Raw genomic sequence first — 72,089 nt, forward strand, 5'->3', positions numbered from 1 at the left:
GGAAACTGTTACATTTATTTTACACTTTCATATCCATTTATTTAAATAGTTTCCACAAGTGCACAATTAATTCCCTCCTAACAACTCTCATTTGGACATACTACCATGGAGCCGTTCATGTAAAAGTGATTGGAAGAAGCTTGCAAGTTGGGAATCACATTTTACAATCTAAAACTAACTACATTTCAATGCATACCATTCAAACAAGTTCTAATGGTCAGAAACTAGAGAGTCAATATTTGAGAACTCAATTACCATCCATTTAAATTATCATCCTTCTTATTTATTGCTTTTCCACATATCAAATAATATGGAGAATTTAATAATGAAATTGAATCCTTACACATCATATTGACAAGAGAATCATGTACAAAAACTAAAAACAAAATCTGAATTAGCAAGAGGAAATTGTACAAGTGTTTTATGAATAAAAACTAGAGAATATTACAACTTCTAGAGAATATTACAGCTCCTACAAAAGCCTTTGTTGGTATCAATCCCGAATTGACCCAATGTTCCCCATCAATGTCAAAATCTCGAACACCAACTGGCACCACAATTGGTATAATGCCAAACTTTAATGACAGCATTAAAAGCATACGGGGCACCTCCACTAAAACGGAGACCAATTTGATACCTGGATGAAATCAAACGAAATATTTGCAGTTAGTTACAATATTTAGCATACAAGTTTCAAAGAAAATAATTATTGTAAATAATTAAGGAAAATTACAAAAGCATTTTGTTTTAAATCTCAACCTAAAAAAATGACTAACTTTTTTTAATACTTGACAAAAAAGCATCTCTAATTTAATAAAATAAGGGATTCTCTCAAAAAAAATTTAAAATAAATATAATGAGAACTGAAGACCTTAGCTGTCCTCATATGCGATAAATGCTATATGCAAACTGTGAAGAGTAGAATTATTGGTCTAGACATCAACAAAGGAAGAAAAATATCACAAAACGAGTCATTATCAAACTGTCTTGTAAGTAGTAAGTATGCAAGTGGATATGTTGTCCCGAAGATTGAATTGGATAATCAAAATAATTAAGTCTTCCATCTAAAGATCCTATTTCCATTCACTGACTTCATATCAGAAATTCTAAGGAAATTTCAGAAATCATGAAAGCAACAAAATATCTAAAATGTCTATAAAACAGATGAATCAGAAATGGAAAGGCTTGAAATTGTCACAGCAATTAAACATCAACCATGGTAGTCAAGGATCACCTGCTGACAACACGATTAACTGTTGGTTGAACAAATATATGAACCCTGCAAAAAGCAAGTAGTTGTCAATAAGCAAAAAATACTATCTAGTTTACATGAAAAGGAAACTCCATATGAATGATAAACTTTCTAAGTACCATTTTCCAGGGAATCATGAAAAGGAAACTCCATATGAATGATAAACTTCCTATGTACTTTCATGATTTTCTTCATTTGGAAAATTCTCCTTCCCTGTATCAGACTTCTTATCTGCAGAAACCTATATGAACAACATAAAATAAAAGTGAAAAATATAATGAGCACTGGGAAATAAAAACCACCATAGCTAAATAGATTACCCTCGGTAGAAATGGAGGTTTCTGTTAACGTATAGAATGTGCAACCATGGAGTTTAAACAGTAAATTTCCCTTATGATTCTCATGTTGATAATGAAGTAAATGCAATATCTGACAGTTTGCATTAAACATTACGGAAAACAAGAATTATACATAACAACAATAACTGATAACAACTAAAACAGTTATATTTAATCATCAACAGCAATTATAGTAATAAAATAACTATAACTACAATTATATTAAAACACAAATAAGCGTGCAGACAATTAAATTTAATAAATAAGCAGCATTCAATAATGGAAAACACACAAGACCCAAAAAAATAATAATAATATAAAACACACAATTACCATTTTTAGAATAACCTCCACAGCACCTTTGCCATCACCAAGAGCTCCATCTATTTCATCAATCACCTAGAGAAAAAGTAGTAACTTGTTTCTTCTGCATACATTCTAGAATAAGAAGGGTAACCATAAAAAATAATACCAACTAAGCACTTTGGCCTCGAGTCAACAGTGACAGAGTTCATCTGCACTACATCAAGAAACTAAAATGTTGTATAAAGTAACCTATAACACAAAGCAATACATTGTAATAGCTAGGGGAAAAAAAAAAAGAAAAAAAAAACGCAAAGTAACTTTATACAAAATTTCCAATCTTGAAAGAATCTAATAGTCAGCAGATAAGAATTAATGCAGATCCATGTGAAAAAAAAACAAAAACGAAAAAAAAAAAAAAAAAAGAAGAAGCATATATATACAAATATATACATCAGGGACCAAACCCATGGATTTCATTTGGTCAGAAAAGTAGAAAGCGTCCTGCAAGCAAGAGCTTTTCATGGTTCCAACAATGAAAGAATGGAATGTATCCCTAGTTGCCTGTACTCCATCTAGCATCATATCATCATACACATCTCTCAGCAAGAAATGCCTACCACCACCGTTATTAAAAAAAAAAAAAAAAAAAAAAAAAGAACACAACTTTCACAATTTCTCCCAAAAAAAAAAAATCCCAAAACCACAAAAAGAAAATCAAAATTAGAATCTACCTTCTCTGCGCGGTGAGAGAACCAATAACAGTGTTATACTCAGAGACATTGCTTGCGTAGTTCCTCCTTGCGTATTCCTCTATTGAAACTGCACTGAAGTATCGCCGTCCCACCTCTCGCAGCAGTGAATTACGTTGCCCTGAATTATAACAATCTAAAATATATTATTTATTTAAAAAAAAAAACTATTTCATTATTAGCGAAACGAGTAAGAAAATGTCTGGGGAAAAACTTAAGAATTTGAAAATGGAGAGGAGAAGATTACCAGTGATTGATCGAATGAGCCTCATGCTTTCCTACTTTGCTGTTGCCTACCTATTGCTTCTGTTTCTGCTCCTAGGGCTCTCTAAAACCCTGCAGTTTTCTCTCCGAGTCGCCTCTTCACCATTCCTTCAAAACGCACAGTTTCCAAGCTTACAATCCGGCCGATGCGAAAGGAAACAGAGGACCCCTAATGGGCTGGATATTGATTATAAGGAGAAGAGAAAAGTCGAATAAAGAAAAGAAAGAAAAAAACATAGAAAAAAAAAATAAATAAAAATATTTAATTTGGATATAAGAGTATTTTGGGATTATCAAAAATTGAAAGGGTAGAAAAAAGAAAAATATTAAATGAGAGGCCAAAAATCATTAACCTCGTCCCTATGAGGGTATTGGACCAAATTCCCCGACAAACCAACAACTGCCAAATTTCGTTTACTTTATAGGCCCTTTTTGTTCAAACCTAGCCCAAGCCCTCTTCATATAAATACCCTTAAGCCCAAGCTGCAGCCCCATAGTCCAAAACAAACAAGCTCCACAATTAAAAAACACCGTGAAATCCTTCGTTCCAGTTTTTCTCCTTTTATCAGTAACCCAGTGTTGTGCCGGCCCGGTGCATGCTCCCCAAGGAACATCTTGGAAAACTTTTCCTCTGCATGACCTTTGAATCATAACCATTACTAGTTCACATCTTTACGAGTTTCATCCATAATAATGATAGGAAAACATTCACAGTTTGAGACTCAGGATCTGAATCTAAATTCAGAAGTATACATAACTATACATAATGCAAATTTTGCAAGTGCTCTTCTATTGGTAGGTAAAAAGCATTTGAAAATACACATTATAATACGTTACGCAACCATGTATTCTTCTTTCAAACCTAAAATCTAGATTTCAACAAGCCTGTACAGTAATCCTATTTACAAAGAAACATATGGTATAAGGCCATGCATGGTTCAAAATGAGTGTAAGGGGGCCATGATCAAGGTACTGTGCATCATGCTTCACAAAGCCAAAAGCTGATCAACAGCACACATAAAACACACCTGATGGAAATTTTGATAGCAAATTAGAGCTCTTGACACTGTAGGGAATATTAAGATATTGAATCGTCAACATTTTAGCATAAATGCCATTAAATATCCCCCATTTCGGCCTATAATCCAAGTGAAACAAATTAGCACAGGGCAATTCATGCCTTTTTCCATCATGCATGCACATATTATTGTCCTATGTTCACAAGCTCCAGATGTTGTAACATTGAAGTTATTAGGAATTTCGTATTTGCACCTGCAAATATGAAAATCATCAGCTACACAATTAGTATATTATAATAAAGTACACTAAATTCTACAATACAAAAATACTAAATTCTACAATACAAAAAACATATTCTCTTTCTTTTTATTGTTATTAGGTACCATCTTTTTAAAATTTTTTAAGTATTAATGGATTATTCCTGAGCTTTTACCAAATCAGACTTCATTGCACTCGAAAAACTAAACAAACAAGGCAGATTTTCAAAATCACTACAGCATCTTTTTAACTACAAATTTCAAAACTTACGTTTTGGCTTTCTGCAGTAGATATTCCTAAAATTTTTGATAGGCAAGCACCTGTTATTCCATTTCTTTCTCCTCTTCACTAGCAACAGTTACAAGTGGATTTTCATTGACTTCCAGCATATCTTCACCAGTATTGTCGTCTTGATCATTTGCATAAGCCTGGGAGCTGACCACCTGCCCTGTTAAGTCTTTATGTTTTAGATTGCCTGTCAAAACAAGAGATGAATAGTTTATACCAACAAATTTTAAGTTTTCAAAATTGATGGTAAGTTAAGATTGTAGATATCATTTATAAGTATGTAAAGAGATAGATATATAGATAAATAAAAACATATTATTATAGTATAGATACCTACCCATCCAGAAAGTGCATCCGCTTGATGTTTCATGGAGAAGAGCCTTGACATGGAATAAAAAGCGTTCCATAGATCTCTTTGTAGCAGGAATTTTGCTAGTTATAACAGTTCGTTTCAAGCCCTTCCAGAAATATAGGAAAAATATCAAGAAGATGATATATCAATCGGAAAAATAAACATAAAAAGAACTATACTGACCTTGGCTTCAGAACATAAGGTCTGTATTGTTCTTGTAGCCTTTTGCAGCTCTTTCACCTGATTCATTACAGAAAAGGCATAAGGCTATCTTCAACTATAAGATTTATTTGATATATCAAAACTTACCATTTGGAGTATACACTTGTTATGCACTTCAAAGTGAGTCTTCAAGAAGTCAAAAACTGGAAAAGCAGATAATAATATCATCACCTCAGACAATTATATCTTAAATCACCTTACAAGTGAAAAGTTCTGCATATACCTTTCAAGAAGGTATCAACAAACTTCCCACCATACTTGACAGCCATGGCATGCACAGTAACCTATTCCATCATGTTGACATGTAATATTAACTGGCTTCAACAACATTTAAGATTGAAAAGAATAAAAAATAAAAAATAGAAAGTATAATTAAATTAAATAAAGAAAAATTAAGAACATTATTATAAACATTGCTTGAAAAACTCAGAAATGCAGTCTAAATACCTTGTCATATGTCCTGCACAGGCTAACTAATGATACCACCACATTCACATACTGCTGTAGGTTCACCAGTATTTCATCTACAGAGTCATGCTGAGCACCAGCCCTGGGCTTCCGAAGGTGGACAACTTCCTTAGCCTAAGAGAGAAATTAGTATCAGTGCTTGTTTTTTTGACCCAATGGCTTTCCACTAGAATAGCTGAGATATTTAGACTACATATGAATCTTGAGCTCACCAATCTATTAAGCACGGCCAGATTCCTTTCATGCTGCACATAATACCACTTCCATAAAGATCTCCAACAAGAAATAGTATCACTAAATTTAATTGCAGGACAATTTAAGATGCCTTACCAGTACCCTATACCATACAATAAATGTTGCAGCACTTAAAGTCGGAAAACCATGATAATCTTCTTCTTCCATTCCTTTGCATGAAGAAGCCTAATACAGAAAGGTTACAAGGCATAGTATTTCAACCTGGTTAAAGCACTATGGAATAGTAGGTTTGCAATTAATAAAGTACATTCCTCCCAAGCCAAAAATCAAGGCATAGTCTTCCCTCTTTATAAGCAAGTTATAAATCGGGTTCTCTCTAACCTCATTGCCAATGATCCAATACCAGGCATGATATTAGTAATATGGGAAAAGGATAGCTAAATTCCATTTTCCAAACAGCTGAGTATTCCAAGCTTAAAGAAGAGAAATAGGCATGCACCTGAGGCAGAATAGAGCAGGCCAGCTCATCCAGCAATGCAGAAGTGGAATCACTATTTTCCAAGTAAATGCACAGTATCTTCTGTACTACTTCTCCCTGCAGTCATTTAAAAGCTAAAGATTATACATGCATGCATGCAAATCACAATTAGTATCTAGATAATTTTTCCTAATTCATAGTGAAGTAAAAGAATTAGAGCTAGAGATAGAGGTAGTCTCACTTTGCTCCTCCAACCGTTCTCGAGATTTTCACCATCCCATTTATGCCTCAAAAGCTTCTGAGCAGATGTTTCAAGCTTCTTTTTCAAGATAGGAACTGCCCCCTCAACAAAACCCGAGTTCATGTGGTTACCATTTCCCTCCAGCATAACAAGGAAAGTTTGGACCGAGGTCACAATTGATTCTAAAGTGAAAAGAGATTCTGAGGCCAGCATGAAGGAGAAAGAACATGCTGCAGGTTCCAGATATGGTTTCAGAGCTAGTTAAGATAAATGGAACTATGAATGCCATAAAACACCACCACGCAGAAGGATAGAAAACATACCAGCGTCCAAGACACCTTCAACAAACAAATAAGCACCAAAATATAAATACTCTATGGTCCCAGGAGATAGATTCAGCTGCATGCCTGAAAAGATATCATCCGGTATATTGATAGGTTGGAAGGCTTCAAGTAGGTATGAGAGAATTGCTTTGTCCATCTGAATATCAGGAAGGTTTATTATCTGCATTCAAGAATTAGAATGAAAAGAATTAGTAGTTTTGAATTATAATTTTGCTGTAATAATAATCTGGATAGGATTTTGGAGTGGACTGGAAAGAGAAATTTCACCTTACAAAAACAATGAAGTATTTCTTTAAAGACCGAAGTAGAAACTGCTGATGTTGAAAGTACTAGATTTGGTATATCTGGGTTCCCAGCTGAAATAGATTGAATTTTCCAATGTTCTTGACAAATTTCATCACCTTCAGAGAAATATTTGCATAATCAGGGAAAATCAAAATTCTATTTGTCTAAGGCAAAACTAAAAATTTAGATCCATGTATCTAACCTCCTTTAAGTAAACAAAAAGCAGTATCAAAATGCTTCCTAAGACTTGGAAATAGTGGCCTGATTTCGCTCAAGAATTCACCCACTGTCATCGGGGTGAACCTGATTGAAGCACTCATGCATCTTCCTGGGAATTGTTTCCCAGGAGGAGTAAAGCAATCCAGCTTGTGGTGAAGATCACGCAGAAGGTACAGAAATAGCGGTAACTGCATCCATCAAAAAAAAAAAAAAAAAAAAGGGGAGAGAGAGAGAGAGAGAGAGAGAGAGAGAAGTATATCCAATTTGCAAATTGGTCATGAGTAAAAATTGAATCATCAACCACAATCAATGTCAAACAACTAGTTACCTCAGCAGCAGAATCAGGACAGCAAGAATCTTGACACTGCATCAGCAAAGGAAAATTTGAGAATAAGTGAATTATGTGAATTCATTGATCCTGCATCTAATAGTATGAACATGCATATGGATATTATTATATCAAATTCTACATGGAAACACCAAGAAACGATGGTTATGTGTTAGCATAAATATACATACCTTTGAAAAAGTCAAAATGGAAAAGCATTGGACCAGGATATGCCTGAATTTGTGTCTATGAGCTTCAAGAGCCTTGGCAACTGCAGAGATTTCTACGACCACTTGCTCATCAGAGCCACAGGGATGCTGCTGTGATGGCTCAACAGAGTTGGCCTTAGAAGTTAAATCAGAAGAATTCCCATTTGGCATCTCTTGGCTTGTTGAAGCTCCTGGTTTCTTCAACACATCCAATATTGTGGGCTGCCGGAGTTTTCCTTTACTATCTGAACTTGTCAATGCATTTGAAATCTTTTTACGTTTTCTCTTACTGTCTGATAAGGCATCATCATGAGTTTTCTTATGGACATTTTTCTTCTCCACATGACCCACTTGAGGTTGTTTTAAGAGAACCGATCCACAGTGATCCACATAAAGATGGAGCTCAGGAAGAGATAGAGCACACCGTTGAAGAAAGTAGTTCAATAGGCTTTCCAGAAATCTACATTTAAAATTTTCAAACTGAGATGGATAACATTTATTATGACAAGTAATCAAATAAGTTTTTCATACAAAAATTAAAAACTAAACTTGAACTATAAGTCTCTCTTTTACAATGGCTGGACTGTGGTAATGCAGGACTGCCGGTCAAGGCCCTTAAACGCAGGCAAAATTATTTTGGTCTGCAATCCATACTCAGAAAGGAAAGTAAGCCTAGAGCTGGAAAAAAAATTTGGGCTCAGAGGTTTCGTATGCAATATTAAATGATGCACAGGCCATAGCTCACTCAATACCATACAAATATCTACCTTATACAATAAATACCTATTAAGAAGTGTTGGAATTGCTTATTTGGTAGCACTTAAGAGCAGTGGTCTTAAAAACACTTGCATGAAGAAGTATTTCTTTTGTTCCTCCAAACTAAAACAATACTCACTGCCAAACCTAGTATGTTCTTTACAACCCCCCTCCCCCTCCCCCTCCCCCTTCCCCCCGGCCTGACAGATTTCACAATCATAACACACCACTGTATGCAAGTAATGACCATTTTCTTCAAGATAAACTTTTGTAAAGGTTGCAGCTCATTAACATCAACAAATCAAATACCCAAGTTATAGGTGACAAAAACCATATTTGACTTTCTAGAGAGGATTACTTCACAATGTTTTAATGTATAAAACGTAAACGATGGTTTAAAAATTTTGCATTTCTTAAGAAATTAGTAGAATAAAAGAACATACACAAGGTTCCTTAATCGCTTCAGTAGCTTCGCAATTATATCATCTTTTGTAGCCTGACTTGTAAGTTCAAATCTTCCAGCAACTTGAGTACAGAAGGCATTGAGCTACACAAGTCATCAAAGAATTAACAACCCACAATTACTAAGAAACAATTTTGAGATATAGACCCACCTCAATCACGAAGGTGTCAATCTGAAATTGTCATCACTTACTAGTTCATGTATCCAGTTAAAAGCATAGTAGAGAGAGAGGCCCATAATCTGTTTCTGCTTCCCCGTTAAGGACTTCCATCCAGCTCCAAAAAAATACTAGTAAAACATAATACAGATATAATTATATATGTCAGCCCAAAGTTCATGCATAATAGCATATACAGGTAACGTGTGTGTATACATTAACTTAATCTGACCTTAGAGGAAGGAAGGTGCAAAGGACAGCCAAGTAGTGCATCAATTCCACCAAGAGATCCTTGATTTGTCATCCTTTCAACCTGAAATTTGATGGAAAATCCAACTTTATCAAATAACTTCAAATTATATTCATAACTTAAGGAACATGGACTTACAGTAGATAGTAAAAGGAAGTTAGCAGGAAGAACTTGTAAAGAACTGGACCTGCACATGGTGAAATTTCAACATTGGCAATAAGAAACGTGGAGACAAGTTTAAACAATGGTATGATAAAAGAACAAATGAGTAAAACAATACTGCAAGGAAGAAGAAGTCAGTGGCAATATGCTAAGACAAATGGGTGATATATCACCATCCAAGTTCATCCAAAGTTCCCCTGTAAAAAGAAGATGAGAACCTTTAATTGTTGGCCTAGCTTAATTTCACATACGACACTTTGAGAAAATAATATCAGAAAGCAGGAAGGCAAGTTTCACCAAATACTAACCTTCTAAACCACAATACAAGTCCTTAACAGGCAATTTCCCACCATCAAGATCAGATAGAAATATGGATTCAAACTCTCCTACATGTTTCCCAACCCTACAATAAAAGAGTCAGGAATTTTAAAGCATAATTAGTTGCACTCACCAAATTGAACAGGACATTTAAAAAAAAGAAAAAAAAAATCAACTTACCATTCCATGATTATTGGATGAAGAGTTTTAGAGTCCATCATTACTGTCATTTCATCATAAAATGTTATCAATGATAAGGGCAACTGTTTACAGGAGTCCAAGGACATTTTCAAGAGTTCCAAAGCCTCCTCAGAGTTTGATTTCTGCAGAAATGGCCTTCAGAAATTATTGAGGGCATCCTAAACTAAAGAATTGTTATTCAAACATGATATACAAGAAAACAGCAAAATATATATACATATATATATATATATAACCTAACAGAATATTTCCAATTATGTTCTAGAAAAAATAAAACAACATGCAAATATAGTTGATTATTATTGACTATTAGTGACACCCTAAGCATAGTAGTACCTAGAAACAGAAAATATTGAATTGCTATTTTTTTCATTTCTTTTCCAAACCAGGCACTATATAAGAAAAATATAAATTCTAGAATGAAAGAAAAAGAGTGAACACTAATTTTTAGCCAACAACACAGTTTGGGGGTTGAGAATAACCATGCACTCTAGAATGGTTCCATGCTTTTTAATATGCAGAAATGCACTCTAGAATGGTTCCAATGCTTATTATTACAGCAGATATATATATATATATATATATTTTTAATCAGATTAGAAAGTTAGTAACAATCAGCTCAGCTTAGAGAAGAACCTCCATGAACACTTGCTGCACAAGGAAAAACTTCCCAAGAATCATGTCAAAATATTGATATACCTTATTGACTTATCACTAAGAGCTATGCCTTTTGCTGAGTCATCACAATATTCAGAAAGTTGCTTCTGTAAAGGAGTTAAAACTTTCTTATAAGTTTCTGAGAAAACAAACTACTGATCTTTTATTAATTAAAAAGGATAAAATTCATAAGGAAGAGTATTTAGAATTTTATCCACCTTAAGTTTCAATACTTATTAGTTATCCCTTGATAGTTGAAACACTGCTGATGGTTCTTAAATACTCCCAAGTAATCAGCGAAAAGACACTGAACATCAGAATATGCAGGTTTAAATATAGTTTTTAGTGCTTTTGGAAAATGGTGCTTTCTTTTTGCTGTATAAATTACAGATGTATTCACTGTATCAAGATCTCCCTGTCCCATATCCATGACAATGTTTCACAGCCTTTCCTTACTACCTTTTGTTCCCGATATGATCAAACTTTTATCTGAGATAATCCATTCTCTTTTACCATATTTAGATAACACATTGTGAGGGTAATTTATGCATGATCCACATTTAAACCCCTAAAGCAACCCAATCAAGAACCTGATTTAATCTTCACCTATATCACACATATAAGATACTATTGGCAATACAAGGATCCAACTTTGCCTCAATCCAATATACAAAAGTTAGCCATAATTTAATATATAAAAGCAAATAACACCGAATCTTGTTAATTAATTATTGAAAAGATACAAGGTATACTACCTGAGACAAGGATGAACAGCTGATACTATTTGCATCCCCAAGACCAGAAACTATCTTTAGAGTTCCTATAAGGCCCATCTTCTTGTACTTGAGTTCTGGATGGCTTACCTACTCAAGGAGAGTGGAAAGAATGTAGTTTCATCATTAGAAATTTAATTTAGCCCAATATAATTTGGTTAATATTAATTATAGAACATTTATAAGAAAAAGAAACTCGATGACTCTTGGTACCTGTTTCCGGACTATCAGAAAAAGTTCATTTGCAAAGGAAGATCCATATGAATCTGCATTAGTTCGAACCAACAATGCCAGATGACTGAAAACCTCATAAACCTGCAGCATGGTAAAGCCATTGAGAGTGGAAAATCGAACGTTTTATGGTGCTTAGAGTAAAACAGAAATAGACCATGCTACCTTATGCAGATTCTCAACATTAAATCCCTCCAAGTAATCTAAGATCCCTGGATTGTAAAATATAAAAAGCATCAATATATATATATATCTGCGAGGAACACACATCTATATACACATGAATTAAGAACAAAAAGCAGTACCACTAATGTGAGAAGAAAGAGGAATCAATTCTTGAGCATACTTTGAGGCTAGCAAAGACATGGTCTCTAAAGCAGAACTCACAATGTAACTAACACCAGATCCAACATTAGTAACAAGTGAACCAAGAACCTACACAAAAACCATAGCTAAGAGCTCCTAAGTACATTTTCTTTGACTTGTCAACAAAACAATAAAAGAAGTAGTTATTTCAAGCCACTAACTTCCTGTCTTGAGTAAGAGTCATCAAATTCGTTGAACAGACAGGTATACATGTGAATGCCAAACTCTCTGGCTTCCTTTTCTTTGCAAGCCAACAGGTATTCAGATAGAGATATAAATGATGGAAAATAATCCTGATGGATTAAGATAAACAGTCAGTTTCAAATTCATATTGGAATTGTAATTTGGTGTATAAGATATTCTCAAGCTACCTGTGCCAAGTCCTTGTGTCCGCAAATACACTGATCAAACATAGCTGGCTGAATACAACTTTCCATAATCTTCTTCTTGAACATTTTCTCAACGTTCTTTTGCGGGGACTCACCATTCATGTGAATGAGCATAAGTAACCATATGTCTATCACTTTGTGATCCCGAGGTTTCTGAAGACAGTTCAATTCTTTCAGAATCTCCTGACATAGTGTCTAAAAACGAAATCAAATAGAAAAATAGTTACAAAAACAAAATTTTAAATACAAACTTCTTAAATTTGAAGATAGTAAATAAGACGAACTTACATTCTTAAACCGAAGACTGGATCTCAATGCCTCGAGAATAGAAGCCTCTGTGCTTTTCGAATGTGACTTGCCTTTGAGTTTACTTTGTTGCATTGCACGAGAATTTGATACACCAACAAATTTCAACTGCTCACGAATATGAGAGATAATTCTTCGAACATTTGCCGGTGTTGCCGAAAGAAGCAGAAACCTAAGCAGATGTGGCATGTGCTCTTCATCAACTGTTCTGATGCATGACAATGCTATAGTGGTTACCTTCAAATAAACAAATTCAAAAAATCATTTTCAAATTACAAATATATTATGAACTATCATAATCTCACTTTATCTTTCATTTGATTAAATTCCAATCAAGTTCAAATCAATTTTCTTTTGTTTCTTATGTTCTCAAAACGTTTTCAAACAACAAAGAAAAGACAAAGTGCAAAACCTGTTCTTGCAACTGATCATCCAGATTAAGGTTGGAAAAGGAATCGAGAACCGTCACAGCTATACTAGAATCCTCTTGAAGCATTTGTTCAAGGGATTCAACCACTGTTTTATTGTTTTGATCGCCGATGATCTCCGGCAACGATCCGATAATCTCTTTCTTCAAGTGGAGAGGACAAATGGAAAGCACTTGCATCAATTTATCAGTGAAGGCATTAGGATCGACAACGAAATCAAGCCACCGGAAATGGTTGATGATAAGCCTGGGAACATCGTCTTCCAGAGTCAAAGATGTTCCAGAATCTTCATGGAAATACTCTGGAAGTTTCTCGAGAAGCATATTCAGAAGGTCTAGTTGGATAGAAGGGACCAGCAATAGGTTTCGGGCTAAGCTCTCGCTCCTCGTGGAACCAAAACCATCGCCTTTTGCAGGAGTGAGTACCCTAAAAAAAATAATAATAATAATAATATAATAAAATAAAATCATGCATTTTCTTGGCAAATTTTCCCGGGAATCAAACAGGAAATGAGAGAGAAATTGACCTGCGGAGGTTTCTGGGGGACTGAAGGTAGGAGGAAAAGCCGGCGAGGAATTCGGAGCGAAGCGCAGTGGCATTATCCGAATAGGAAAAGGAATGTTGGAGATGGCGACGGAGCTTGTGGAGGTCGGCGGGAAGGCATGGTGGACCAGAGGGATTGATGAGTGTGCAACCCGCTTCGGCCAAAACAGCGACCATCTTCTCGGTTTCGGTGGTGGTGGCTCCTATTACGGCGTCGGTTTGTGGAGCACTGCTGCTGGTGGTGGATTTGGATGTTTTGTTGGGAGCTAATGGAGGGACGAACGAAGATGGTCTTTTCCGTGAAGGAATTTGGTGGTGGAGGAGTACCATCTTGGTCCGCAGGAAAAACAAAGCTTCTCCACGACGTCGTATTGGTTTTTGCCGCTATGGTTTAGCCGAGAACTCTGCTACTGAACGAGAGAGAGAGAGAGACATAGAGAGAGAGAGAGAGCGAGAGAGAACAGTAGGAGAAACGGCGCCAAATTTTTATTTGATTTGGCGGTGGAGGATTTTCTAATTTTTAGCATTTACTTTATTTGGAAAAAAATCTATTATATAAAAATAAAATAAAATAAAAACAGAAACAAAACCCTGGATAGTTATAAATTTTTTTTACTGTTCTAAAAGGGGGTAGGATGTTGGAAGCCGATAAAGTTAAGTCTTAAATTTTATGAGCTCAGGTATATTTATGCGAAATTATATATAAAAAGATATTTTATAATTATATTAATATTTTAATTATTATAAAGTTACTAAATAAATAAAATAATTTATATATTAAATGTCAAAATATATATAAATTTATATTATTTTTATATGGGTAATAAATATGAATTAACATATAATTTATCATAATATATTTATAAAAATTTATGTTTTCAATAATAGATTAGTTTTAAAATATATATATTGTAAACCTATAATTACATAAGAATTCTTAGATTAATACATACTTTAACTATTATCATAATCTAACTCTTATCTAATTCTTTATTTGACTCAAATTTAATATTTACATCGTCATCCAACTCATCTTCCATGTCATTCGATACAAAATTATTTTCTTCGGGCTTCCTAGTTTCAACTTGAGTATTTCTAAAACTTTTTTAAATGGTAACATATCATTCTCCATCTCATCATCATTTTTATTATCATCATAATCTTCGACAATCTATGATTGTGCAATACTGATATCACTTATTAGTAGTCTCTAATTCCTTTTTTTATTTAATTTTTTCCTTTTTTTGTTAAATTTTCTCTCTAATTTCTTAATGCTTATACATTATGATTTCTTTTTTCTTTTTTTTGTTTAAGAAAAAAAAAACTTAATCTTTAAAAAGTTTTCATTTGGAAACAATATTTTTTATTTTTATTTTTGAATTTTTTATGAATTGTTTTTTAACAATTTTTAAAATATAATCTTAGAAGAAAAAAAAACTTTAAACAAAAAGGTTAGCACCTTTTAGCGCCTAAGCACGTATTAACCGGTCAACACAATGTTGATTATTTTTTTCTAAAACTTGTTACTGTGTAAGGCGTTATCTAAAAGCATCACGTCTAGACGACGTTTTTTTTCGCCTTTTAGAATACTGATTTTTTTTTAAACTTTTAATAGATGATTTGTTTAAAATAAATAATTAAATATTGAATTAAATAGTCTGAATACATTAACATTACATATGTATCAAATTTATGAATAATCTAAAAAATTAACAACAAATTTTCATTAACGAACTACAAGGTTAAATAATTGATTAAAAATCTATTAAATATCATTAAATAAATAAAATAATATTATATATAAAAAATAATGATAAAAGTTAAGGTTAATTTGTCCGATAAACGGTGGAATAAAATATATATTTTAAAATTTTAATATTATTTTATTTAGTTGAATTTTTAAAATTTGATTAATTTATTCCCATAAAATTGCAATTTTTCAAAATAAAATATTCATACTTTTTATTAAAAAACTCAAACTATTCCTTAAAATAAGAAATAAATAGAAAAACACACTTTAAGTTTTTTTTTTTTTTTTAAAGCTTTGGAATTTTTTATTTTTTATTTTTTTACTCTTCATACTTTATTTTTGCATTTTTCTTGTTATTATTCTATTCAATGTTATATTTGATTATTTTTACCAAATTTATAAAATAGAAATAACTATTGTATTCTTAAAAATTATCAATTTTGCCTTTTAAAGAATAATCATTCTGTGAACTAAACTTATCATAATTATTTCATCTCAAATTTGATAAGGATTATATTATAAAAAACTCAAAAATTTATTTGTAAGCAAATATGTATATATATATATATATATATAATAAGCTCTCAATGTAATAAATTATTTTCTTCCACAATTTTTTAAATAAATAATTGGCAAATATTACATTTCGCAAGTTTCAAATTGTTAGGAAATTATTTATTAAGCTATTTATTTATTTATTATAATTTCTATATTTACATCCGTTTCTTTCTCTCGTGTGGAATATACGTATCGAATAATTAGGCATCCTTTCGAACGCAGGGATTTGAGGTCAAACGGCGTCGCTTTTAACTCTCTATTGTATCCCAAAGAGGAAAGCTGCTCCTTTTGGGAGCTCTAAGCTAAAGAGACAAACCGCAATCCTTAGCGCCCCACTCAAGTGGCTTGGTGGCGATCACTGTTAACCGTGTTTGGGTTCCAAGAAAAGTAGAAGCATTGTGGTTTCCACTCCATCAAACACCCATTTGGCTCAATTTCAGGTCAGTTCATTTTTTTCCCCTTTTTTTTTTTGGCTAAGAAATCAGAATATCCATGAACCATGTTTTTGTTTCTTCGTTCTCTTGGAAACCAAACAATATCGGATGGAAAAGTGGTTCATCTCGGTTGCCCAGTTAAGACTTTTGTTTTGGTTTCTGGGTTTGTCTTTTTTGGTAACATGGATATAGAAATTTTACTCAGTTACTCCGATATATGAAATACAAAAGAATTCAGGTCATATGGGATTTGGTATCTTTAATGAGTCCAAATTTTTCTACTAAATGCCGATATTAATCAATTTCCATCTAAATCATCCGAAAGAAAATAAATATATATATTTATATATAAATTGTATTTATTCAAAACTATGGACTTGGTACTATTTTGTAATCTGGAGTGGTCATGTGTGTTTGGTTGTAGCGTTGCTATTGGAATTTTATACTATAGTTCTTCTTTTCTTCGAATTTTTTGGATTGGTGGAAACCTGCTAGGAGAGTTGAAAGTAGACAGCTACATGTATCCAGTGATTTTGTATGCTGTTTTGAGAAACAAAGAAGTTTAATATTTATCCCATTTTGCTTTCTTTGGTGTGAAAATAATTTTTTAAAAAAAAAAAAAGAGGAGGAAAAATTAGATTAAATCTTATCATGACATCATCTCTTTGCAATATAAGTTCATTTTTGTTTGTTAAATTTGTCATGATTACTTGAATAGATCTATATGGATTTAGCAAACTTGCTCAATTAGAATTTCTGAAGATGGAAACCTGGATAATTTGTCAATGGTCTTTCTACTACCGGGTCTTGAAAGATTTAGTTAGGTGGAAACATTGTGTGTCTGCTAACGAATTGGGCATAAATTATGAAGAGATCTATTCTGCTTTCATAAATCTTTGTTGACTTTTATTTTAAGGAATGTTCTATCTTAATAAATGTAGGTTTTTCCATATTCTTAAGCTTTCCTGTTTTCATTATTGTTTGTAAATGCTTTCCTTTTTGTCTATCTTCATCCTGTTTTGATTAATGACCATGATTTCAAATTTATAGCTTGTTGCATTTGAAGTTATACAGTGTTTGCCAGTGCCATGCATTAGTCTTTACCTTGATTTCAGGGTTGCTGAAATGGAAGATGCGCATGACATAGGGGACAAATCATCTGAAGCAATTTTGGATAATGCGACCGAAGACAAGCAAGAAACTCGTGATGAAATGCTTTCTAGGCATAGGTACCTCTTTTTTACTTTGTTTATGTGTTTGACCAGTGCTAACTTTCCTTTGTCTGGGGAAACATTGGGTTTCTGGCTGGTCAATGAAATTAAGATCAGTTCCTAATTTAACTAGTAATCGAACATACAAGTTGGTAGATAATATGAAGGCACACCTTGATACAGTAGGTTTGAGTTGATTGCTGAATTTGTTTATTCCCATTTTAAAATAACTTTGGACATCAAGTACTGGATTTTGCGGAATTCAACTGTGTTTTAACAAGTACAATAACCTGTTTATGTTAGAGTGTGTACCCCAGATCTATTGCAATGGGTTGGCATACCAATTTTTCATGTATTATAGGATTTGATTATGGCATGAGAAATGACATAGGTGGTTGGTTGATGTTTGTTGCCTCTTAGGTTATTTTGTTCATGTGTTTATCCCCAAGATTTTTGATAAATTTTTATGTCATTCTTCAATGATGTCTATGTATATGCAGGAAAGAAATAACAAAGCTGCAGAACAAGGAAGTTGAACGCAAAAAGGCTGCTGCAAAAGGTAGCAAGGCTGAGCAGAAAGCCAAAAAAAAGCAGGTGGAGGAAGAGATATCTCAACTTTCTGCTAAGCTTAAAGAAAAGCATGCGAAAGAACTTGCTTCATTGGGCTATAACAGTAAAAATGAAAATGAAAAGAGCAATCTTGAGAATTTAGTGAAGGCCATAGCTGGAGTTTCTGTTACCAATCAACCTGACCATGGAAAGCCCAGCAAGAGTACAAGGAGACGAGGAAAAAAGGCTCAGCAAGAAGCAGAAAGGGAGAAGAGAATACAAGAAGAACAGAACAACATTATAAGTGATCGTGCCATTGAAGACGAGAAACTTGAGAAAAAGCTTGAACCCTTAGGTCTGACTGTCAATGAAATAAAACCTGATGGGCACTGCCTCTACCGTGCTGTTGAAGATCAACTAGCCTTCTTCTCAGGAGGCTCATCACCTTACACTTACCAAGAGCTTCGACAAATGGCCGCTGCTTATATGAGGAAACATGCATCTGATTTTCTCCCCTTTTTCCTGTCAGAAAATGCAATAGAAGATGATTCTGATGGTTCTCTGGCAGAGAGATTTGAAAGTTACTGTAAAGAGGTAGACTCAACAGCTGCGTGGGGAGGACAACTAGAGCTCGGGGCACTGACTCACTGTCTTAGAAAACATATTATGATATTCTCAGGGTCATTTCCTGATGTGGAGATGGGCAAGGAGTACAAATCCAGTGGTGAGAATGGTTCTTCGGATTCGAGTATCAGGCTATCATACCATAAACATGCGTTTGGGCTTGGTGAGCACTATAACTCTGTGGTGCCCGATTTGAGCAAATAAACTAGCACCACATCATTTGCAGAATATACTTTGTTTGGAAATCTGTTTTCTAAGTTGTTGACATGGCGGAGCCTTTTGATCGGGAAATTAGTTCTTAAAATCCACGGTGGTTTACAGGTTTATACACTATCTATTTACTCTCTTCTTCTTTTTTCCTTCTTTTTTTTTTTTTTTTTTTCCCTCTTCAAATTTCCTTGGCTGTGCTGCGTCAAGCAAAGCCAATAAAATATATAATCGTTTACAGTGCCTGCATCGTTGAATTATACAGTTAAATGCAAACTTTGATGGAGTTTATATTAATGTTTTATGCGGTGAGTTCCTTGTCTAGTTCTTGCCTTAGTGATGACAAAGCTATCAATTTTGTTTTTCACATTTTGATTACATCATTTCATTATTTTATTTTTCCTAATTCAATTTCACCGTTTATGCATGTGAATTGTGGTACCATCTTTTTGCTATTAGCATTATTAATTGTCTTATTTTTAGGATTTATGTGATTTTCAGGTGCCACACAAGGTTATGGGCCTTATGGCATACCGAATTTTGTTAGTCATTATAGTATATAGTTTTATGATGTACTAAAATATGTATTATATGGTAGTGTTTGGAAAGTTTTTACAGATTTGAGTTATTTATTTAATATTAAAAAAAAGGTGATCCAAAATATTTTCGCCCTTTTTAATATAAAGTAATTAAAAATTTACTGTTTTCTTTTGGCAGTTATTATATCTTGTGAGTTGTGGCATCAAGATCCCTTTTTATAAAAGATGAAAACTACTATTATTTTTTATTTTAGGCAATACTTAGAAATTTATGTAAAGTCCAGAAAAATCGAAACTAAGGAATTCACATTTAAAATAAAACAAAACTAAAGGGGTATATTTAATTTAGAATTTAAAAGATTTTAAAAATGTTTAAAAGTTTTGAGGTATTTAATTTATATTTTAAAAGAGTGTATATAAGTTTAATAATATTTAATTTAAATTTTAATGGATTTTATAAAAATTTATTAAAATTCAGATATATTTAATTAATATTTTATATAATTTTTTTAAAATCTAATGGTATTTAAAAAGTTATTAATTTTGAAAGATTTTAAAAAATGATGGATTTTAATAGATTTGAAAAGATTTTAATAGTGAAATTGAAAAAAAAAAATTGTAAATATGAAATTCAGATTTAATCTTAAAGATTTCGTTAGATTTTTATAAATTTTTTATGGAAATCTATAACAATCCATCAAATTTTATAAAATCTATAAATTATTTTAAATTCATTAAATTCTAAATTAAATATATCTTCTAAAATTGGAGTTGAACAAGATTCGATTCATTATCTGTTTGATTCACTATTATTTTATTAAACCTGTATTCAATCTTCTATTTGAATTTTAAATTTTAGTACTTAATGTGATCAAGAATTAGTAAAAGAAAATTTGATGGTAAAACTATGAGTACGTTTTGGTATATAGAATAGATGTAGAAATAAAATAACTATTCTATATGATTAATTTTTACTATATTTGATAAATTTTAAATTTTAAAAAAATTTATTTTATAGTAATATTTATTCTTTTATTTGAAGGAATAACTATTCCTTTTAAAAAAAATCATAATTGCTATTTCTCAATTGAAATATAAATATTATTATTATATTTAAAATATATTCGAATCAAGATTGATTATTGTAAATTAAAAAGATATAAATAACTATAAAATTGGATTTTTAATTAATTTTTACCAAATTCAATATTTTTTGAATGGAAAAAAAAATTCTTTATAAAAACTAAGAGCATAGCTCTTTCTATTATTAAATTTTTTTTTTTTTTAACTACATCAGAAAAATAAAAAATTATTAAAAAAAAATCTAATTGATCTATCTAATAGACACCGTTGAAGCGACTTTTTACTTTTGAAAGGCCTATCAAAAATTCTAAATTTTCCTAAAATATAAAATTTTTCTTAAAAATTTAATTCTTTCAAAGAAGAAAATAAACTATTAAAATATTTTAATTGATTAATAGCCGTATATAGCTTTTATGCACATTACCATTAGAGAACAATTTTGAAATTAGCCAATATATTTATATTATTTAGATTTAAACAATGTCAATTTCTAATACCATATAAGCAGAAATTTACATTTACGATTGAAAATGCTCTAAACATTCAACTTTATTCAATATAATAATCAAACATATCAATAGGAATATTTATTTTTCCTTTTTTAATTCTTATGATTATGTTTTCCCATTTTGTTAGAAATAACCAATTTATATATCGCATTTGACCTATCAGGTCATCCTAATAAAAATAAGAAATTTGACCTCTTAAACCATTCTAATATATTAAAAATATGTATCTATATTATATTGAAGACCATGTCGATATGATAAGTACTGAGGCTTAGATGGAATACCTCATTTTGAGGTACATCGGCATCGGAATTTTTCACCTTTGATCAAGTTTGACTGAATGGGGTTTATATTGACTTTTGCTTTGGATGGAGTTTTGCATTGACTGAGGTACCTGTGTGCAGTATGAGTCAACACAAGTTCATGGACTAGTAGCACGTAAAAAATAGAGTTACGGTTTGAAAGTTATTAGCAAAATAAGTTGAGGTTTGAATTATCCGAATAGTACCGTGTTTGACTTTTTATTCTTATAAATTTTGGTGTTCACTTGTGTATGGTTGTAAAGTACTTATCGAAATAAGTTTATAAACTAGCGGCATATTTAATTTGGACATTTGGTTAAAAAGTTATACACTTATAAATTATTTCCGAGATTACGTATCGTGTACCAATCTATATGGGTGTGTAAAAACATGTGCACAGTGCCCAATGACATTGTGCCATTTGTCAATCTTTTAACCAATCCTATGGTGCACAATAGCACCCATGTGTGTTTTTGATTCGGTGAGAGGGGAGAAAGAAGGAGGAGAGAGAGGAGAGAGAAGAGAGAACTAACCACTGCTAGTTGGCCGTGCTCCAACCACCATTGGCATGAATTTGAAAAGGCGGAGTGGCTGGGTCTGACTAGCTCCATTAATAAAAATGGAATGTTACAAATAATAGGAGAACCTATACGCTGGGCCAAGGAGGATGGGAGGGCTTGTGCCATTGTACACCAAGTTTACGCCGGCCTTGGTCAAATCTAGTGAATAAATTAATTAATCATAAATAAAATCCTATAACTATGTTTATTCACTCCTATTACGAATGTATTGTATCAATTTATAGACTAATGTATTCGTATTGATTTAGTTTATCAAATGTATTGTATCATCTAAGTACTAATGGACTAGTGCGTTACTCTTATAGGTAAGCATGTGGACTGTATTGATCGCTGAACCTATTCAATTTATCTATTATAATTTATTTATGTAGTTATGTTCGATATTTATGTAGGAATCTCTAGAATCCCAATATTAAGGAATCATAAGGTTAATTCACACAAAAATCATCATAATAAGTTAAATGTTGGATCGACCAAAAAAAAAAAAAAAAAAAAAGATCATTAAAAACCATTAATTAGTGTGTCAGCTTACTGTTTCTTGGTCTTTAAAAACCATTTTTTGGGGAATCATTATAAATATATGTATATAGTTAGCTTTTATATATATGAGATATATGGCAATGGAAATTAAACAGTGAGTTCTGTCCCAAAGTCGCCTTTCCCTAATGTTATCAAAATATATAATTTCTTAATCAATTATAATTAGTTGGTAATTAAAGTTGAAGACCCATATATAAAATTATTGAAGTCTTTGATTATATGCATATATATACAAACATGTATATAATTAGCTTATATATAAGAAATATCGCAATGGAAATTAAACAATGACTTCTTTCCTAAAGTCGCCATTCCCTAATATTATGGAAATATATAGTTAGTTGGTAATATATATATATATATATAGCTTATATATAGAAGATGGCAATGGAAATTAAATAGTGACTTCCGTCCGAAAGTAGCCCTTCCTAATATTATCGAAATATATATTTCTTAATCAATTATTAATTGGTAATTAAACTTGAAGACCCAATATATAAAATTATTGAAGTCTTTGTTTATATATATATATATATATAAATAGAATTTGGCCAATATATACCTATTGTATATACGATAAAATAATGTATTATAGTTTTTTTTTTAATAAATATTATAGTCTATATTTAATATGTATTTATGGATGTATAACAAATCTTTTACTACGTAGACATGATAATAATATACTACCTTTCAAGTTTATATTTTAATCATTAGATATCTTGAGTTTATTTAAGTCTATACTAAATATCTTTTAACCATATGAGCTTTTAACCATATGAGAGGTTCTTGGTTCTAATAATCCTAATGATAAAAAAATAAAACAAAAAAAGGTATGATACTATATTAAAATTTTAAATTATTAGATTTTTTTTGATAATCAATCATTGGATCTCTTAAGTACTTGGTATCTAATCCCATATCGCCTGGATGTGGTGTGAGGGATGTTTCAAATGTAATAATAGTTATTCTTATAACGCCGAAGCCTTTTTATTGATTTCAGGGTTTGAAAGAAATTTAAAATTAAGTATGCTTGGGTGAGAGTACCACTAAAATGGATGATCTCATAGAAAACTCAAAAAGTTTTGAACAAAAAATCTTATACAGAGTTAATTTCAAAATTTTGTGAGCTTGATAACTCTTGAAATCATGCGAGCCGAGCTTGTGAATGCCAATACTCGGCTCAACTCAACTCATTTACGCCTCTATAAGAGATTTACTAATATGTATATAGCAGTTAAGATCGCACATATAAATAAGATTGATATTGACAAGCTATTATAAATATTAGAAAACAAAAACTCTCACAAGGGTTTAAATGTCGGTGTCAACAGAAATGTCGAGGGGTCTAATTTTATGGATATAATGATAGAAATGTCCATGTCAATGGAAATTTCAGAAAAATAACGGGCACTATGTATTTTTCATTTAAAACATATAATTTTGCTTGTAAAAACTTTAAAATTACAAAAATAAAAAAAGAAGAAGTACTGCTACACCACTTGAAATAAAAATATTGCTAAATGTAACATAAATAACAAACTTATAGTTTATAAAAGTGATGTAATTTGCCTTGATATAGATAAAAGAATATAAAAATAATATATTTTTTTTAATATTTAACATGGTTTGCATGTAAATAAGTAATTATCTAATTGCTTTCTCTCCTTCTTTCTTTCTTTTTTTTTTTTTTTTTTTTAAATGTAAGAACATTTCTTTAGATGATATTTATTGTATTTATTTTTATTTGTTAAAATTTTACTAACCACCACTTTTTATATTTTATAATTAAGTCAATCCATTATATTATTTGTATTTAAAAAATTATATAATATCATTTTCTTTTAAAGGATTAAAAAAATCTCACTTTAAAGAGCCCAATCCACATCATTTTAAGAAATGTTTTTATATTTATAACATGGTTTAGATATAAATAAGTAATTATGTAATTGCTTTTTTGTTTCTTTTTTTTTTTTTTAAATGTAAGAACATTTATTTAGATGATATTTGTTGTCTTTATTTTTATTTGTTAAAATTTTACTAACCACCATTTTTTATATTTTATAATTAAATCAATCTATTATATAATTTATAATTTATAATTATATAATATCATTTTCTTAAAAAGGATTAAAAATCCATCACTTTAAAAAGCCCAATCCGCATCATTTTAAGTCTAAAAATTAGAAGGCCATAAGCCATTTTTTTTTTCTTTTTTCTTTTTTTTCTTTAAAAATTCCAAATCCCACAATTTATTTTTACTTTAAACTCCAAATAATGTAAAAGGCCTTGTCATTGATTTTTTTCATACATGGACTCTTCTAATAGACTTGATTATTGTAAATTGCAAGGGTTTTATCCTTTATGCTTATAGTATCGAATTAGGCACATCCTCTTATAGCATTCCAAAACATTTCCATACCATGACTTTTTAACAACTAAAGTGTATATGCTTGAGAAGATTCCTCTTAAGGAGGGTGTACAATTAGAATTCAAAATTTGCTATGGTTAATACAATTCAACAGTTAAGAAGGTCATAGCATGAAGAGTTTGAGCCATTTCCAATTAATATTTAGGTAGTGCTTATGCAAATATGATACAGCAGGAAGTAATTAGTTCAAAAATTAATGTTGGTCCAAAAACTTTTATTATTATTATTATTAGTATGTTGTTGGTTGTTAATTTAATGTTGTTCCATGCACCTCAAAGTGGCTGAACAAAACTTAGAAGCTGTCCCGAGAAAAACTAAGAAGTTTAGGGCAGGCGCAGAGTGGTCTAGCTAATCAGCTGCCTTATCGCTTTCTTTTGCCATTTGAATTAAACATTATTACTTCTATTTAACATCAATTACAAATCACTTATTATACCTGGATTTGGTGTCATCATAAGCGCTCAATATTTCAAAATGACATATATGTACTTGGATTTGGTGTCATCATTAGTACTCATTATTTCAAAATGACTGCTCATTATTTCAAAACGACAGCATCACTGTTGCTTCGCCGGCTTGATTTAGGCTCATTGTTGGTGGGATTGCCATGAAATTTCACGACTGAGGTTAGCTTGAGATGGGCTTTCAAGTGGCTAGGCATATGGCATGAACGGTAGCCGAAAAAGATGAAAGCAGGCAAAACCTGGTTGGCAGCGTTAATGGGTCGGGTCAACTCAATTTGTAGGTTTTGGGTCTCCTATGGGCTTTGAGATTTTTTGGCTATTTTCTTAAATAATTTTTGAAGACATGGTTCCGCATATATATAGATTCTTAGATCACTAACAGATAAAAATTTAAATCTGGTTTGAATATTAATATTGTACTGATGTTTAAAAAATTTTTAGAATCATAACTTTCTAATTGTAACTCAAAATTAGACGTGCAGCCAATCTGTAAATTTGTATCGATAAGCTCTTTATTATAGTGTATCAATCAAATCAAAATTTTTGATCATTCAAAAAATCAAAATTGAGACTCATTAACAATTTAGTTGGCCAAACCTGATCAAAATTTCAAAATTCCAAAATTTTAAATATTTACTGGGATGGAGTGTAACATCATTGGTGTTCATTATTTCAAATGCGATGCATATCACTTATGTTTATAATTTATTTTCCTAAAAAAAAAAAGACAAAAAAGCAAATGATTTAGTATATTCCACATTTCCAAATATGACCCATAAATTAGGGAATTTAAAAAATTTTTAAATTTGTTTTGCATTATTAAACTTGGTTTATGATCAAAATAAGCCTTCATTGTGGAGCAAAGAGGTCAATGTATTAATTTCTCACCTTAATTAGAAGCACATGTTAGGAAAACTCTAGATCTGGCGCTGCCCCAATTGCCCTACGCCAAATATGTCCTTGAGAGATTTTTTTTGGGACGCAATCTGCCCTTGGGTTTGTCAACTTGCTATTTCTCGTCTTTAAAAACAATTTTCTTTAGTGGGTCTTTAAAAATCATTATTCGAGTCATTTATATATAAATGTTATATATATATATATATATATATATTTCAAGTCTTTAGAAGCCTTTTTTTAGTTGGTCTTTAAAAACCATTATTCGAGTCATTTATATATATATATATATAACTTTTATTCGAGTCATTTATATATATATATATAACTTCTGTCCTTGGCCGTCTTTCCCCCTATAATGTTATAAAAATTCTATAATCAATTATTTAGTTGGTAAATTTAAAGATCCTATATTTTCTTGAAGTCTTCGTTTAGATTGTTGTAAAATGATGAAAAATAAAAAACATAACAATAATAACGAAAACAATAATTAATTGAGACAGAGAACAACATCAAAGAAAAAGAAAAGAAAAGACAGACAGAAAGATAGGAAACATGTTATCTTTTTGACTTTATATAAAATTATGAAAGATAAAATATTGCTTTATGAGCAAAGCAACAAGTGCCCATTTTTTTAATTAAGAATTTGGTAATCAATTATTTGATAGTTTTTTAATGGTGTTAAATTGATATTGTCTTACATACATAGATATATAGATAAACCATTTAAAAGTTGTCAAATCATAGATATCAAAATTTTGATAAAAAAAATTTTAATCACTCTACATTTATCCTTGATATATAGTCACTCGATAAATATCAATATTGAACTAATATATATATATATATATATATATCTATATAATATATAAAAGAAGAAGAGTCAGTGTCACATGTTATCGTAATGTTTTTTTAAATTTTTTCGAAAATTATCAATAAAATAAAATATTATCTTTTGTTATTATTATTTATGGTCCTATTTAAATATTAATCAATACAAAAATTGAACAACTATTTAAAGCATGAGATTTTTTTTACTTTTTATAATTGTATTCAAAAATATATAAACTTTATTATTATAATCATTAAATATATATATATATATATATATATATATATATATATATATATGACATAGAGTTTTTCTATATATATAATAGATATAGAAACCAGCTAGCTGATGGAAAAAATTGATTGATTTTACGATTTTTGTTTTTGGTTTTTTTTTTCATTATTATTATTGTTTTTATTTTTTTCATTTTCTTAGGGAATTGTTGAAAGGAATGTTAGTGTGCGTGTCCTCCTCATGTCTCAGTTGAAACCTGAAGGGTAGGAGAGTGATCATGTGTAATGAGGGTAATTTGGAGAAATAATCTAAGTATATTATTATTGTTTTTTAAAATACTTTTTAAATGTTTAATTGGAAACTTATTTCCCCCAAAAAAAAAATTTTAATTAGAGACTTGGAGTTGTTAGAAAAAATTAAATATCTAATTAGAGAAAATAAAAAACACTAAAATAATTTTTTTTAAATTGATAAGATGATTTTTATAATCTTATAAAGTATTAATGGTATATACCACGTATTATTATAATATTTATACAAATGGTGGCATCATCAAGTTGTCAGGGCAATAGGCACAACACTGGACAGTAGTAGGCACTAAGTAGTATAGTAGTAAATAGTAACTTCTATGAACCATACTCGGCACATTTTATATGGAGCTTAAATCATTAATAACTTTGGTATTTTCATCTAATTCTTAAATTACTCTCTCATTTCTATTTTAAACCTTTCATATTTCTGTAAAAACTTATGTTTTTAGTTCTTTCAAATTTATCAATTATACAGTGATAATGGATAATTTTCTCAAATAGATCTTCTTAATTTTATAATCAAAACACGTCTAAAAAGATAGTTATAATAAAAAATATTTTAAAAAATAATAATCTATATATTAATATTTTTATTCTTTTGTTATATTTATTTTATGGGTAGATAATAAGATTTTATGTACAATGATTAATGATAAAATAGATCTTCTAATTTGTATAATTTATATATTAGCATCTTTATTCTTTTGTCATATTTATTTAATTATAAAATAATAAATTATCTTACAAGGCAAACTATATGTAACAATTAATAAATTACCTTATAAAGTAAAAAGTAAATAATAATAATAATAATAATAAAGGTAATTAAATTATATTATAAGGATTTAATATAGAAAAATTAATTATTTACAAAGAATAAAAAAAAAGATAGTCAGAATAAAAAAAATATTAAAAATAGATTTATTTTCTCTTTATTAATATCTTGGTTAGTTTATTACATTTATTTTATTGTAAAATAAAATGATTTTGTATATGGTAATTAATAATTATATTCCATACATTAATACATATACATATATAGATGTGCAATAAAAGAAATTTCAATATTATATATATAGATTTCAATAATGAAATTGATCTCCTTATTTGATCTTAATAAAATATATCTAACAATAAATGAATTATCTTATAAGGTTATATATAAATAATAATGGTAATAATAATTACAATAATAAATATAATTAAATTATATTATGAAGATTTAATATAGGTAAATTAATAAATTGCAATATCATAGTATATAGATTTCAATATCATAATATAATTAACTATTTGAAATTAATAATGATGATTCAATATTATAATATATAGATTTTAATAATGAAATTGATCTCCTTATTTAATCTTTTTAAAAGAGGGATGGTAACCATACAAGGTCAATTTTTAAGTTAATTCAAATAATAATAATAAAAACTTTTAATTTGGAATGATGGCTTAATTTTAGGAATTGATAAAAATTTACATTCATTATTCAGAATAATATTTGTATTTTTATAAAATTTGAAGGTCTTCATTTATAACTAGGTAATAAAGCAAGTGATCTTTAATTCCCAATCAAGTTTATAATAAAAATTATATAGTTAATTAATTGGATTCAATTTGAATATAATTAATTTTTAAAATCATCTATTACAGTTATATATTACGTGCATCGCATGGGATCAATACTAGTATATAATCAAACTCACATTAGATTGATTGATTTGATGGTTTGACCATCAAAATTTTCTTTATCAATAATCAAAATATTTTAAATTTTGTTTATAGTTTTTGTAGAGTTCGTTTTCTTTAAATATGATTTTAGTATATTAAAATATTCATATCAATTCATGTTAAACCATTAATTATTAAATTTTAAATTTCAAAACCTTTAAGTGATTATGGACTGATAAAAGAAAACTTTATGCTAAAACCAATTGACTTGATTTGAGTTTGAGAGCCTGATTTCAACATATCACAATAAAAATATTAAGATTTAAAATTCAATTATAGACAAAATATAGATTTAATCATATATTAAAACTTTACTAAGAAAAAGTGAATTTTGTAGGGATCCAAATAATGATAAATAAATTTTTTTTTTTTTTATAATTTTAGCTTTTAAAACAATTTCAATTGTAAAACCAAGTCGGCTTGATTAGCGTTTGACTGTATGTGCATATATATATATATATAAATATATATATTTTGTTAAGATTACAAGCATATAAATAAAGATTGACCTAGACAACAACAAAATACTAAAAACAAAGACTCACATGCATACAACAAAATATTAAAAAAACAAAGACCCACCTAATAGAGTTGTTATTGTAATTAGTAGAATTCTAGCATTGCCTGTGTGCCTATATATACACATTGCCATTTCCAAAGCTAGCATGTGGTAAATTAAATTTCCTTATAAACACTCGAAATCAAAGTTGAGAGAGAATCTGTTTTCGTACTAACTCAAAGAGAAAGAGATGGCACCCAATGTGTTTGGCGATCCCATCACCGACGAAACATTGAAGGCACTGCCTGAATATGCAAACAAGGAAATAACCACAACAGATAGGGCACAAGTTGCTCTGAGTCGGAAGCTTTCGCCGCCAGATTTTCCTGTAAAGGTGTTTGGATATATTTATAATGCTACCGGCACCCCTTAAAATATGCTTCCTATTATGATTGGGCCGGTCACGTTGAAGAAACCTTTCCATACCCTCAAACTATTGAAAATGGGCAGTGGGGATCCTTTTTGCATATTGGAGATTATCCACCAGGTCAAACTGGTGAGCGGAAATCAACTGCTGCTGTTATTTATGATGCAGATAACGGTCTCGTAGAAGGTCGCTCTAAGCGGGTTTTGGCATGGCACGCTGGAGTTTTTGCTCATAATAACAAGGTATTTTTTATTTAATTAATATGTATTATTTATTTATTTTGTGAATGCATATTTTTTTTCAAAAGTTTCATTATAGACTTTGTTAGGTTTAATTTTTGTCTCGCTTTAGGTCCTTTTGCTTGTCAAACTTCAGTCAATTTATATGTCATGGTGGTAAAACATAATGGCACCATCCACGCTTCTCTGTTGTCTGAGGAACTGGTTTATATATTTTACACAAAACGACAATTTTTAACATTTTGTTTTTTGTCTGCATAGACAAAAAAATCATTTGCCAAGGCCAACCATGATATTTCTTTTTATTGACTAATTCTCTTTTAAAACATCTATGACTCAGAAAAAATGCAAAACTGACGGGGCTAAAGTAAAAATTTTCATTATTATATATTATTATGGTTATTATTTTTAGCCATTCTCATTTATTATCCAAGCCAGCTTACCAATCAAAAAAAGAAAAAGACAAAAAGAAAAAAGAAGTTAATAAATTATTATTATTATTATTATTGTTTTATTCCAAAAGAAGTATCCCGCGGTATAGTTTAATAGTTTTATAAGACCATAAGATTATAAATTTACAAATTATATTTTCAACAAAAATTAAGTTGTGTTAATTGCTTAGGCCTTTACGACTTTCAAAGCCTATGGGACTTTTCCACCGAACTGGGAAGATGTTCGACAGAAACTGTTTGATTCGGATCACCAGAAAACTGACGCTGCCTATGGATTGAAAGCAACTGTGGCAATTACTGATGGAAACAACCCAACATTCCATGCGACAATTACTTTGGACCAGCCGTTGAGCAATGCATGAACCAAATATAGCATTTACTTGAGCATTCCAAGAAATGATTAAGTATAAGAATAAGGGTGTGAGATAGTCATCCATAGTGTGTGAATTTGCATTTTCTCAAGGATTTCAAGGTTCTTCTTATGATATTGTACTTTATTATAGGATCCCTTTGAAGAATAAAATATAGCTATAAATAATATTATGGTGCGTAAAAAAGAATAATAAAGCTTAGAGACAGCCATCTAAAGCATGTTTGCTTATTCTAAAAAATAAAATAAAGTGTGCTTTCCCAAGTTCCATCTTGTGATATTTTTTTACGTTTTTTGGATATACATGGTTAAATATTGTTAATATTATTGTTGTGCAACTAAATATGGAAATCAAATATCGTATTTATCACTAATTTTACCCAAATCAATTTTATTAACTTATGATGTCAGGACCTATCCAGAATCCCTTTTCGGAACCTAGACAAATCCTGATCTAGGAAGATCCTACCGAACCCTTCTATGGAAAATCCGGTAGCATCTGCCCTAAGGGTAAAACATGTCCCAAATTTACCTGCACGAAAATGCATTCTTATATACTACCACCTTATCTCTCACACTTTACTACAACTAAATTCCACAAATGGCAATACTTCGATAATAAATTAGATATTAAATATATATATACAACGGAAATAATTTACTAAGTAAGTAACCAAAATATACCATCATAGGTTCATGACCGCCCACACCACCCACTTAGTGCTGCAAATCTCAAATACATTTCATATCGTTTTAAAAATATACCAATGTGTAATATAGAAAGAAAGATAAATTAACCGCTATATCAACAATAATAATAATACCAACCATTTAATGCTAATAATGATATTAATATAACTCGTCCGAGGCTATCAACAGTCATCCCACATGCCCAAAGGCTATCATATAACCACACTTGTCCAAGGGCTGTCATACTTGCCCGATAGCTGTCACTTGCCCAAGGATTATCATGCTTGCCTGATGGCCATATTTCTCACCCATTGGTTGTGATACTTGTGCAACGCTACACTATGAAAATCACGATAATAATAATAAAATAAAAATAAATAATGACAATAATAATAAAATAATAATAATAATCATAATGATGATGATAATATTAGTAATAATGAGAATAATTGTAAACATAATTCTGATAAATAATAATTGTAATATTAATAACGAGAATAATATTAATAATAGTAATGACAATAAAAGCAATTAAGTATAATGCTAGAAAATCAAATTATGAATAGATAGAATAATACGAGATCAAATAATAATTTAAAATTCAAAAAGTATTATCAAATATACACTTGTATCAGGGGTGCAAACGATACCCTCCAACATGTTGCGCAATCCATGATTCCAGCTGTCACCAGCACCCTGTTACCAATACAATCCGGGATGGTTGCCTAGATTGGCCGTTCAATCCATTGGACTCGTAGGTAACATAGTGATGAGGCAAGCTTGTCATGGACCACATCGGATCGCTATCCCCGTATGGTGTGATATATACAAATATAACATATATATATATATATATATACAAAAGATACTTAATGCACAAACTATATACCAGTAGTGTCTTACGGTGCCCAGTGTCCCAAAGCACAGTTTGACAGGGAGGTTAAAGAGAGAAACCGCCATACGATCGCGTGGCGTCCCACCGCGCCGCTGCTTAAACCGTCATCCCGACCATGGAGGGGGACGACTATGGCCAATATCAAACTTGCCTGCCCTCGGTCTGATGGCAACTCACGGGAGACATTACAACCTGCGCGCTAATCACATCCATATCCATTTGCGCACTAATCATATCCACAACTACAGAACACCGGTACGTGTATGGGGCATCTAAAAACTATAATTTTTTTTATAGTATTATTAAAATAATAAGTTTCGATAAAATAAGATAAAATCAAATTTTTGAATAATTAATTAATTATATTTTTTGGAAATATTTTAAATAAATATTTTTCTTCAAATCCATAAAATAAATTTTCACCAAAACAATATAAAAATTCTTACAGAATTTAAATTACATAATATATTTTTATTATCACGGTAATTTAACACAATTAATTCCTCAATTTTCAGATCAATTTACAACAAATATCATTTAATCCACATATAATTTCACAACTTCACATATAAATAAGTATACAAAAATATATTCTAACAGATACCATACTCTCACAATAAAATTAACAATAATTTAATAAAAATTTAATAGCACCTTCAAAATTAACAGCTTCCCAATTTCAGAAATATTAATTCAACCCATATTTATGCAATTCAACACAATTTAACATCTTCAATATGAATAACAATTATTTAAATATTAAACAGTACATCTTTCAGACTACCATATTAAAATAATAATATTTTATCCAAAAATGGCATCTTTCAAAATACCCAATCATAATTCACAAATAAGGTACCTATAAGAAGCTAAAGAGACGAGAAATACGTACCGACTTCCGTTGGGCTCAAATCATCCGGTGGTTACCAAAGAATGGATGAAAAGATTCGGTCAACGTTCAACTTCTCATATCTCTCAAACAACAAGGAATTGAGCTGAATGGATCTCAAAATTGAGCTCAAAGGGTCCGAAAATAGTAGAAAAGAGTATCAATTTGGCTGGATCGCTGAAAAACCAACTTGCCATCGCCGACTATAGAGGCCCGATCCGGGTGCATCCGGCGACGTTCGGCCTTGTCTTTCCGGTTACCGATCACGTTTTCCACTGGCTTTCTATCAGTCTGGCGCGTGTTGTTGTCCGGTGGCTAGAAGAGATGCAGCAAGGAGAGACCGACGGGAGGAAGAAGAAAGAAGAAGAAAAGATGAAGAAGACAGAAGGAGGGCCTCGTGGTGTTTTCCCTCGTGGGGAAAGAAGAAAAATAAAGGAAAAAAAAGAAAAAAAAAGAATTAAAAATAAATAAATAAATAATATTAAAATAATAAAATTTTATCATAATAATATAATATATAAAATAATAACAAAAATAATATAATATCATATAACATTTACTTGTGGCTAACAGGTGGCATTTTCTTATTGTGACACACGGCACTATTAACTAAGTTACACGTGGCATATACTGTTTACATGTTTAAAAATAATATTAAAATAATATGATATTTGAAAAACTTTGTAGGTTCATAACTTTAAAACCACATGTCCGAATCGGGCGTGCCGCTAGTTTACAAACTCGTATCGACGAGTACTTCATAACCAAAAAGTTAACTCGGCCCCCTCGGACAATTCGGACATCAACTTGTTTTGCTCATAACTTTTAAATCGTAGCTCCGTTTTCGACGTGCTACTAGTCTACGGACTCGTGTCGATGCATAGTTCATAATAGTGCCTCGATCAACCTAGAATTCTTGCCGAGTCAAAAAGTCAAAATTTGATCATTCTCGGTCAATGATGGTCAAACCCAGTCAACCTTGGTCAATATGAGAAAATTCCAGTGTACTTCGGGATGGGGTGTTACATATGAACAATATGAAATATCACAAATAGAATAATAATAAAAATAGTAATAATAATAATAACAATATTTTATTATAAAAATAAATAAAAATAATATAAAATATTTTTATTATTTTAAATATTTTTTAACAAAAAATGTAAGTATTTTTAAAAATATATTATATAGTCATAAAATTTATTCACAATTATCAATATAATTATAATTAAGTGTAAAAAAATATAAAATATATTTTATTAATAATATATATAAACGGGATGGTGAATATAATTCCTGTCTCATCAGGACCCGTCCAAGATCCTTTACTGGAATACTAGACAAACTCTGATCCCAGAAAAATCCTACGGAACCTTCCTATAGAAAATCCAGCAGAATCTCCCTAAAAGTTTGAACTTACCTTAAAATTCCCTGCATAGAAAACACTTCTTTAAGTATCACTTTATTCCTCATACCTTACTACAATTTGATTTTATGATTTCCAACACTTCAAATAACAAATTGGGAATAAGTGCAATATTAATTAACAAATTTAGTGCAGTATACAGAGCATCACATTATCTACAGTTGAGAATAGGATTTCTTAAAACACCAGATAGAAAAGAATTTACAAGATCAAAGGAAAAGAAAGAAAGATTTCTTGGAGTGCAGCAACGAATGAAGACGTCGACCTTACTCTGGACGATCACATGTACTAGCCTAGGTCTAGAGGAATGAATTAAAAACATGAGATGCATTATCATCTCAGTGAACGACTCTAGTTACTATAATAATAATATCAATATAATATTGTAATAAATTTAGTGAATTAATAATATTAGGAAATAACAATTTCCCTCAAAATCATTACGATTTACTCAGTTAGAAATGTTCCCCTTTTAAAACATTTCGTAAAACCTCATAATTTGTATACCCTAATAATCAAGAAATGATTAGTTAAATAAATTGCAAACAAAATACAAATACAAATTTAGAACTCGGATTTTCATTGGAAACACTTTAAAAAAACTAATTATTAAATCTAGAATAAGATATCATAAGATGCAATAATATAAACTCATAAACAAACTTGTATTAAAGAAATTTGGCATAAAAACAAAATTAAACTTATTATATAAATTATAAAATTTACCAATTTAAATGAATGAAATAATCAAAGAAACATTCAAATTAATTTAGAATCTCCATTTTAAATAAATGGTAAAAATATAACAGAATTCATTTTAAAACACTAACTTAATTTAATTAGTAAAATCAAGGTAAAAATGTATTTTAAAACATTAATAAGAATAGATGATAAAACATAATAAAGTTCCATAAAATAAATGTTAAAATCTCAAATTAAAATAAATAATCAGAACATCATTAAATACATTTTAAATACGAATCTGAAGTATTTTGTTTCGAAAGTCATATCGAAAATATCCTGATGCACCATATTATATACCAGTGATGTCCGACAGTGTCCAGCATCCCAAAGCACCAGCTGACGGGAAGGTTAAAGAGTGAAACCTGCATCCAGGCCACCTTGGCATCCCAGCAGCATCGATGCTATAAACCTCAATCCCGACCATGGAAGGGGACGGCTATGGCCAATCTCAAACTTGCCTACCCTCGGTCCGATGACAACCACGGGAAAGTATAAACCTGCACACTCATAACTGTCAAGACCCGTCCAAAATTTCTCACCGGAACCCTAGATAAACCCTAATCCCAGGGAAACCCTACCGGACCCTCCAATGGAAAATCCGGCAGAACCTCCCCTAAGGGTTGGACTTACCACAAATTTTCTGCACTGAAAACACACTTCTATACACATCCCTTTATTCCTCCCACGTAACTACAATATAATTCCACAAATTTGCAGCACTCCAAATGAATAACAGGAAATCAGTGCATAATTAATAACTAAATGTCCAATACAGTTACAGACCATTATACAAATAAATGTGGAATTAATACAATGACAGATAAAGAAGCAATACAAGATGAAGAGGAAAAAGGGAAAAAATGCTTCTTGGACTTTCGGCAATGAACTGAGACGTCGGGCTAGCCTCGGACGATCAACGTCTCCCAACCTAGACCTAGGGGAACGGAATTTAAAAATATGAGATGCTAATCATCTCAGTGAGTAACCATATCTATTGTACAATTATAAAGCAACGCTAATTACCGTACATTTAATTAATTAAGAATAAATAAGTTAATAATAATTATTTGAAAATAATATTTCTCTCAAAACCCTCATTATTCACTCTATTGGAAAGGTTCCCCTTTTAAAACATTTTCGCAAAACACGTTATTCGTATTCTCCGAAAACCAAGGAATCAATTAATTTAATAAATAATAATTAAATGATCCGAATATAAATAAAATGTAATAAAATATAATAAATAATTTTAGAACACTTTAGGGTTTGAAATTTCTATATGAAAATTTATACTTGATGCACCACACCATATACCAGTAATGCCCTCTGATACCCAGTGTCCCGAGCACCGACTGGCGGGAGGTTAAAAAGAGAAACTTGCATACGGTTGCTTCGGCGTCCCGACAACGCTGCTGCTAAAACCGTCATCCCGACCATGGAAGGGAGCGGCTGATGCACATTACATAAAACTTGCCTGCCCTCGGTCCAATGGCAACTCACGGGAGACATTATAACTTGCGCGCTCATCCACATATACAGTATAGAACACCAATACTGTATGAATGCGTCTAAAATAAATAACCAAATTTTATTATAAAAAGATACGTAAACTTTTCCAAAATCCACAGTGGGAATTATACCATTTTTCAAATTCACCATCCCACATTTTTTTCTTTAACATTTCCAATACAAATCCACCGATAACCATATACAAATAATTTTTCTTGTATCACAAAGTCCATCAAATAATGTTCCACGGGCATAATTATGAAATTTGAAGCCACCAATTTAAACCAATGTTTTCCTTGAAATATTTAAAATCAATCATGCCCAAAAATAATATTAAAATCCAAATATAATTAATTAAATGAAGCCACCTTGCTCATGCGTGATAAATACAATTAAATCACAATAATATTAATCGAAAATTTCTTAATAACCCAAACTTTCATTTAGCATCAATGGGTATATATATATATATATATAATAATATTTTTTTTCCACAATCATATTTAAATTCCACCACATGAGCATAATTCTAGATATCAAATTAACACAAGATAAATATAATTAATCACCCCAAAATAGTTTTAAAGGTGGGTCACTCACCTGGAACACGCAATTAACCTAAGATCCTCCATGGGATCAATTCCACGACGCACACGTGCTCCTAGAACAACAATTCACACACAGTCAAATAAAATAATATTTTATTCGGGTAAATAATACCCGGTATCCGGGGGGATTAAACACAAACGTTAACCAAAATTGATGAATAATATACTGAATCGAAGCTTGAGTGACGAGGATTACCAATCCGGTCTTACTTCCCAGAAATCGGACCCGAGGTGGCCGGAATCTCGCCGGAAAGCTTTCGGCCTTTAGAGCCTTGATTCTTCCAAACCATCGCGAATTGGAGGAAAAGGACCTCGGATTTGGATTCAGGGGGTCGAAATTAGTGGGGAGGGACCGGCGGTGCAACTGGGTACTCACTGGAATTGGATTTTCCGGCAAGCCGCTGAATCCCACTGGAAATGGTCACCGCTGGTGGCGCGTCCGGTGGCTGGTGGCCGAGATTTTTGGGGGTTTTGTAGATCGAGGGGAGAGGGTTTCAACAGGACCAGCGGTGAGGCAAACGGAGGCCGGACGGCGAAGAGATCTGGGTTTGAAGGTGGCGGCACCGCTGTCAGAAAAAGCCCCAATTCGGCCTCGTCGCCGGTCTGTTGGCCGTGAAATTTTAGGGGTTGGGCAGAAATGAGGAGGTGGTGAGGGGTGGCTTGCGCGTGTGGCCTGAAAATGACCAGAAATGGGTCAAACGGCAGTGGTCGGGTGGTGGAGGGGAAAAATGGCCGTCGCCAGAAAACGCTCCGATATATATATATATATATATATATATATATATATATATATATATATATATATATATATATAATCAAACTCACATTAGATTGATTGATTTGATGGTTAAAGAAGATAGACAGAAAGATAGAAAACACGCTTTCTTATTTGATTTCATATAAAATTATGAAAGATAAATATTATTGTGATATCTATGTCGAACTAATATATATATATAATCAAACTCACATTAGATTGATTGATTTGATGGTTAAAGAAGATAGACAGAAAGATAGGAAACAAGTTTTCTTTTTTGATTTCATATAAAATTATGAAAGTTGGATAGATATCTATGTTGAACTAATATATATATATATATAATCAAACTCACATTAGATTGATTGATTTGATGGTTTTACCATCAAAATTTTTTTTTTATCAACAATTAAAATATTTTAAATTTCATTTATTATTTATTTTCTCTAAATAGAATTTTAGAATATTAAAATACTCATATCAATTTGCGTTAAACTATTAATCAAATTTTAAATTTCAAAACCTTTAAGTGATTATGGACAAATAAAAGAAAACTTTATGCTAAAACCAATTAATTTGAGTTTGAGAGCCTGATTTCAACATATCATAATAAAAATATTAAGATTTAAAATTCAATTATAGACAAAATATAGATTTAATCATATGTTAAAACTCTACTTTGACAAAATGAATTTTGTAGGGATCCAAATAATGATAAATAATTATAAGAGGTAAGAGTAGAGACAACTGGCCACTGTTGGTTGGCCGTGCTCTGACCACCATCGGAGTGAATTTGAAAAGGTGGAGTTGCTGTGTTTGACTAGGTCCACTAATAAAGATGGAATGTTACAAATAATATGAGAACCTATACGCTGGGTCAAAGAGGGTGGGAGGGCTTGTGCCATTGTACACCAGGTTTAGACTCAGTCAAATCTAGTTAATAAATTAATTAATTATAAATAAAATTCTATAACTACGTTTATTCACTCCTATTATGACTGTATTGTATTAATTTATAGACTATAATGTATTCGTATTGATTTAGTTTATCAAATGCATTGTATCATCTAAGTACTAATGGACTAGTGTGTTAGTTTGATAGGTACACATGTGGACTATATTGATTGCTGAACCTATTCAATTTATCTATCTATATAATATATAAAAGGAGAAGAGTCTACACTACATGTCATCCTCACATTCTTTCGAATTCCCTCCAAAATCACCTTCTTCATTTTTATTTTATTTATTTATTCTTTATTTATGGTGCATATAATGTGAGGTATTTATTTTTTAAATTTGGAAATCAAAGACAAAAATTTGGGAAATTGCCATATGTGAAATTGTCATACACAAAATTTATTCTTATTTTTATTTTATTTATTGACTTATGGTGCATAAAATGTGAGGTATTTATTTTTTAATTTATGTATATGGCAGTTTTTTTTTTTTTTTTTTGGTTACAATTAGTGGAATTGTCATACACGAAATTGTATTGTTATATAGTTTTTACCATACACAGAATTGCCATACATGGAATAGAATTATTATACAGTTTTTACCATATACGAAATTGCATTATTATATGTAACGGAATTACATTATTATAGTAACTTTTTGAAATAAATTTAAAATAAACAAAATATTTTATTTTAGGGATAAATACATTTCAGTTCCCTTTATAATCACAAATGTTTCAATTGAGCTTTCTAAAATCAATTTTGACACATTCATACCCTCTATTTAAAAAATTATTTTAATGTGTTCCAACTGCATTAAATTTAACGGATTCTGTCAAATTGAGGTCACGTACAACTCACGTGACCCTCAAAAATCATTTTTTATTATTTTTAAAATTTCAATTGTTTATTTTGTAGGAGTAAAAGAAAAAAATACTTTAGTACCCTCTAAAATCACTGAATTTCAATTTGGATCTCTAAAATCGATTTTTTCACATTGATAAAGAATATTAGATATTTAACAAAATTTAAGAGCTAAAAAACAATTAGATGCTAAAAAAATTTTAAGAACACGACAGAAATACCAGATAGTAAAAAAAAAATTTGACAGTCTTAAAAAAATACCAGATATTTAAAAAAAATTTAAGAGTAAAAAAATTACCAAATAGCAAAAAAAAAAAAAAATTAAAGTATAATAAAAAATATCACATATTCAAAAAAATTCCAAGAGCTTCATAAAAGTATCATATATCCAAACAATTTTGAAAGCCAAAAAAATTACAAAGAATACTAGATATTCAAAAAAAAAAAAAAAAAGAAAAAAAATATGGAGAACCCAAAATAAAATAAACTAGATGTTAAAACAAAATATAAAAGTATGGAAAAAAATCATATGGTAAAAAAATACGGGATACTTGAACATTTGATACTTTTATTAGACTCTTGAAATTTTTTTTAATACCTAATATTTCTTATCATGCTTTCAAAATTTTTTTGGCCATCTAGTATTTTTTTGGACTCTCAGATTTTTTTTGAGCGTTGGTTATTTTTTTGATGCTGTTAAAATATTTTTTACTATCTTGTCTTTTATCGTGTTTTCAAAATTTTATTAGCATCTAAATTTTTTTTTAACTCTTAGATTTTATTAAATATCTAATATTATTTATCAATGTGAGAAAATTGATTTTAGAGATCCAAAATGAAATTCAGTGATTTCAAAGGGTATTAAAGTGTTTTTGTTTATTTTAATGCCACAAAACAAACAAATGAAATTTAAAAAATAATAAAAAATTATTTTTGAGGGGTCACATGAGGTCACGTGATTCTAGTTTGACGGAATCCGTTAAATTTAACACAATTGGACCACATTGAAATAATTTTTCAAATAAAAGATATTAATGTGTCAAAATTGATTTTAAAAGGTTTAATTGAAATATTTGTGATTATAAAGGTTACTAAAGTGCATTTATCTCTTTATTTTATTATATTTACCAAATAAGTCAAATATATTTGACTATAAATAACTAGGTGCCACATTCCGGTTATTTAAAAGTTCGGTATTTAATATTATGTTAGGTTTTATTCTCTTATATTTCTGTTTTAGATGTTAAAGTTTTTTTGTTTAATTTCAATTTATTTTATTTTTTTGAGAGATCCTAATAAAAATCATCTTAATCATAAGCATGTGCATGAACCATGCTGTGGATTTTTGATTGAAGATGATGATGTTGCTGTAGAAATTGGTGTAAAAGAAGAAAACTTTTCTGATGAAGAATCCTCACTGATTATAGATTCACCCATATCTATCAACTTTTGCAAGAGGATGGAGAACAAAAAGATACAAAGGAGAAGACGTAAGAGATTCTTCAGGCCGAGAGCATGTAAGAAAGAAGAGTGCGATAATTCTAACAATAAGGTGGTACTGAAATTCTCGGATATTGTGACAACTTCATTGAACAAGTAGCAATCTAGGGAGATGAAGCGTTTGTCTTAGACATTATGGTTATTTTTTATGTTTCATTCTTCTTATTGGAATCTATTATGGTTATTGGGATTAAAATTAAAAAAATGGTTTTATTTTAGTTATTATAAATTTTGTTCTCTTCCATGTATCTATCAATCTATTACATAGTCAAGATTCTGTTCTCTTTTATATTTTTTTTTAAGAAAACTTATAAATATAGGTTATTTGGTAATCATTATACCTAATAAATACAAAAACAATAGATTCTAATGCTACTTTTATATACCTTTTTTTTTTTAAATGTTTATATATTGTCTATAATTGGCAATTCAAGTATGTAGACAAATGTTTAGTCAAATTTTATCATTCTATATTTGTCCATAATCGGCAACCATGGTACTTCTATATATTGTCCTTTTTGTTAACAAATTCAAGTATTTAGTCAAATTTTTAATGTTTATACATTGTCCATAATCGGCAATTCTATGGTTTCCATAATTGACAATTCAATATATATATATATATATATATTTTGTCAAGAACAGATAAATATATATAAACAAATAGTAATGGGTTCTTTCTTCGGTAATAAATGTACCTAATAAATTGATACAAAAGCTGTAGAGTTGAATTTGTTAACAAAAAGGATAAATATCAATTTTTTCCTTACTAGGATGACATTGAATAATTAATTCAATTTTTTCCTTATTGATTTTTGGAAAATGATATTGAGCTTCCATATTATGCTGTACATAAAGGGAATAAATTTTCCATAATCGCATAATATTATAGGTTGTAACCTCTAAAACTATTTAAATTTTAATTGTTTCTTTTGAAGATAAATATCAATTTTTTCCTTATTAGGATGACATTGAAGAATAAAAATCAATTAGTGTGTTTCTCAATCCTGCTTCTCATCGGTGCCAAATGCTATAATTTGTGCTAAAAAAACAATTAAAATAGCATAATTTATGTACCAAATGCTGAACTTTCTAAAAAATGCATTTTCTTATAACTATTTAATTATGAAATATATATATATATATATACATATATTGTCAAGAACAGATGGCGATTCATTGTTTATATAATGTCCATAATCAGCAATTCGATGTTTTCCATAATCGGCAATTCAATATATATTTATATATATTGTCTAGAACAAATGGCATAATGTTGGGTATATTACTAAAAATTGACTTATTATGTATTACATCATGATTCACGATCAGTTTTTTGAACCATCAATTAATTAGGGAAGTTGACAAAGGAATTATATTCATTTGTCATTATTTTTAAATGCTACAGATGGAAAAAAAAATATATATGAACATCAATTATTTGAATTTGAATTTAAATTCTACGTATGGAAAAAATTAAATACATAAGCATTTTTGAATTTGATTTTCATGAGTGAATGATATTATATATAGATGTCAAATTTTTAGTGCTTAACTAATATTTATAATATACATTGAAAAAAATAAGATCCAGATATAATTATTGTCAATAAAACTTTTAAAATAAGTTTTCAAATATGGCTAGGCAGATCTACTTTATCAACGAGATTAATGCTAACAAGATGCAGTGGACGCTCAAAATTCGAGTCCTGAGACCTTAAGAGGTACCAAGCTTTGATGCTAAGACAGACATTAGTAATATTGAAATGGTATTAATGGATGAGCAGATAATGTTTTGTTCTTTTTTTTGTTTTTTGTTTTATAAAAAAGAATTTCATTATATGTTAGTGATATTATTATTATTATTATTATTATCAGTGTACAATATAATATTATATACATAATAAGATATATATATATAAAACTTCGTGCATGTGTATATATTATATATAATATATATGCAATATCATGCATGTGTATATAATATACTAAATAATTTATGTATATATATATATAATATAATGTATAATATATATAATATTATATATTGATTATTTTGTTTAAGGTTTAAACCTTTTTTCAAATATTTATAGGATAGACGAATTCATGCTACAATAAAGCGTTCATTGGTTCGTCATTTTAAACTATTGATTCACGAAGGCCAATTGTATTTAATGTGAAATTTTATAGTTGGATTCAACAATATCAAATTTAAGACCATAAGACACAATGAACAAGAATTATTTGGTAAGTAAAAAGTTTATAATTGTGCTATGATTTATGCTTTGGGTTTAATATATAACTTTTTCAATTTTGTTTTTTGAAGATATTATTGGTGAAGTTGTTGGAAAAGACAATGTTAAAAGTGTAGAACATGGAGGAAAAACAAACAAGCTCATTGATATTGTACTTCAGGATCTAAAGTATGTTCATTTATAATTTGGCTATATTTTAAATTATAATCTTATTTGCATGCATTATTGTATGATTTTGTGTCTTTATTTTATAGAAATACCAAGCTTCCGTGCACTTTGTGGGGTGATTTTGTAGATGATATAAATGGTTATCTAAATTCAGGAAAAACATAACCTATGATTATAATACTTCAATTTTGCCGTGCCAAAAGATTTAGAGGTTGTATTAATAATTTTTTGTATATGCATAGAGATTATATTAGAATAAGTGTTCAATTAAATTAAAAGGCTACTTAATTGCAGGAGAGGTTAGAATATCCAACACTTAATATATTTCGAAGTTGATGGTGAATGCCCCTATCAAGGAAGTTATTGAATTTCAAAATAAGTATGTCTATTTTTTTTACTTTAATAATTATTTCGTATTTACTGAAGTAATTGAATTTCAAAATAAGTATGTCTGTTTTTTTTACTTTAATAATTATTTAGTTTTTACTTTATGAGTATGTCTATTATAAGTAAACGAAGTTATTGAATTTTGGAGTCCTAAAGTTATTAACTAGCATAACAGTAAAATTATTAGCAATTTAGACATGATATAAAATTCCTAACACAGAGAAGACGAAAACACAAAAAAAAGGAGTACAAATGGAGAACTGGCATTATTGCACTGTGATCACATAATGCTGACTGTCGCATGTCAACTAGATGAATAAACCCTCTTTAGCTGCTGTATGCAAGCAGATTACAGTGATTTGGATGGAACTCAGCCGATGTTATGACCTCTGAATAAATGAATTAATTAAAAAATCATTACATGTAGAGACATATTCCATGGAGTAATATTGGGTTTAAACTTAAAGTATTTATTCCAAAAATGACTTTAACTCCATCGGATCCAATGTTACTTTTTAAATTTCAAAGAAGACAATATCATTTGGTTGTATCATATGCTATGACTATTAATAAGAGCCAAGGTCAATCTCTTTCGCATGTCAGAATTTATCTTAAAAAAACAGCTTTCAGTCATAGACAATTATATGTTGCAGTCTCCAGAGTTACAAATAGAAAATAATTGAAGATATTAATTTGTGATAAAGATGGAGAACCTACAAATTCAACCGCTAATGTGGTCTTCAAAGAAGTTTTTTAAAATTTCGATTAGTTATGTTAAATTTAAAGTTTTAGTTTAATATTTTTTATGATGTTTTATATTTGATTTGATTATAATTTGTTTTATAATCTATTATCAAAATAATATATTGCAATTATATATACCGTGCATTGCATGGGTATGTATCTAGTTATAATTTATTTATGTAGTTATGTGTTCGATATTTATGTTGGAATCTCTAGAATCCCAATATTAACGAATCATAAGGCTAAGTCACACAAAAATCATCATAATAAGTTAAATGTTGGATCGACAATAAAAAAAAAAAAATTGATCATCAAAAACCATTAATTAGTGTGTCAGCTTAGTGTTTCTTGGTCTTTAAAAACCATTTTTTTGGGAATCATTATATATCTATATATATATATATATGTTAGCTTTTATATATATGAGATATATGGCAATAGAAATTAAACAGTGAGTTCTGTCCCAAAGTTGCCTTTCCCTAATGTTATCAATATATATAATTTCTTAATCAATTATAATTAGTTGGTAATTAAAGTTGAAGACCCATATATAAAATTACTGAAGTCTTTGTTTATATGCATATACATACATACATGTGTATAATTAGCTTATATATAAAAAATATCGTAATGGAAATTAAACAATGACTTCTTTCCCAAAGTCGCCATTCCCCAATATTATGGAAATATATATATAGTTAGTAATATATATATATATATATATATATATATAGCTTATGTATAGAAGATGACGATGGAAATTAAACAGTGACTTCCTTCCGAAAGTAGCCTTTCCTAATATTATCGAAATATATATTTCTTAATCAATTACTAATTGGTAATTAAACTTGAAAACCCATATATAAAATTATTGAAGTCTTTGTTTATATATATATATATATATAAATAGAATTTGGCCAATACATACCTATTGTATATACGGTAAAATAATGTATTATAGTCTTTTTTTTTAAATAAATATTATAGTCCATATTTAATATGTATTTATGTATGTATAACAAATCTTCTACTAGGTAGACATGATAATAATATACTACCTTTCAAGTTTTACACTTTAATCATTAGATATCTTGAGTTTATTTAAGTCTATACTAAATATCTTTTAACCATATGAGAGGTTCTTGGTTCTAATAATCCTAATGATAAAAAATAAAAATAAAAAATAAAAAATTATGATACTATATGAAAATATTTAATTATTAGATTTTTTTGATAATCTGTCATTGGATCTCTTACGTTTATTTAATTTGACTGAACCTATCTTTAAGAATTAAATCTAAAAAGTTGATTTTATAGGTTTTTAATATAATATTTTTCAGGTCGACCTCATACAAGAGATTAGGATTTAGAAATAGGCTCAAGCAACTCATGATCGGGTTGAGCTATGCTCGAATTTGACTGCTTAAGAAAATGAGCCAAGCTTGAGTAAAAAATAAAGCTCGCGTATGATGACTAATATGGGTGGATGCATGAGGCACTAGCATGCCTTCCAGTATCCAATCCCACATAACCCAAGTATGGTACGGGGGTTGGTTCAAATATAATAATAGCCATTATCACAACGTCAAGTGTGACGACCATTGTGGACAGGTGCAAAAAGTATTGATAGACTATTTGGTGTCCAATCCCATATCTTCCGGATGTGGAACAGGAGACAGTTCAAATGTTATGATAGTCATTTTATTGGCGAGGTCTTTTTAGAAGGGTTGGTTTTAAGGTTTAAATGAACTTCAAAGTTAAGCATATTCAGGCAAGAGTACTCCATGTGATGCGAATCCACCCGAGACTGCTCGACCAACAACCTGCTGGGGTGCTGACCCAATACAAATGAAGGTGGGACCGATCACTAGGGCCCAAGCCAAGAAGTTCAAGGACAATCTTGCTGTCTTCATACAAGGAATAAGTCATAGTCAAGAGGGGTTGGCCACATCTAAAGAACAAAGGCCTGTTTTACTCATATAAGCAATAGAAGCCAAAACAGGGTCGGGTGACGTTTTTGGTGATAATAAGGAGGCCGGGTTGTATGAATTGGAACCCCATCTTTATGGGTTCAATTCATATGGAGGATGAGTCATAGAAACCAGCCAAAGCAGCTTCAAAGCCGACCAACAAGGTGGTTTGCGCACAAGGAGAAGGAAAGGCCGGATTTGCTGTATTCCTTGCTGGCTTTACTGTATTTTACTGTATTAGCCTTTTCTCATACTTCCAAGCAAGGGCAACGTGAGGAACTTCACAATAAGCTTATTTGGCATCCTACAAAGCATATTGAAGCTGATTTGGAGCTCACTTTGGTCAAAGATTGGTCAAAGTCAATTTAGTCAAAAAGCTAGTATTTTAGTTTCCTAATTTTATTCTACTTTTTGTTTTAGGAAACTACCATTATTTTTAGTTTTTATTTATTTATTTTCTGGACAAATAAGTTAGGAAAGTTATTATTTTATTATTTTCATTGTAAATTAATTAATTCCTAATTCAAAATAAAGGAATTAATTAATCCAAATTAGATTAGGAAAAGGAAAGTTTCGGCCAAGGTAGACTTCTTCATTGTGTGGCCGGTTTTTCCTAGGGTTTTTAGGGTTTATTGTGTTTCTTTCAAAGCCTATTTAAAGGCTTATTTTTCATTAATAATACAACTTTACAACTTTGATTTGATTAAGAAAATACTTGTGAGATTAATTATCTCTTTGTTCTTTGAGAACACCTAAAACACCATTAGAGAATTGATTGTTTTAGCTTGACTTATCAATAGGTTTTCCATCCCCTATTGTGGCGTCTTCATTATACCAAGGTTTCTAACCACAGGTTGGTTAGGGGTTGAGGTCCATTCCATTAGAACTTGAACCTAATTAAAGATCCGGGCTAATATAATACGGGTTTAGGAGCAGGTCGTCCTAGGTTCGTATCATTTGGTATCAGAGCTAAATTTTGTTCAGGTTTGATCTATCTTTATTTGCTTTATTTGTTTTTGTGTTATTCTGCAATTTTAGCATTAGGTTAAAAAAAAAAAAAATTCATTCCTAGTTGAATTAGGATTTCCTTGTTTTATCGTATTTTTGTTTCCTAGTTTGTTGGTTCTCTTTTATCATTGTTCTTGTTAATTTGGTTTTTGCTGATTTTTCTTTGCTGTTTTAGTCTTAAATATTTGCATTCATATATTCAAAAAAAAAAAAAAAAGAAAACAGGAAAAAAAAAAGTTTGCTGCAACATTTAAAAAAAAAAAAAAAAAAACTGCACATTTCGTTTATTTGGAGGTCACGGGTTTGGTGTTTGTTTTGGAGTTGGAATTGCAATCTTGGTAATTATTCTTGCTACTGCAGTTGTTTATGTTCTGTGAGTGAAAAAAAAAAAAAAAAAAAAGAGGTAAAGCCGAATAAATAAAAAAAAAGAAAAAATATTTCGGTTTGCTGGAGTTTGATTTGTTTGCTGGAAATTTGTTGGAGCTGCTGGTTTTTTTTGATTATTTATTCAATCTTTGGAGTTTCTGGAGAGTTATTTTTGCTGCTGGATATTTGAGTTTGAGTGCTAAATTATTTGGATTAAAATTAGTTAAAGGAATTGATACAGAAACTTGAATTACAAAGAACAACAACCAACAACTTTTCTATATTTTTGTTCTCTTTGATTCTTGTTCGTATTTGAATTTCTTTTTCTGGAATTTTATTCTTGAACTCATAATCTACTACCATCTGGTGCAGTTTTCAAAAATTCCAATGTTTTCCCATTATTTTGTGTTTTCTTGACTAGAAAGCCGAAAAATTAGGATTTGTTGGATTCTTTCGGTATTGCCTACTTTTTGCTACTGTTTTGTTGATAAGTTTAATTAAAACATACTAGTGATCTAATTGCTGTTTTGTGGGTGTTTTAAATAGAACTTTGAGATAATTCATTAAGTGGAAAAAGGCAAGAGTGTGTGAGCTTAAAAGATGGTAAAAGCCGAAATTAGTGTGCAAACACGAGTGTCGAGACCTTGTTTGAGTGAAACACATGAGGGAGTGAATATTGTGAGGATTTATTTTATTTTTGCAGTATTTTACTAACATGGCAGATTCTAGAATAAGAAGAGGGGATCCACCCTTGAGGATCAATGAGGAAGAGTCTGTAGCATTCCATGGCGATGACCGAGCTACCGGGAATGGAGACCAAGTGGACATGAGAGCTGTTTTGGAATCAATACAGCGGGTTAGTGCTCAATTTGAGCATGTAAATCAAAGAGTGGGAAGACTAGAAGCCTCACAAGGAAGGCCGAATACAAGAAATAGGCAAGAATTCCATGGAGGACGAGGCCGAGGATGAGGAGGTCGCGAGAGGCCGAGAGAGGAATTTGATGAGGAGCCATTCGACGGCGACTTTGAGGAAGGTATGGACGAAACCTTTGCTGTCCAAGATAGAGCTGGCCATGGGAGATATAGGAGGGAAGATACAGATGATGATTTGTGAAATATCAAGGTTAATATCCCACCTTTTATGGGTAAAAGTGATCCCGAAGCTTATTTGGAGTGGGAAGAAAAAATGGAGATGATCTTTGACTGCCACAACTATTCGGAAGGTAAGAAGGTGAAGTTGGCAGCAATGGAGTTTGGCCATTATGCACTCCAATGGTGGACAAATGAGCAAAGCACCCGAAGGAGAGTTGGTGATGACTTAATTACAACATGGCGACAAATGAAAGGAGCCATGAGGAAGCGGTTTGTGCCATCCCATTACCATAGGTTGCTGCATCAAAGGCTTCAATCTTTGTCTCAAGGAAGTAGGTCCGTGGAGGATTATTACAAAGAGATGGAGATGTTAATGATGAGGCTGAATATGAATGAGGATAGAGAAGCAACAATGGCAAGATTTCTTGGTGGTTTGAACCGTGATATTGCCAACCAACTTGAATTACAACAATACTTGGAATTGGAGGAGATGTTGCATGTAGCCATTAAGCTTGAGAACCAATTCAAGAGAAGGGGTGTTAGCACACGGTTTGGAGGAGTTTCTAGCAGTGGAAGGACAAGTTCAAGTGGCTGGAAAAACAATTCCATTTATGAAAACAAGTTGAGGCCGAAATTAGGAGAAGAATCTACCAACCGGCCAAGAAGGGAGGTCAAGACCGAATCTGTCCAAGCACTTAGAGGTGAGATAAAATCTGATCCTAAACCTCAAAAATCTAGAGAAATAATTTGTTTTAAGTGCCAAGGAAGAGGACACATATCCAGCCAATGTCCAAATAGAAGAATCATGGTATTAAAGGGTGATGGTGAGCTGGAATCCGCAAGTGAAGAAAGTGGAGCTGAAACCGAGCGAGAGGAGGATTGCAATGAAGATGAAGCCAAACCTGTAGATACATCTAATGTTGAGTTGAGCTTGGTTTCAAGGAGAGTACTGGCTGTCTATAAAGATGAAGAGCAGATACAAAGAGAAAACATCTTCCATACTCGCTGCGAAATACAAGGTAAAATTTGTAGCATGATTATAGATAGTGGGAGTTGTACTAATGTGATAAGTAATCTTGTAGTTGATAAATTAGGCTTGAAAACAATTAAACATTCAGAACCTTATAGATTACAATGGCTTAATGATAGTGGTGAGATGAAAGTAAACAAACAAGCCAAAGTAAAATTTAATATCGGTAGATATGAGGATGTAGTTTTATGTGATATTGTACCTATGATTGCTGGACATATACTATTAGGTAGACCATGGCAATTTGATAAAGATGCTACTCATTTTGTCGAGAAAATAGTATTTTTTTTAGGTTTAAAGGGAAGAAGGTCAAGCTGGAACCATTATCTCCTAAAGAGGTTTACAAAGACCAATTACAAATGCAACAAAGGAGAGAAGCCGAAAAGCTTAAAGAAAAAGCAAGTATGGCACCAACGGCTTCACCATCCTTCCAAGAAGGTAAGATTGAGGTTGCTGACCAAGGTAAGGTTTCTAAGGTTCATATTGAGTGGAGAGACCAAGAAAAAGCCGAGAGAGGGGTGAGAAAAGAGAGCAAACCCGAGAGCACAAAAAAACTGGAAATTTCCGCCAATGAGAGCCAAACCGAGGAAAGAAAAAGAAAAGAAAGAAAAGAGAGGAAAAACCAGAATTTTTATTTGAGTTTAGGGGATATTAATAAGGTTATTGAGTGTAAGAAACCTTTGCTGGTCATGCTTTACAAAGAAAATTATTTTAATGATCAAACTAACTTTGAAGAACTTGAATTGCCAAGTTCAATGATTTCTCTTTTGAAGGAATTTGGAGATGTCTTCCCAAGTGAGATTCCAAGTGGACTACCACCTATTCGAGGGATAGAACATCAAATTGACTTTGTTCCAGGGGCTGCCATACCAAATAGACCAGCTTATAGGAGCAATCCCGAAAAAACAAAGGAGCTGCAAAAACAGGTAAGTGATTTGCTTAATAAAGGATATATTCGAGAGAGTTTAAGTCCATGTGCTGTTCCTGTTTTGTTGGTACCTAAAAAGGATGGTTCTTGGAGAATGTGTGTTGATTGTAGGGCTATAAATAATATTACCATCAAATATAGACATCCCATTCCTAGATTAGATGATATGCTTGATGAATTGCATGGTGCTTGCATGTTTACAAAAATTGATCTTAGGAGTGGTTATCATCAAATTAGGATGAAAGAAGGTGATGAATGGAAAACCGCATTCAAAACTAAATATGGACTGTATGAATGGTTAGTTATGCCTTTTGGATTATCCAATGCACCTAGTACTTTCATGAGGCTTATGAATCATGTAATGTGTCCATTTATTGGTAAATTTGTGGTTGTTTATTTTGATGACATTCTAATATATAGCCGAAATTTGGATGACCATGTGGATCAACTTAGGCAAGTTTTGCAAGTTCTTAGAAAGGAAAGATTATTTGCTAACATTAAAAAATGTGACTTTTGCAAAGAAGAGCTTGTGTTTCTAGGTTTTGTAGTAAGTGCTGCAGGAATCAAAGTTGACCAAGCTAAGGTGAAGGCAATTCAAGAGTGGCCGGTTCCTACTTCTATCACCCAAGTGAGGAGCTTTCATGGCTTGGCAAGCTTTTATCGAAGATTTGTCAAGGATTTTAGTACCATAGCAGCACCATTGAATGAAGTTGTCAAGAAGAATGTTGGTTTCAAATGGGGGGAAGTACAAGAAAAATCTTTTAATTTGTTGAAAGAAAAATTGTGTAATGCACCTTTGTTAGTTTTGCCAAATTTTTCTAAGACTTTTGAAATTGAGTGTGATGCTTCGGGTGTAGGTATTGGAGCTGTTTTAATGCAAGAAGGAAGGCCCATAGCCTACTTTAGTGAAAAATTGAATGGAGCTGCCCTAAACTACCCGACTTATGACAAGGAGATGTATGCTTTGGTGAGGGCTTTGGAGACGTGGCAGCATTATCTTATGCCAAAGGAGTTTGTGATTCATACGGATCATGAGTCTTTGAAGCATATCAAGGGACAAGGAAAGCTCAACCGAAGGCATGCTAAGTGGATTGAGTTTATTGAAACATTTTCATATGTGATCCGCTACAAAAAAGGTAAGGAAAATGTGGTTGCCGATGCATTATCCCGAAGGTATGTGCTCTTTTCTACTTTAGATGCTAGATTGCTTGGATTTGAACAATTGAAAGAACTTTATGAGCATGATAGTGACTTTGGAGAAATTTTTAGAACCTGTTTGAAACATGGATTTAATAAATTTTACATATTTGAGGGATATTTGTTTAAGGAAAACAAACTTTGTGTGCCTAATTGTAGTATTAGGGAATTATTGGTTCGGGAAGGACATGGGGGTGGTTTAATGGGTCCTTTTGGTATTTTAAAGACTTTATCCTTACTGCAAGAACATTTTTATTGGCCTAACATGAGGAGAGATGTTGAGAGAATTTGTGAAAGATGTTTGAAGTGCCGAAAAACAAAATCAACATTGAAACCGCATGGATTGTATAAGCCTTTGCCGATTCCTACCTATCCTTGGGTAGATTTGTCTATGGATTTTATTCTTGGGTTGCCTAGGTCAAGGACAGGTAAGGATTCAATATTTGTTGTAGTAGATAGGTTTTCTAAGATGGCACATTTTATTGCATGTAACAAAACTGATGATGCATCCAATATTGCTAACTTATTTTTCAAGGAAATTGTGAGATTGCATGGAATGCCAAGAACTATTGTGTCGGATAGGGATGCTAAGTTCTTAAGTTATTTTTGGAAAACATTGTGGGCTAAATTAGGTACTAAGCTTTTATTTTCAACTACTTGTCATCCACAAACTGATGGACAAACCGAAGCAGTAAATAGAACCTTATCTGCATTGTTGAGAGCATTAATTAGTAGAAATGTAAGGACTTGGGAAGAATGTTTGCCACATGTTGAATTTGCATATAATAGGTCTTTACATTCAGCAACTAAATTTACTCCATTTGAAATTGTTTATGGTTTTAATCCTTTGACTCCATTAGATTTAACACCTTTGCCTTTAAGTGAACGTGCTAATCTAGATGGAAAACAAAAAGCTGATTTTGTAAAGCAGATTCATGAGAAAACCCGAGCAAACATTGAGAGGAGGACCGAGCAATATGCAAGGGTGGCTAATCAAGGCCGAAAATCAATGGTGTTTGAACCTGGAGATTGGGTGTGGCTGCATTTAAGGAAAGAAAGATTTCCCGAACAAAGGAAATCAAAACTCATGCCGAGGGGTGATGGACCTTTTCAAGTTTTGGAGAGGATAAACGACAATGCTTACAAGCTTGATCTACCGGGTGAGTATAATGTTAGTGCCTCCTTTAATGTTGCTGATTTATCTCCTTTTGCTGCAAGTGATGATTTCGATTTGAGGACAAATCCTTTTCAAGAGGAGGGGAATGATGCGAATCCACCCGAGACTGCTCGACCAACAACCCGCTGGGGTGCTGACCCAATACAAATGAAGGTGTGACCGATCACTAGGGCCCAAGCCAAGAAGTTCAAGGACAATCTTGCTGTCTTCATACAAGGAATAAGTCATAGTCAAGAGGGGTTGGCCACATCTAAAGAACAAAGGCCTGTTTTACTCATATAAGCAATAGAAGCCAAAACAGGGTCGAGTGACGTTTTTGGTGATAATAAGGAGGCCGGGTTGTATGAATTGGAACCCCATCTTTATGGGTTCAATTCATATGGAGGATGAGTCATAGAAACCAGCCAAAGCAGCTTCAAAGCCGACCAACAAGGTGGTTTGCGCACAAGGAGAAGGAAAGGCCGGATTTGCTGTATTCCTTGCTGGCTTTACTGTATTTTACTGTATTAACCTTTTCTCATATTTCCAAGCAAGGGCAATGTGAGGAACTTCACAATAAGCTTATTTGGCATCCTACAAAGCATATTGAAGCTGATTTGGAGCTCACTTTGGTCAAAGATTGGTCAAAGTCAATTTAGTCAAAAAGCTAGTATTTTAGTTTCCTAATTTTATTCTACTTTTTGTTTTAGGAAACTACCATTATTTTTAGTTTTTATTTATTTATTTTCTGGACAAATAAGTTAGGAAAGTTATTATTTTATTATTTTCATTGTAAATTAATTAATTCCTAATTCAAAATAAAGGAATTAATTAATCCAAATTAGATTAGGAAAAGGAAAGTTTCGGCCAAGGTAGACTTCTTCATTGTGTGGCCGGTTTTTCCTAGGGTTTTTAGGGTTTATTGTGTTTCTTTCAAAGCCTATTTAAAGGCTTATTTTTCATTAATAATACAACTTTACAACTTTGATTTGATTAAGAAAATACTTGTGAGATTAATTATCTCTTTGTTCTTTGAGAACACCTAAAACACCATTAGAGAATTTGTTGTTTTAGCTTGACTTATCAATAGGTTTTCCATCCCCTATTGTGGCGTCTTCATTATACCAAGGTTTCTAACCACAGGTTGGTTAGGGGTTGAGGTCCATTCCATTAGAACTTGAACTTAATTAAAGATCCGGGCTAATATAATACGGGTTTAGGAGTAGGTCGTCCTAGGTTCGTATCACCATGGATGGGTGATCCCATGGAAAGTTCTGAACAAAAATCCCATACCTAATGTGGTGGCTACATTAGGAACAATATCAATAGAGAATGATAGGTATATTAGTGAAGGCGAGGTGTTATATCAAGGCCTTTTCAAAGTGGTTGGGTAAGAATAATACTAGAATAGGTGACCTTCTATAAAACTTTGAACAAAAAGCCCATATTTTAAGTGCAGTGGCTAAATTGAGGACAATTTTAGTAGAGAGTAATAGATATGCCAATAGAGGTGGAGTGTTACAAATGGTTTTGAAGCTTGTATCTAACCAAAAATGTGTAAGTGAGGACACTAGTCCATAAAGGGGATAGATTGTGATGACCAATATAGAATGGTGCAGGAGCCACTGACAGATTACCTAGTATCTAATCCCATATCGTCTAGATGTGGTGTGGGGGATGGTTCAAATATAATAATAGTCACTCTTATAACGCCGGAGCCCTTTTAAAGTGATTGATTTTAGGATTTGAAAGAAATTTAAAATCAAGTATGCTTAGATGAGAGTACCACTAAAATGGGTGATCTCATAGAAAACTCAAGAAGTTTTGAACAAAAAATCTTATACAGAGTTAATTTCAAAATTTTGTGAGCTTGAGAACTCTTAAAATCATACGAGAGCCGAGCTTGTGAATGCCAATACTAGGCTCAACTCAACTCATTCACACCTCTATAAAGATTTAATAATATGTATATAGCAATTAGGATCGCACATATAAATAAGATTGATATTGACTTGCTATTGCAAGTATTAGAAAAAAAAAACACTCACAAGGGTTTAAATGTTGGTGTCGATAGAAATGTCAAACGGCCTAATTTTATGGATATAATGACAGAAATGTCCATGTCAATGGAAATTTTAGAAAAATAACGGACACTATGTATTTTTCATTTAAAACATATAATTTTGCTTATAAAAAATTTAAAATTACAAAAAAAAAAAAAAAAAAAGAAGAAGTAATGCTACACCAATTGAAATAATAATATTGATAAAATGTAACATGAATGACAACTTATAGTTTATAAAAGTGATGTAATTTGCATTGATATAGATAAAAGATTATAAAAATAATTTTTTTTTTTAATATTTAACATGGTTTGGACGTAAATAAGTAATAATGTAATTGCTTTCTTTTTTTTTTTTCTTTTAAATGTAAGAACATTTCTGTATTGTATTTATTTTTATTTGTTAAAATTTTACTAACCACCATTATTTATATTTTATAATTAAGTCAATCCATTATATTATTTATAATTTATTTGTGTTGAAAAAATTATATAATATCATTTTCTTTGAAAGGATTGAAAAAATCTCACTTTAAAGAGCCCAATCCACATCATTGTAAGAAATGCTTTTATATTTATAACATGGTTTAGATATAAATAAGTAATTATGTAATTGCTTTTTTCTTTTTCTTTTTTTAATATAAGAATATTTCTTTAGATGATATTTGTTGTCTTTATTTTTATTTGTTAAAATTTTACTAACCACTCTTTTTCATATTTTATAATTAAGTCAATCTATTATATTATTTATAATTTACAATTATATAATATCATTTTCTTAAAAAGGATTAAAAAATCGATAGCTTTAAAAAGCCCAATCCACATCATTTTAAGTCTAAAAATTAGAAGACCATAAGCTTTTTTTTTTCCCCCTCTTTTTTCTTCTTCTTCTTTTTTTTTTTTTTTTTTTAATCCAAAGCCCACAATGTATTTTTACCTTAAACTCCAAATAATGTAAAAGGCCTTGTCATTGATTTTTTTCATACATGGGCTCTTCTAATAGACTTGATTATTGTAAATTTCAAGAGTTTTATCCTTTATGCTTATAGTATCGAATTAGGCACATCCTCTTATAGCATTCCAAAACATTTCCATACCATGACTTTTTAACAACTTAAGTGTATATGCTTGAGAAGATTTCCCTTAAGGAGGGTGTACAATGAGAATTCAAAATTTGCTATGGTTAATATAATTTTGACAGTTAAGAAGATCATAGCATGAAGAGTTTGAGCCATTTCCAATATTTAGATAGTGCTTATGTTAATCCGATACACCAGGAAGCAATTAGTTCAAAAATTAATGTTGGTCCAAAAACTTTTATTATTATTACTATTATTATTATTATTAGTATGTTGTTGGTTGTTATTTTAATGTTGTTCCATGCACCTCTAAGTGGCTGAACAAAACTGAGAAGCTGTCCCGAGAAAAACTAAGAAGTTTTGGGCAGGAGCAGAGTGGTCTAGCTAATCAGCTGCCTTATAGCTTTCTTTTGACATTAAATAAAACATTATTAGTTCTATTTAACATTGATCACATATCACTTATTATACCAGGATTTGGTGCAATCATTACCGCTCAATATTTTAAAATAACACATAGATACTTGGATTTGGTGTCATCGTTAGTATTCATTATTTCAAAACGACTGCTTATTAATTCAAAACGACAGCGCAGCGGTGGCTTCGCTGGCTTGATTTAGGCTCATTGTTGGCGGGATTGCCATGAAATTTCACAAATGAGGTTAGCTTGGGATGGGCTTTCAAGTGGGTAGGCACGTGGCATGAACGGTAGCCAAAACAAGATGAAAATAAGTAAATGGTTTTTTTGAAAACTAGCTACCGTACAAATTCATTTTTTAAAAATAGCAAATTTTTTTTTTTAAAAAAAAAAAACTAACCAACTTTTAACCCATTCAGAACAAAATACTCTTTTTTTATTTTTAAAATTTTTTAATCTTTTTTATGTTTTTTCACTATCAAAATGTAGTTTTTCTTCTTCTTTTTTTCCTGTTTTTTTGTCTCTTCTTTCCCTTTTCCCTTTCCCTTTTGAAAGAAACCTAGGGGTTTCCCTTCCACTTTCCTTCCAAAAAATACCATCTCATTCATCAGAAAGATCGTCCTGTTCACCGACGTTTTTGATAGATCGCTTTCGAATTTGCATCTGTCCCGCTGATCTGCTATGGTTAGAAGACCCAAAGTCGTACATATGGCATACAAGGCTTTTTATCCACCCCATTTTACACCCTTCACTAGCTTTGATACCTCTTGGGACACCCAAACATTTCTTGCCACCATTAGTGCTCTTGCCACCATTGGGCTTTAAGGTAAACATACATCTCTCTCTCTCTCTCTCTCTCTCTCTGTACTTTCCTTTTCAATAGGGTTTTGATTCTATTTGATGAAATTATGTTATTTCGATAGGCTTTCCTTGTTGTTTAGTTTTCCCTCTCTGTTCATGTGTGACTTTTGCTAATCTTGTTAAAAGAAATGTATTTAGAACACGCACTTTTGATTGGCCATTGACTAAGCAGAGCTCAGAAAATATGTAGCAGTAGTACTAGTTTGATTAGATTTACGAGATATACTTGAGCTAGCTTGCCGTATATGTCGCCAGAAGGAATAAATAAATTCCTTGTAGCTATCAGCAGACGAAATTAGACAAATTAATATGACAAGCAATGGAATATATATAAAATAAGATATTCTTTATCCTAGTTTGGAAAACCAATACGAAAACTTGAAAGAGCTAGCCACAATCCATTATCCCAAAAAAAAAAAAAAAAAAAAACCACGACAATCCCTATTTGTTCGTCTCGTAAATGCCATTTGTAAGTAATTCACCATTATTTTATTCATGTTATTGGGATGATGATGGTCAGCTTGTAGTCCTTAATTTATATTTATTAATATAACAAGAAGGCAGATTGTCAAGTCCAAAGTAGCATAATTAAAATATTGCAAATAATTTTTTTAATGCTATGCTAGTAAGTGAGTGTCATTATCGTTGCATAAAAAAAAAAGGAAAGAAATAGAGAGAAATGGCACTGGGGATTGGTGTTATGGTTTAATATTCCTAGTTCAATATTCCTATTTCTTGACCCAAGAAACAAAACAGAGCCTTTTATATTGCCCCTTGAAATATATAAAAAGTGAAGAAATTCGAGAATTTTATGCAATGATTTTGTCCTTAATTTATTTTTTTGTTATTTGTATATTTTTGTAGTTATTTAGTTGTTAGTAGTTCTTGTGGTTTATTTCTGTTGGTGCAAAATTTCCAAATTTCTCATATGCTCTGGTTCATTTGAATAGAAATAAAAAAAAAATATATACAAGGAGACATTTACCTATTTGAACCTCCAGGCTCCATCTTATCATTAGCTAGGTAAGCAATATTCTGTGGCCTCTCCTATGCATATCTTACACATATAATATGCTAAGTTTGATTGCTGCATGGTTAAAAAAGTCACACTTTTTTTTTTTTTTTCAAAATATGAAAAAAGTCATTGTTGTTACTCCTCTTTAGGGGAAAAAAAAAATCAATAAATACGAATTAGAAACAGCTCCATGTTGTGGATTTGCTTGGCACTAAAATTTCCTTTTTCAATTAAAGTAGAGTTAAATTCAATTCAAAGGGCAGAGGTCTTATGGTAGGTTATTGTGGTTATGAAACTAGGCAAACGGTGGATGTGGTGAATTAATTTAATTTATTCTAGCCGTCTTGCCTTTATTTATTTTATTTTATTTTATTTTTTCTATCATATTCTAGCATATCATTGTTGGGTTTTATGTTACTTTCAAAATTTCCATTCTTTGCCATGAAAAACATTTATTAGGATTTACACTGTAAGAATCTACTTCAGCTGTTTGGGATAGAGCTTGTTGACATCATTAATATGTGTGAATAAAATATTAATATATAACAAGGAATATTTACAATATATTATACGTTGATAACAAAGGGATTATTAATATAATATATATATATATATATTTATAACTTTGATCATGTTGTAGAATTCCAACTGGCATAAAGAAAAGCAATGATGTTTGAGCGCAAAATAAAAACTAAATAATAATAGAAAATGCAGGGCCTGCAAAAACTAGGTAGGAAAATATAAATAGTAGTATGAAAAGGTGTTAATAGTTTGTGAATACTGTTACTAAATTATGTTTTTTAGTTGAATATTTAAAAAAATCCTTCTTTCACATTTTTCGTTTTTCTTCTCCCTTTGATATATATATATATATATATAAGCTTTAAAATACTCACAAACAAGTGTCTTAAATCATAATATGCTTTCCATTACATGGTTAATTTTTTTAAGACCAAAGCCTCTTACCAAACAGCACACTGAAGACAGCAAGCATATACTTTATGAACTTAATTAAGATTATCTTTTAATAGAAAATTTTATTGTGTCTGGGATAGGGGAAACATACAACAGAGAAAATATTGGTCTGTAGCTTAGACACTAATCAGTCTACATAGTAGCTGTGTTTTGTATTATAACGTTTAACTAGTGTCCTTCAATTCTTTTTCTTGTTTATGCATACTTTTCTGTCAAATTTCTGGTTTTTTTTTTTTTCACTAAAAATCATTGTGTTTAATAGAAAACAACTAAGGAATGACTAAGTTGAATTATTTTGATTTTGATGTTTATATGTTATCTATATCCTTAGTTTAGTACATAATAATTTCCATGATACTATTTTGTGCTTGGTCAGTCGTGGTTGCATTATAAGAATCATCTTATTTCGGTAAACTATTAATAATAAAACAACATATATATTATGACAATGCATGGCAGAAACTTTCATCATAATTTTCATATTTAGATATCCGTTAATTAATTTGGTGGTATTTCACTTTCAGTCTTGTAATATTTAATTTTTATTTTTTGAACAAACTCATACTTTTTTCCCCCCATCATTTGAGGAGCAAGTGAGGGAATGAGTAGAAAAACGAAGCATAAAATTTGAGATCGTAGAGTTACAAGTGAATGCTGAGAAAATTACAACTCCAAACTTTTGAAGCTCTCACAAACGCACACACAGATAGATAGAGAAGCATTGGTGGCGGTTTGTCCGCCATTAATGTAAGTTGTTTGCTCGAACAAAATAGAAAATATTATGCAAGTTGATTTGTTGTTGGTGAAAATATAATGTCAAGAATTTATCATTGAACCTTTATTTGTGCTGTATTGTATGGATTTTCAGCATTGTTGATAATTTTAACTATTAAATATGGTTGTAATTATGTAATTGTTTTGTTGTAGTGATGACTGTGATATTTTTGTGCGTAAGTCCATGGAGTTTTTATATGATAGATTACCATTGAGTTTCACACAAAATAACATAGACTTCTTCAAGAGGAAGTATGCTCATGAGGCTTACAACAAAGAAATCTGTGCATCGCCTGTTACCTATGTTTAAAAAAAAAAAAAAAAAAACCAGCTCAGTTATATTGCTCTAATATTTTTATTGGTTATTTTTAGTTGAAATAAAATTAGATTGATAAAAAGAACCAACAAAAAAAAAAAAAAGAGAACAGGCAATGCATAAAGAAGTCTATGCATTGCCTGTTACCTATATTTAAAAAAAAAAAAATAACTCAGTTATGTTGCTCTAATATTTTTACTGGTTATTTGTAGTTGAAATAAAATAAGATTGATAAAAAGAACCCAAAAAAAAAAAAAAGAACAGGTGACGCATAAAGAGATCTGTGCGTCGCCTGTTACCTATATTTAAAAAAAAAAAAAAAAAACAGCTCAGTTATGTTGCTCTAATATTTTTACTGGTCATTTGTAGTTGAAATAAAATTAGATTTATAAAAAGAACCAAAAAAAAAAAAAGAGAACAGGCGACGCATAAAGAAGTCTGTGCGTCGCCTGTTACTTATTATTATTATTTTTTAAAAAAAAGTTCAGTTATGTTGCTCTAATATTTTTATTGGTTATTTGTAGTTGAAATAAAAAATTAGGTTGATAAAAAGAATCAAAAAAAAAAAAAAAAAAGAGAGAACAGGTGATGCATAAAGAAGTCTGTGCGTTGCCTATTACCTATATTTAAAAAAAAAAAAACCAACTTAGTTATGCTGTTCTAATATTTCTACTAGTTATTTGTAAGTAAAATAAAATTAGATTGATAAGAAGAACTAAAAAAAATAAAAAATAAAAATAAGAGAATAGGCAACGCATAAAGTTTACAAATTATTTATATCTTAAATAAAATTTAAATTCTTTTAATTGTTCAGAACTTTACTGAGTTCCAAGCACCTCAAATTGGTTGAACAGAAGTTGGAAGCTGTTCCAGAAAAACTGGGAGGTTCTGGTCAGGAGCAAGTTGCTGATACCTATATGGATTCAAAGAAATTGTGTCAATATTGACAATGGCGACACCCCAACTGTCATTGCAACATTAATTATTTCAAGAGGACTGCCGAGCCCTAAATGCATGAACCGCAGCATTAATCGCATTTCAAGATATAAATTATAAAAATAGGTGGTTGCAAGATATAGTCATATCAATTTAAATTTTCAAAATAATTTAAAGGTTCAGCTTATGATATTTTATGCGCGTACTAACTAATTTAATCAAAGGGTGCCCTTTTAAGAATAAACTATATATAGCAAAAGGGTGTGAGACAGCCATCTATAGTTTGTTTGCTTTCTAAAAGTTCATGTAATTTATAATATTGTATTCGTGATTATATTTTGGATGTTGAAAACTACCCATGTCATGATCATGGTAAATTTATTCTATTCTAAAGTATCCATTGAATAAGTTTATAAAGTAATTAGAAGCATATATTAGGAAAACTCTGGACCTACGGAGGGTGGGGCAGCTTTCCCCCACTGCCCTACGCCAAATCTGCCCTTTGAGAGTTGTTTGTTTTGTGTGCGGGGACGGGTGTGTTGGGGGGGAAGAAAGAACAAGGACGCGATCTGCCCTGGAGTTTGTCAACTTTTTGATTCTCGTCTTTAAAAGCCATTTTCTTAGTGGGTCTTTCAGAAACCATAATTGGAGTCATTTATATATAACTACATAATATACATAAAACTTTTGTCCATAGCCGTCTTTCCCTCTATTATATTATGAAAATTCTACAATCAGATATTTAGTTGGTAAACTCAAAGGCCTTATATATTCTTGAAGTCTTTGTTAAGTAAAGAAAAAAAAAAAAAGACAATAATTAACTAAGAAAGAAAACAACATTAGAAATTAAAAAAATAGAAAGGAGAAGAGAAAAAAGGGAAAATGCACTTTATTTATTTATTTATTTGTTATTTAACTTTATATAAAATTAGCATCGATTCGGTGAGATGTACAGTATATATAATTAAAATAGATGATTTTAAAAATTAATTATATTCAAATCGGATCAAATTAATTGACTATATTATTTTTATTATAATAAAAATTGAAATTAAGACGAAAATATTGTTTTGATAATTGTATGTCTGATTGATTGGGAATTAACGATCACTTGCTTTATTACTTATTTATAAGTGAAGACCTTCAAAACTTGATAAATACACAAATATTGTTTTAATTAGTGAATGTAAATTTTTCTTAATTCATAAAATCAAGCATTGTTTCAAATTAAATTTTTTTTCATTATTTGAATTAATTTGAAAATTAATCATGTATGGTCACCACCTATCTTTTAACAAGATTATATAAAGAAATCAATTTCATTATTGAAATTTATATATTATGATATTGAATCATAATAATTATTTTCAAATAACTAATTTTATTATGATATTGCAAATAATTAATTTTTCTATATTAAATCCTCATAATATAATTTAATTATATTTCTTATTGTTATTATTATCTTCATTATTATTTAACCTACAAACATATTTTTACCTTATAAAGTAATTTATTTATGGTTAGCTATATTTTATTAAGATCAAATAAGAAAATAATTTTGATTATTAAAATCTATATATTATGATATTAAAATTTCATTTATTGCATATCAATATATATATTTGTATTAGTGTATGAAATTTAATTATTAATTACTATATATAACATATTTTTATTTGACAATAAAATAAATATAATAATCAAATAAAGATATTAATATAGCGATTATAATTTTTTTTTATTCTTTATTCTGACTATCTATTTTTTTTATTCCTAACAAGTAATTAATTAATTTTCTATATTAAATATTTATATTATTATTATTATTATTATTATTTACTTTGTACTTTGCAAGGTAATTTATTTATGATAATGTATATTTTACCTTTTAAGAAAATTTATTATTTTATAATTAAGTAAATATGATAAAGTAATAAAGATATTAATATATAAATTGTACAAATAAAAAGATTTATTTCATTATTAAATATCGTACATAAAATCTTATTATTTACCAATAAAATAAATATAACAAAAAAATATAAAATATTAATATATAGATTATTTTAACTATCTTTTTAGATGTGTTTTGATTCTAAAATTAAAAAAAAATTTATCTGAGAAAACCACTCATTATCACTGCAAAATCGATAAACTTGGAGAACTTAAAACATATTTTTATGGGAATATGAAAGGTCTAAGCTGGAAATAAGAGACTAATTTAAGAATTAGAAGAAAATACTAAAATCATTAAAGACAATTTAGACCATATATAAAGTGTGCCAAGTATAGTCAATGGAGATTACTACTTACTACCATATTGCCTGGTACCTTTTACTGTCCAATGTTGTGTTTATTGCCTTGACTACTTGATGATGACATTATTTTTATAAACATTATGGTTATACTAATTATTCTACTTTTACATATTATATAGATTCCAATTTATAAATCTAGTTTAAATTTTGAAAAAAATATTTAAAATTAATTTCAAGCAAACTTATTAATAACTAGAAATGCTTCTTTATTCTTTTTTTTTTATTTTTTATTTTATTTTTCAATGATCACTACAATTGGTTTGATTTATGCCATTAGGTATGTTACATGTAGTGCACCTCCATCTTTTGCTATCAAAACTAAAATGAAAAGGAAGTAAAAAATAAAAAATAAAAACTATATATACATATATATATATATATATATATATTCCATTATTATTTTATAACATTATAAAAATCATCCTCTAAATTTTAAAAAAAAATTCAATGTTTTATTTTCTTTTCTTTGATTAAATATTTAATTTTTTTAAACTACTCCAAGTCTGCAATTAAATTTTTTGTTTTTTGGGAAATAAACATTTAAAAATTGTTTTAAAAAAACAATAACAAAAAACTTAGATTATTTCTTCAAAATACCCCTGTTTTAAACACATAATCACTTTCCTACCTATGAAGCTTCAACCCAGACATGTGGAGACGCATCCTAATGTTCCTTTCAACAACACCACGAGGAAAAGAAAACAAAAAAAAAAAAATAATAAAAAAAAATAAAAAAAAAAAACAAAAATGGTAAAACCAATCAATTTTTTCCATCAGCTAGCTGCTTTCAATTGAAGCCACCAGAAACTGAGCGGCCGCCGTCAGCTGTAATGGTATTTGGGCATATTCATAATGCTACCGGACAACCATGAACGTTTGCTTGCAGTCATGATTGGTGAGCCATCAAAGTGCAATAACGGCCTGATTGGAGGTTTCTGTGAGTGAGTTTTGGCATGGCACGCAGAGAACGTAAAGGGTCATAATAAGGTAATTTTTTATTTAATTAATATTGTATTAGTTGTTCGTTAATTTTGGCAAATGCATATTTATTTCAAAAGTTTCATTATAGTCGTTGTCAGGTTTATTTTTTGTTTCGCTCTAGGTCCTTTTGCCTGTCAAACTTAAGTCAATTTATATGTTATGCGAGAACAATTTAATGGTACTCTCCACTTTTCTCCATTATGTGAAACTCTGGGTTACCACCCAATGATAAAAAAACTTTAGTTGATTTATATATTTTCAACAACTTGACAATTTTTAACATTTTTCTGTTTACATATCAAAAAAAAAAAAAAAAAAAAATTCATTCACCAAGGCAAAACATGATATTCCTTTTTATTCATTGACTAGTAATTCTTTTTTAAAACATCTATGACTAAGAAAAATGCAGATAGATGGGGCTAAAGTAAAAATTTTCATTATTATTATTATTATTATTAGCCATTCTCATTTAACTACTCCTGGATCTGGACTGCTTATTAGCAATTCAAAAAAGACAAAAAAAAAAAAAAAAGTTAATAAATTATTATTATTATTTCATCCCAAAAGAAGTTATCTTTGGTAGTTTAATAGTTTTATAAGAATAATATTATAAATTTACAAATTATATCTTCAACAAAAATTAAGTTGTGTTAATTGTCCAGGTCCTTACTGCGATCCAAGAACCTCAAACTGTTACACAGAAGTGGGAAGCTATTCGAGAAAAACTGGATCATTCCGGTCAGGTGCAAACTGCCTCTTCCCATGGATTCAAAGCAACCGTGTCCATTACCGATGGCGACTCCGCAATATTCGATGCGACAATTACTTTGAACCTGCCGTTTGAAAATGCATGAACCATATATAGCATACATTTGATCGCATTTCAAAAAATGATTAATTGTAAAAATAAGGGTGTGAGATAGTCATCCATAGTGCGTGATTTTACATTTTCAGAAGGATTTCAAGGTTTACCATATGATAGTGCAATTCATCATATAGGGTGACTTTGACGGATAAAATATAGCTATAAATAATATTATATATTGTGTGTAAAAAAGAAATACAAAGCTGAGAGACTGCCATCTAAAATGTGTTTGCTTATTTTCAAAAATAAAAATGAAGTGTATCTGCTTTCCCAACATTGTATTACTTTTTTGGGATGTATATGATTAAATAATGTTAATATTATTGTTTGTGTTACTAAATATGGAACTGAAATATTGTATATCTACCTAGAATTAGTCTATCACTAATTCTACCTAAACCGATTTTATTAACTTATGAACAATGCGAAATGAGGCAAATGATCATGTGATCATTGAATTCAACTGTGGATCCAGGCTAAACCTGACGACAATATGTCATGTTGAAATAAGTTAAATTCATGTTAAACTTAGTCCATCAGATATCATATGTTGAGATATAGGTAAACCCTAATTATTCATTAAATTATAAGTTAACTTGTCATTATGCGTTATATGCTATGTCGTTAAGAACATATAAAAGTTCAAGAAAATAAATTTGAATTACATGTCAAATTATGAAATGAAACTTTCGTTCTCCCTTGCAAAATAGATATCTTTGTTTCATATTTTTAAAGAAATCATATTAGAAAAGAACAAATAAATATTTGTTTAAATAATAAACCAGACATCTTCAAAATTATAATACATGGATAATTTTAAAAATACACATTCTAATAGATTTGAGTGGTTTGTAATTTATCAATGTGATTCACCGTTTATATCTGTTATAACTTATTGAAATTTATTTAGGAATTTAAATGAGCCAAACAAAATATAGCTTAGCCTCGTGCTATATGGTGAAGAATGTTTATTTGATGAACAATATTCTTGATCAATAAGACAAAAAATAACATAATTTAGTTGAAGTTATACTCATCCACAGTCATATTGTCAGGACCCGTCAAAGATTCCTCACTGGAATCCTAGGCAAGCTCTGATCCCAAGGAAATCCTACCGGACATTCCAATGGAAAATCCGGCAGAATCTCCCCTAAGGATTGGACTTACCACAAATTCCCTGCATTGAAAAGACACTTCTATATATATACTGCCTTATTCCTCCACTTTACTACAATTTAATTCCACAATAATTAGCACTTCCATAAATTAAACAGGGAACTAATGCAGTATTTAATAAAATATATCCATACAGATCATCATAGGGTACAATTAAGTATGGAAGTTATACAACAAAGGATGGAAAGAAATATTACAATAAAAACAAATGAAAAGAAAGAGAACTCCTCGAAATATGACAACAATAGAGATCAAGCTCGCTCTGGACAAACGTCTACCAATCTTTGTACCTAGGAGAACAGATTTAAAAATGTGAAATGCTAATCATCTCAGTGAGTGACCTTATCTACTATACAATTATAATAGTAACGATAATATAGTACACTTGATTAATTAAGAATAAATAAGTAAATAAATAATAATTAATTGAAAATAATATTTTCTCTCAAAACCCTCACCATTCACTCCGTTGGAAAAGTTTTCCTATTAAAACATTTTTGCAAAGCCCAATATTTTATGCCCCAAAAATCAAGGAATAATTAATTTAATAAAAATTTAAATAATCTAGATACGAATAAAATATAATAAAATAAATTTAGAATACTTGCATTAAAGAAATATAACATAAAAGTGAAATTCAACATATAATTTGTAAAATTTGATTTAATAAACTAAAATAAACTGTGTCAAAAATATAATTTAAATAATTACAAATAATCATGTAAAATAAGTGGTAAAAATATATTATAAAATTCATTTTGAAATATTCAATCAATCTATATAATAAAAATATGACAAGATGCATTTTAAAAACATTGTTTTAAAATAAGTGACATAAAATATGAATAAATACATTTTAGAAAAATACTAATTGGAAATAGGTGATAAAACAAATTAAATACATTAATTTAAATGCGATTTTAGAACTTTAGGATTTGAAATTTATATTTGAAAAATAATACTTGACGGACCACACTATATACGAGTGATGCCCTACAATACCCAGCGTCCCGAGCACCGTCCGGCGGGAGGTTAAAGAGAGAAACTTGCATACGGTTGCTTCGGCGTACCAACAACCCTGCTGCTTAAACCGTCAACCCGGCCATGGAGGGGGGCGGTTTATGGCCAATATCAAACTTGCCTGCCCTCGATTTGATAGCAACTCACGGGAGACATTATAACTTGCGCGCTCATCCACATACACAGTACAGAACACCAGTACTATATGAGTGCGTCTAAAATAAATAACCATATTATTTTAAAAATAACAATTTTTTCAAAACTTACCGTGGGAATTATATCGCTTTTCAAATTCACATTCCCATATTTTTCTTTAATATCTCCAGCATAAATCCACCAATAATAATATACAAATAATGTAACACCCTGTCCCAAACCACATCAGAATTCGTGCACGTTGACCGAGGTTGACCGTTGACCGAGTGGGTCAAAAGTTGACTTTTTGTTCTAGTTGAAATTTCTAGTTGACCATTGTATCGTGGCGAAGTGCATGATGCCCCGAGTTCGTAAACTAGTAGCATGTCGAAAACGGAGGTACGGTTTGAAAGTTATGGGCAAAACAAGTCGAGGTGCAAACTATCCAAAAGGTGCCAGGAGTTGACTTTTTATCGTTGTATAATTTTGTTTTGACTTTTATATGGTTGTAATGTAACACCCCGTCCAAAATCGCACCGGAATCCGTGCACGTTGATCGAGGTTGACCGTTGACCGAAGGGGGTCAAAAGTTGACGTTTTGACTCGGTGAGAATTTCGAGTTGACCAGGGTACCGTGGCGAAGTGCACGATGCCACGAGTTCGTAGACTGGTAGCATGTCGAAAACAGAGCTACGGTTTGAAAGTTATGGACAAAACAAGTTGCGGTCCAAACTGTCCAAGGGGTGCCGGAGTTGACTTTTTGTTTATGGGGAATTGAGCTTTGACTCATGCATGGTTGTGAAGTGCTCGTCGATACGAGTTCACAGACTAGCAGCACGCTCAAAACGGACATCCGGTTAAAAAGTTATGGACGTTTGAAGTTTACCGGATACCGTATTATTTTAATATTTTTGGGTCGGTGAACAGTGAAATGCCACGTGTCAGCTTCTGATTGGTCCACGTGGCATGAACAGTGTCATGTAGGGGTTTTATTTGTTAAAACTCTCGGGGAAGAGAGAGAAAGAGAGAGAGGAGAGAGAAAGAGAGAGAGGAGAGAGAGAGAGAGTCACCGGCCGCCGGTAATTTTCAAACTTTCCGGCCGATTTACTGTACATGCACCGGCCAGCCAGATTGCCCACCTCATTTCCGGCAAAAACTCCAAGTTTCACGGCGAACGGCCGCCGGACGCGCCCGGATCGGACCTCCGAAGTTTGGCGGTGACTTTTTCCCCTCCACCGCCGGCCACCGCGAATCGACCCTGTTCCGGTGGATATACAGTACACGCGCCAGCTAGCCTTGATCCTCTCCTCAAGTCCGGCCGACCCACCAAAAATCACGGCCATCGGACCAACTACGCGCCGGGATCGGAGCGTTTTCCCTCGACGGGCCGGAAATCTTCAAACGGTGATTTCTCCGCTGTCCGACCTCCGTTTTGCTCACCGCCGGTCCCGTTGGGTTGCTCTCCTCAAGATCTACAAGTCTGCAAAATTTCACGACCAACGGCCACCGAACGCGCCGCCGCCGGCGACGTTTGCCGGTGACCGCGGCGGCTCGTCGGAAAATACTGTTCCGTTTCCGCCAATTCGTGACGGTTTGGGAGAATTGTAGAGCCGAAACCCGAAAAGCTTCCCGGCGAAATTCCGACCCCGTCGGGTATGATCCTCGGAAATTAAGACCGGATCTGTGAATAGCATCACTCGAGCTTCGATTCGGTGCACGTGCGAGTAGCGGAGTCGATCCCACGGAGGATCTTGATTGAGATACGTGCATAAGGTGAGTGACCCACCTTCAAATTAATTTTGGGAATTTAATTGGTGAATATATTATGTGTGATTTAAATATTTGGAATTTAATTCCTATGTGCCAAATATTTATTGGATTTATTGGGGAATTATTTATGAATTTATTGGATTTAAAAAAATGTGCATTTTACAAATTTATGCCATGTGAAATTATTTTATGGTTTTGAGGATTTTGGAATTGGTGTGGTTTTAATGGTAAATTGGGCACGATTTGATTTTTAAATATTTCAAGGAAAATATTTGGTTATGTTGGTGATTTCAAATTTTATAAAATATGCCCATGGAATATTATGAGATTTGATTATGATATTTCGAGAAATTATTTATGCTTGGAAAAATGTGGATATTTGAATTGATGGATTTGGGAGTTGGTGGATTTGAAAATCATGGAACTTATTGTCAGGACCCATCCAGAATTCCTTCCCCGGAACCCTAGACAACCCTGATCCCAGGGAAACCCTACCGAATCCTCTAATGGAAAATCCGGCAGAGCCTCCCCTAAGGGATTTACTTACCATAAACTACCTGCACTGAAAACACACTTCTAAAAACATCCCCTTATTCCTCCCACAAACTACAAATTGATTTCACAAATTGCAGCACTCCAAAAGAAAACAGCGG

General features: G+C 30.9%; 2 protein-coding genes across 7 annotated transcripts; one reads left to right on the forward strand and one right to left on the reverse strand.

Moving 5' to 3' along the window:
• Positions 1-325: 325 nt before the first annotated feature.
• Positions 326-14,292, reverse strand: LOC107405260 (uncharacterized). 6 transcript variants are annotated; one of them, XM_060816110.1, is made up of 38 exons: positions 13,800-14,292; positions 13,258-13,699; positions 12,828-13,082; positions 12,522-12,734; positions 12,312-12,443; positions 12,090-12,219; positions 11,950-11,996; positions 11,767-11,868; positions 11,536-11,643; positions 10,103-10,245; positions 9,913-10,007; positions 9,723-9,801; positions 9,581-9,629; positions 9,425-9,505; positions 9,228-9,323; positions 9,016-9,119; positions 7,799-8,276; positions 7,608-7,643; positions 7,263-7,467; positions 7,043-7,176; positions 6,755-6,935; positions 6,432-6,661; positions 6,212-6,307; positions 5,848-5,937; positions 5,730-5,762; positions 5,497-5,631; positions 5,273-5,333; positions 5,137-5,192; positions 5,011-5,067; positions 4,813-4,933; positions 4,458-4,662; positions 3,263-4,181; positions 2,893-3,086; positions 2,628-2,766; positions 1,924-2,509; positions 1,372-1,493; positions 1,235-1,279; positions 329-637 (listed from the first exon to the last, which is right to left on the reverse strand). In XM_060816110.1, exons 1-31 carry the CDS (start codon positions 14,144-14,146, stop codon positions 4,511-4,513), a joined length of 4,488 nt encoding a protein of 1,495 aa, XP_060672093.1. In that variant the 5' UTR covers positions 14,147-14,292; the 3' UTR covers positions 329-637; positions 1,235-1,279; positions 1,372-1,493; positions 1,924-2,509; positions 2,628-2,766; positions 2,893-3,086; positions 3,263-4,181; positions 4,458-4,510. The 6 variants fall into 6 exon arrangements, with proteins under 6 accessions (XP_048327057.2, XP_060672094.1, XP_060672092.1 ...); XM_048471100.2 differs by having other exon boundaries at positions 326-637; positions 2,893-4,181; positions 4,508-4,662; XM_060816111.1 differs by having other exon boundaries at positions 328-637; positions 2,893-4,181; positions 12,522-12,692.
• A 2,093-nt stretch (positions 14,293-16,385) lies between these two features.
• Positions 16,386-19,473, forward strand: LOC107405820 (OVARIAN TUMOR DOMAIN-containing deubiquitinating enzyme 5). The gene is made up of 3 exons (XM_016012913.4): positions 16,386-16,564; positions 17,674-17,787; positions 18,270-19,473. Exons 2-3 carry the CDS (start codon positions 17,684-17,686, stop codon positions 19,144-19,146), a joined length of 981 nt encoding a protein of 326 aa, XP_015868399.2. The 5' UTR covers positions 16,386-16,564; positions 17,674-17,683; the 3' UTR covers positions 19,147-19,473.
• The last annotated feature ends 52,616 nt before the right edge of the window (positions 19,474-72,089 follow it).

Source organism: Ziziphus jujuba, chromosome 4 (genome assembly GCF_031755915.1).
Source record: "Ziziphus jujuba cultivar Dongzao chromosome 4, ASM3175591v1".
NCBI lineage: Eukaryota > Viridiplantae > Streptophyta > Magnoliopsida > Rosales > Rhamnaceae > Ziziphus > Ziziphus jujuba.

What these genes read in the sequence shown, in the direction of transcription:
- LOC107405260 (XM_048471100.2), bottom strand. Translation starts at nt 14,146, where the DNA reads ATGGTACTCCTCCACCACCAAATTCCTTCACGGAAAAGACCATCTTCG. An exon ending in ACTTCCTTTTACTATCTACT is followed by an intron (nt 9,506 to 9,580) that starts GTAAGTCCATGT and finishes ATCAAATTTCAG; the next exon opens with GTTGAAAGGATGACAAATCA. An exon ending in ACAAGTGTATACTCCAAATG is followed by an intron (nt 5,068 to 5,136) that starts GTAAGTTTTGAT and finishes GTAATGAATCAG; the next exon opens with GTGAAAGAGCTGCAAAAGGC.
- LOC107405820 (XM_016012913.4), top strand. Translation starts at nt 17,684, where the DNA reads ATGGAAGATGCGCATGACATAGGGGACAAATCATCTGAAGCAATTTTG. An exon ending in GAAATGCTTTCTAGGCATAG is followed by an intron (nt 17,788 to 18,269) that starts GTACCTCTTTTT and finishes ATGTATATGCAG; the next exon opens with GAAAGAAATAACAAAGCTGC.